This window comes from Labrus bergylta, chromosome 3, assembly GCF_963930695.1.
Source record: "Labrus bergylta chromosome 3, fLabBer1.1, whole genome shotgun sequence".
NCBI classification, from domain to species: domain Eukaryota; kingdom Metazoa; phylum Chordata; class Actinopteri; order Labriformes; family Labridae; genus Labrus; species Labrus bergylta.
Window position 1 is genome coordinate 2,966,442 of NC_089197.1, and position 72,089 is coordinate 3,038,530.

Below are 72,089 nucleotides of genomic sequence, written 5' to 3' on the forward strand. Positions count from 1 at the left end.
CTCAATCTGTGCTAGACACTGTCTACTTCAATTTAAGGTGGTCCACAGGGCTCACACGTCCAAGGTTAAGCTGTCCAGCATGTACCCCGATATAACTCCCACCTGTGACAAATGCAATTTGGGTGGCAGTAGCTCAGTCTGGGCGGCAGTAGCTCAGTCTGTAGGGACTTGGGTTGGGAACCGGAGGGTCGCCGGCTCAAGTCCCGGTGCGGACCAAATATGGAAGTTGGTCTGGCAGCTGGAGAGGTACCAGATCACTTCACTCAGCTCCGTCACTCTGACATCTCTCCATTAGTGCATGTCCATAGGATCCTGTTTCTGCATGTGTGTGTTCATGACCTACAGAGTGTAAAAACTAATATTTCCCTTTGCAGGGATCAATAAAATTAAATCTTAAATCTTAATCTTAATTATATTGATGCTACCCTGATACATATGTATTGGCTATGTCCCAAATTGCAGAAATTCTAGCATGACATTTTTCATACTTTATCTACAATATTAAAGAAAAATATAAGCCTTAGCCCTACCCTTGCCCTGTTTGGTGTTGCTAGGGGAGATAACCCCCACCTGACTTCTACAGAACACCGCATGGTCGCTTTTGCCTTGCTCTTGGCCAGACGTGCAATCCTGCTGAAATGGAAGGGTGCTGCCCTGTCCACACTTGACCAGTGGCGTCAGGATGTAATGTCCTGTCTCAAACTTGAGATGTTACGTTTTTCTCTCAGAAGCTTGAGGAAGAAATTCTATGAGACATGGGAACCTTTCTTAACTTACTTTCATAACACTCAAACTAAATCATCATGAGATGAGCTTTGATCCGGCCCTTGACATAAAAAATAAGATCTGACTCTGTGTGGTGAGCCTTCATTTTTTAAGGACAGCTGGGGATGGGAGGGTGGGAAGGGCTATTGCACTTTATCAGGTATTACTGTCACTGCCACAGTGACAAGTCTTACTTGTTCTGCACATTTCTATACCATTTGTGGCATTGTGGAATATTACTGGCCAACCCTGGTGTTTTCTATGTTTCATTATTATTATTATTATTTTTGTATTTTGTGTTTATATGATGAAAACTCAATCAAGATATTTGAAATATAAGAAATAACAATGTGAATATATACAACCAGGATTTAACTAAGCATTACTAGTCTTAAATAGGAAGATTAAATATGGAAGATTGAATGTAAATGTGCAAAAACAGAGTCGGAAATGGTTGTAAATTAAATATGAAAGATTAAATGTAAATGTGCAAAAACAGAGTTGGAAATGGTTGTAAATTAAATATGAAAGATTAAATGTAAATGTGCAAAAACAGAGTTGGAAATGGACAGTATTGACATAAGTTAAAGTGCATGAGTGTGCAGAACAGATTACAGTATGGAGAGACAGATATTATCATGATGACAGTTCTCTGCTCGCATGAGGTGAACTGTTGTACAGAGTTATGGCCTTCGGTAAGAAAGATTTCTTGTATCTGTCCTTGTGACAGCGAAGTTGGATCAGTCTGTTAGAGAAGCTGCTCCGCTGTTTGTCCAGTAGGGTGTGCAGAGGGTGATCAGGATTATCCATAATGGATAACAGTTTGTTTAGAGTCCTCCTCTCTGTCACCACTACAAAAGAGTCCAGCTTGCAGCCTATCACAGAGCAGACCTTCTTAATAAGTTTGTCCAGTCTCTTAGTGTCACCAGCTCCAATGCTGCTCCCCCAGCAGACCACAGCAGAGAACAGTGCACTGGCCACAACAGACTGATAGAAGATCTCCAACATCTTGCTGCACACGTTGAAGGATCTCAGCTTCCTCAGAAAGTAGAGTCGGCTCATCCCCTGTTCTTGTACACAGCCTGAGTGTTGGCCTTCCAGTTCAGTTTGTTGTCTATGTTGACACCCAGGTACTTGTACTCCTCCACCACAGACACATCCTCTCCCAGGATGCACAGCGGTGGTAGCTCTCTCCTCTTCCTTCTGAAGTCGATCACCATCTCCCTGGTCTTATCCAAGTTCAGAATCAGGTGATTTCTTCCTGTCCACTCCACAAAGTAATCCACCAGCTCTCTGTACTCCCCCTCTTGCCCATCACTTATACACCCCACCACCGCAGAGTCATCAGAAAACTTCTGCAAGTGGCAAGACCTGGAGTTGTAATGAAAGTCAGAGGTGTACAAGGTGAAAAGGAAAGGAGACAGCACAGTCCCTGTGGAGCTCCTGTACTACTCTCCACCATTCCAGCCTGAACACTGCCAAGTCGGACAAACTGTGGTCTGTCTGTCAGGTAGTCAGTAATCCAGGAGGTGATGGACGAGTCCACACCCATCAACTGCAGCTTCTCTTCCAGCAGTTGTGGCTGGATGGTGTTTAATGCACTGGAGAAATCAAAAAAGGTGATTCTCACAGTGCAGCCGTTTCCCTCCAGATGTGAGTGAGCACGCTGCAGCAGGTAGATGATGGCATCGTCCACTCCCGGGTGTGGCTGGGAGGCAAATTGTTGAGGGTCAAGGGATGGTTTCACCTGCGGCCTGAGGTGGGTCAAGACGAGCCTCTCCAACACTTTCATCACATGAGATGTGAGAGCCACTGGTCGATAGTCCCTGAGGTCAGATGGTGTCGTCTTCTTTGGGACCGGGACCAAGCAGGACGTTTTCCACAGCACCGGTATCCTCTCCTGGCTCAGACTCAGGTTGAAGAGGTGTTGCAGAATCTCAGACAGCTGGCTGGCGCAGGTCTTCAGAACCCTTGGGCTGATGCCGTCCGGGCCTGGAGCCTTGCTAATGTTTAGTTTCTCCAGCTGTCTCTTCACCTGCCCAGTTGTAAGAGTCAGGGGGAGTTGGAGCAATTCACCTCAGAGGGGGAAGTGCATTCCTGTGGTGCGGGGCCAGAGTCCAAAGAGTTCACCATGGGGAGTTGGGGGGGAAGGAGAAAATACAAAGGGAGGCTGTAAGGTGTGAAGTACAGGGGTGTTGTTTGAGGTGGGTTGGGGGGAGGGAGAAAATACAGGGTGGGGGGGGGGGGGGGTGCAGTGAGGTGTGAAGTTGTTAAAACAGCGTACAGTCCGGGCCGGTAAAGCAGTGTTTTCACAGAATTTAATGTATTCTGTGATGCAGTCAGTCATGCTGTTAATGTCCTGTCCATGTGGCTCGCAGAGTACATCCCAGTATGTGGACTAAAAGCAGTCCTGCAGTGCCTCATTGCTCTCCTGTGTCCACCTCCTATCAGTCCTTGTGGTCAAAGGCTGTCTTTGGACCAGGGGGATATACTCTGGTGTCAGTAGGACCAGGTTGTGGTCTGATTTGCCCATGCTTAGTTTGAAGCTGTGAAACAGTAGAGTGAAGTGCATCACTCGCAGACTCGGCATCAGCTGACGGTGGGATGTAAACAGCTATAACAATGGCGTACGTGAGTTCCTTGGGCAGGTAATATGGGCGCATTCCAGCAGCTAACAGTTCAATGTCCGGGCTGCAGAGACGTTCCTTCACACTAACATGGCCAGGATTACACCATCTCTCACTCACATACAGTGCAATCCCTCCACCTTTCTTCTTACCGCTCTTAATAACGTCCCTGTCCCCCCGAAAACTCCTGAAGCCGGGTACCGCCACGCTGTGGTCCGGGATGTCCGAGTGCTGCCATGTCTCCGTGAAGCACATAATACTGCACTGGCAGTATTCCCACTGGTGCTGAACAAGCGCGTCGAGTTTGTCCGTCTTATTGCCCAAAGACCTCCCGTTCTAGGCTTATGTTTTTTCTTCTTAGCTCATCTCTTAGCTCCAGCTCTACAACCCCGGCGTCGCCTCCTCAGCTCCCCCGGAAATACAGGCCTTGCTCCGGGCAGTAGCACCTTGGAGAGCGCCATCAGCTGATCACGTGTGTACACAATGCCCTCACTCAGCTGTGCGCTGCTCTCCGTTACATAGAGTGTCCAAAGTAACAGAAAAACAGTGCAAAAAGTTCCAAGAGCAAAAGTAGCCATTTCCACACAATAGGTTAAACTAATACTCAAAAAACACACAATAAAAACAAATAATAACTAATCAAAAAATACGATATAACGACACGGACAACGGGAGCTGCTACAACCGGCGGCCACATCACACAGCGACGGAAGCGGAAGAAATTGTCAATCATTCAGCAAAGCAGGTGGACGGGCATTACAGCCTGAAAATGCCTTTTAGGAAAGAGCAGCCCATGCTTCCAAATAATCTATTGGTGGCCAAGCAAAGGATTCTTGGGCTCACAAAAAGTTTTGAGAAAGATGAACAGTTTCATCAGGAGTACGCAAACTTCTTCAATGACGTCATTGGTAAAAGATATGCAGAGAAAATCCCTCAACATCAGATGGACTGTGAAGAAGGAAAAGTCTGGTATATCCCCCATCATGGTGTTTACCATCCCAGGAAGAATAATTTGCGGGACCAGTGAAACAGGACCAGTATGCAAAAAGAAGGTGGAGACAGGTTCAATACATCTGGGATCTGTTCTGGAAGCGGTGGGTTCAGGAGTGCCTCCCTCTGCTTCAAGAACGGCAAAAGTGGAACAGAGAAAGGAGGAGTCTTGTGCCTGGAGACATTGTCATTGTCATGGATTCAACTGCCCCTCGTGGCTCTTGGCTGCTCGGCCGAGTGATCGAAAAACATTTCCTGACAAACATGGTGTTGTTCGGTCTGTTCGCCTTAAAACAAAGTCTAATGTGTTAGAAAGACCAGTCACCAAACTTTGTCTATTGAATGCAGCTGAAGATGTTTAATGATAATGCATTAATGGCATTGTTTTTGTTTGTGGCTCTTTGTTTGTATTTTGTGAATTGTTAGCTCCACTTGTCACTAACAATTAGGGACCGGAGTGTAAGAGCCATATTCATGTTTTTGGGTCAAGCTGTAAATCATTTTCACTATTGTGCCACTGGGTGTCGCTGTCCTATTGTTTAAGTCACAGGTATATATGTACGTCACTTGTCAAGGTACGGGAGGTGTTTGACCCCGGAAGGGCTTATGGTTTTTGACCGCTGAGGCGGCAGGCGGCATGGAGAAACCGCAGCTGTATTGTTTGTTTGTTTGTTTAGTTCAAAAGAATGGAAACTGATGGACGCTGTATTCACTTCATGGTGCTGCAATAAATGGATTGTATTATGCTGCAAACCAAAGACACGACTGCAGAAATCTTATTGATCGACAAACAGCAAACGGGATCGTATTGACCTACGACAGTACGGCGCGTCAGCCAGGTCACTCCTGGGAGTCAAAACAAAACGGCAGCTTTAGTATTAGACTAAGCTTCTATAGTGTCCCTCGTGTATGTTTTGTTTCGAGTGGGCGCGAGCCGTCGGCAGGTTTCACCCATTCCTCCATCTCCAAGTTCTCCTCGATTGTCTTCAGGACGTCTAAACTGATCGCGGTGCTGTGGGGGACGCACTGAGGAGAAACACAGACGAGCTCTGATGGAACAAACACCACATGACTTCAAATAACACGTGAACTTTATCATTCATGTGGAGGCAGAGCAATAACATAGAACACCTTGTTCTGGCTTCTGGCCTTACAATAAACTACAAATACACCAGCTGGTACCAGGAGATACGTTTTAAATAATTCACTACACATGAAATAAAACAGCAGCTTTGGTTTGAGCATCACTTCAGAGAACATGCGTCTCTGAGTCTATACGCACGCCGTGTGTTTGTCAGGAGACTTCTCAGAAAACATATTTATATTTTCATTTCATTGTACAGTGTTCCCCTTTGTTATTTTTTGTATTATATCTTTGCTTTAATACAGTGTATAGCTTCTGTACAGTTTATTTAAGCAAATTTACCCTCTTTAATGAGTTGCATTTCGTACTTTTCAAGCTCTATTTTTTTTTTTTGTTTCAAATGTTAAACCTGCATCAACAAAACGAGGTGTAATGCCTGCCCCTAAAAAAATTAGCTTTCATAGGATTGTTACTCATACACAGAAACCATTGTCAAAATTCCAAGTCAAGTCTGCCACTGATTAAATACCAAGTTTAAAAACCAACTTAACCAAACGTCTCAGAAAATGTAATGTAACAAGGTAATCAGTCGAACAAACAAAGAAAATATGCTGCTTTACTTTACAAGCTTTATGGAGACACCCCAACACCTACACTAATAACTAACTCACCTAAGCCTCACTTCTTCAATGGCTTGTCGAGCTCGAGGCGTCTCCCAAACTCGGACACCATCCCAGAAGACCACTGACCTAGTCACCTGAAACACACCGAATTTGGTGCACCCCCTCCCCAGAGTTACCACCAAAAATAAAAAAGGCAAAATAACAAAGTGGCAAGTCCTGCTTGCCTGGCGGCTTGCTGATCAGGGTGCTCAAAAATAAAACTCTTGTCAAACAAACCTTGTTACACCATTGTAATTTGAAATATCAATTAATCAAAATGACGGTCAAACTAACAAGTACAACTAATGCTCTGAAGAAAGTCAAATCTTTAAATCTTCAAACAAATTGTACCAGTAACAAGTCAGAGAGGATACTTACCACTCTGCACAGATCAAGTTCCAAACAAACTACAAAAAACAATCTGATACACAACTAATTAGATTTACAACTACCAAGTATCAAGCCAAATCCAAGTTCAGAAGTCAGACCAGCCCCATTTTCTCACAACCCAGGAAAAGCCTCCTAATCAAAGAAATGTGCAAACTGTAAATCAGTGGTGATTGTAATGGTGAATGTGTGTAGTGTTGACGAGAGAGAGACAGAGGCTGTATCTGAATTGCCAAGTACATACTCAATCTTTCAGTAGACAGTACCTACTATCCATGCTGTATACTGTTAGTACCTACTATTCAGTAGGAAGATATTTGTTCCTACTTCTTCTGATTCATTCAGTAAAGAAGTGACGTCATTTACATTTCCCGAACCGGCCGCATTCACCTGTTTTTTTTTTTTTTTTGTGTTTAGCTTTATTCAAGAAGAGTAATGCACATATACAGTCAGGTAAACAAAAAACAATATTACAATGTAAATCAAGTAAAAGGCAGATTAAATAACTAAATAACATACAATACATAAAGAAAAGTACAAATGAAAGACAGTAATATACAGAATATAAAATAAACCAATAAAAACACATTTAAAGAGTTAAATCATTATTTAAATAGAGGGGGAAAGGTTTTATAATAATGCAGACATTTGTTATATTTTCTGTTGTTAATTCAAAGTAGTGATTTCAGACGGGACTTTAACTCTAGATTAAAAATGGATTCTATTAATCCACGTTCGTTTATTTTGACCTGGAGGCGGACGTGAAGTGACGATTTACGTTTAGTTTCGCACTGCATTGTGGGTGGTAAAATACAATTCATTTCCTGAAAGCACGCATCCGATCCATATTGTATAAACCCCGGAAATTAGTATCCATACTGAAATGTTCAGTATGCTGAAGTGGACCCAAACAATGCATACTGAATGACCACAAAAGTTCAGTATACTGAAACTCCTACTAAAAAGTACTGCCTACTGAACTGTGGCTATTCGGGAAAGGGCCCGAGAATAAGAAGCCACTTTAAATACTGAGGCCCTGTGTGCCCAGGTGCACAAAATCAAATGAAGTGGCTCCGCCCCTCTTTACCTGAAGGCAACCTGAGTGGGGAGAAACACAAGGCAGCAGAAAGAGCACTGACTGGGTGTGTGGTTATGGTGCACCACAAAGAGTGCACAGTGATCTGGGTCGGAACTTCGAGTCCGAGGTGTTCCAGAAAATGGGCTCACTGTTATTGAGAAAATGCACAACACACCTTTTCGACCACAGTCTGATGGACCGGTAGAAACATTTAACTCCACCCCGCAGAAGATTCTGGCCACAACAGCCGAGCGCTGACACGGGGACCTTAGGATCCCCTACGCTGTCATGGCTTACAGAGCAACCAGGCACAGCGCTACCAGTTTCACACCCAACTTCATGATGTTCAGCCGTGAAGTTAGTGAACCGGGGGACCTGGTAACTGGCCTGCCCCCGACCCTTAAACAGCTCCTTCTTCCCCTGAGTATGTCCAGCAAACTCCGGGAGAGTCAGAGTGGAGTTGGAGTTTTGTATTCTGACTGCAGGATTCTTATTAATGGTTAAAGGTTTTCAGTTAAATAAACCTGGACCTGATCTGACTGTGGTCGCTCTGCATCAGGATCTGCTGAGTTCCTTTTCTTTACCAAAGAGACTTTAGGCACTCGACACAAAATAACACTAGTAGATGAAAGTCTTTCTCACTCTACATCAGTTTATTTATTACAAAGTGACGCGTGAGCTGTCTGAAGAACTTCTGCTAACCAACACAGAGGCATCCAAGGAAACAGAGTGACAGAAGAAGATATCAGCAGAGAAGAAGAATCCTTACACTGTAACTGTTTCATATAAACACTTTAAATTCAAACGTCATAGCTGATCCCAACTTACTGGTTCATATGTCAGCAACAAAACATCAATGTCAAAAAAGTAGATACAGATTTATGTATTTTATCTCTTTTTTGTCTTATATACACATTAGTGATGTGAAGTTGGAATCCTTTGGATCAGTTTTACCATTGCACAGAATTAGCATTTCTCTCCTGTGTGAATCATCATGTGTGTGGTCAGATTTACTCTTTGGGTAAAGCTTTTACTGCAAACAGAACAGCTGAAGGGTTTCTCTCCTGTATGAACTAACATGTGTGTGGTCAGATGTTGTCTTAGGGTAAAGCTTGTACTGCAAACAGAGCAGCTGAAGGGTTTCTCTCCTGTATGAACTAACATGTGTGTGGTCAGAGTCTCTTTCCGGTTAAACCTTTTACCACACTCAGAGCAGCTGAAGGGTTTCTCTCCTGTATGAACTAACATGTGTCTGGTCAGATTCCCTTTCCGGCTAAACCTTTTACCACACTCAGAGCAGCTGAAGGCTTTCTCTCCTGTATGAACTAACATGTGTATTGTCAGACTTGCACTTTGGGTAAAACTTGTACTGCAAACAGAGCAGCTGAAGGGTTTCTCTCCTGTATGAACTAACATGTGTTTTGTCAGACTTCCACTTTGGGTAAAGCTTTTACTACAAACAGAGCAGCTGAAGGCTTTCTCTCCTGTATGAACTAACATGTGTCTGGTTAGACTTTGTCTTTGGGTAAAGCTTTTACTGCAAACAGAGCAGCTGAAGGCTTTCTCTCCTGTATGAACTAACATGTGTCTGGTCAGATGTTGTCTTTGGGTAAAGCTTTTACTGCAAACAGAGCAGCTGAAGGCTTTCTCTCCTGTATGAACTAACATGTGTTTGGTCAGATGTTGTCTTTGGGTAAAGCTTTTACTGCAAACAGAGCAACTGAAGGCTTTCTCTCCTGTATGAACTAACATGTGTCTGGTCAGATTCCCTTCCTGGTTAAATCTTTTACCACACTCCGAGCAGCTGTGTTGTCTCTTACCAGTCTTTAGTTTCTTATTTTTCAAGTTTAATTCTGACAGATCTTCTCTTGTCTCTTTCCAATCATCACTGTCAACAGTCTCAGGTTCATAAGAGTCTTCAGTCTCGACCTCAGTCTCTGGTTGTAAACGTCTCTCTGGATCTGAGTCTCTCTCTGGTTCTGCTCCTCCACAGTCCTCTCCATCAACTCCTGTTTCCATCTGTTCAGTTTGTGTCTGATGAAGCTGTGAGGACTGAGGTTTCTCTTCATCATCTTCACTCTTCACAGAGACAGGAGTGAAGGGGAACTTGGTGGTATCAGCCTCCTCCAGTCCTTGAAGCTGTTCTTCCTCCTGACTGAGCCACAATTCCTCATGTTCTTCTTTAATGTGTTGGGGCTTAGTGTCCTCCTGGTCCAGAATGTGGCTCCACTCCTGCTGCTCAGGTGGAAGCTCTTCTTTACTCACCAACAGCTGCTGGACATCTGCAGGACACAGTAAACAAACATTAACGGTACTTAAACTGCTTTTTAAATATTAATAAGGGCTGTCAAATGATTTCATTTTTAAAGGCTGAAAATCAATAGTTCACTAGAACTGATCACATTTTAATCATGTTTGGAATTCACTCATTTTGCATTTAAAAAACGTTTTTAATGCTTTTATTTTGTAATGCCTTAAGTTTAGGTTACTTTACTTCCTCTTCGGATACAAACCTACCTTTATTTTGAAAGAAAATAAGGAACTTGTCTAAGGCTGTGAAGATTGAGGTTTCTCATCATCATTAAGTCCTGGAGAGCGGGCAGCCAAGGTTCGAAGCCGACCTGTGGCTCCTTTCCAAAACGGACTATGATCAGACAGTATGTTGAACAGAAAGGCTGGCGTTATGTAAATGAGCCATGTGCTGCTGATCACTTCCTGATTATGTCAGATACTACCTCTTCACACACCAAAGTGCTGAGCTAGCTCAATCTTTAGGAAAGAATAAGATATGTGTCCAACAGAGAGTTTTTGCAATTAAACTGCGGAAGCAAGCGGAAATTGCAACAATTAGTTGCATTTTTTTTTAATATAACTCCATCTGACTACCCTGAGTACCCTGCCACCCCCCTCAACAACCCTCTCCTCCTCTTCTTCCTCCTCCACCGACGGCCTCTCATAACAGCTGATCAGGTGAGAAGTCAGCTGAGGAAGATCAAGGCGAGGAAGGCCAAAAGGTCCCGACAGCATCAGCTCCAGACTCCTGAAGGACTGTGCAGACCAGCTCTGTGAGGTTCTTCTGCACTTCCAAATATTACATTTCTGTATTATTTAAAATTTAACTTAGAACAGTAGTATATATATTTTTTGTCTGTCCGTATGTTCACGTCAACTCTGTTACCTCTGTTATAAAACTGCATTAAATCTTCCTGTGGTGGGAAACCTCTGGAAGACAGTGAGGTATGTCCATGTTTCTTCTCTCATTATTTAGTAATATGTTGAGAAATCATCAACAGTAGATTAATTCTTCGTCAAATCTGTTGTGTTAATATTCAGTGATTATCTCAGTCAATTGAAAAAGTATATATATGATAAAAATCTATTAAATTTGGTTTTAAGAAATGCTAGCTGATATCTGGTGTGAGGTTAGCATAAGGAGTAAAAGTACAAAATGGTGGAAAATGTCAACTCTGTTACTGTCAACTCTGTTTATGTTTTAAACAATTTGATCGTAACAGAGTTGACGATACGTAACAGAGTCACATATCACATTTAAGTATTTGGCAATAATTGATATTATTGATAATTATTATTGATTCTAGGTTATTTTACTGCAACAAGTACATCTGTGTTATACAATTTCAGGATAAGGAAGTCAGTCATTTATCTTCTAGGGAGATGAATCTTTCAGCAGCTGAAAGGCAGCAGCAGTACAGGGCCCGGCGAAATGCCGGAAAATAAAACGGGAGAACTCCAAATTACAAAGAGAAATCAAACAATGAAAGGTTTTGCTGAAAAAGAAAACAACTGCTGTCCGAAAATACCAGAAACGCATCCAGAGACTGACACCTGTGTCTGACTCCCCTCCATCAAAAACACAAAAACAAATAGGAAAACATAAAGTCCCTGCAGAAATTCAAAGAACTATCCTTTATCACAACGTGCTGACAGAAAATATAAAAAAGAAGTATCAAGACACAAAAGAAGAGAGAGTGTGTCAGATGATATCACGGATAAAAACCTACAAATTACAGAAAACAACACAGATCTCATTTGGTTTTTCAAGAAAGCGGTTTGGAAAGAAAAACCAAAGGGACCTGTCTTTTCAAAGAAGAAAATATAGATCCAGACAAAGCAAGCTCCAGAAGGAGGTAAAAGAATTCTTTTTGAGAGATGATCTCAGCCGCTTGACTGCAGGAAAAAAGTCAAAAAATCACAACAGGAAAAGCAAAAATGCAGAAAAGGTTTCTAAATGATACCATAAAGAACCTACATCACAAATTCATTCTTGAGAATCCATCAAGTCAGCTGTCATATGCACTTTTCTGTTTCATGCGTCCTTTCTGGGTTGTCCACCCATCCATGTCTGACAGAGAAACATGTCTGTGTAAAATTCACGAGAACTTATTCTTCATTGTGCAGAAGCTTCATACTCTCCAGCTTATTGGCACAACTGACTTCGAAATCATCTCCAACTCATTAAGTTGTGATGCTGCAAGCAAAGAATGTATGTATGGAGCATGTGACAAATGCAGAAGCAATGTCTATCAGTTCAGCAGTGACTATGATGCTGAAACACCGGTGAGGTTCACTCAGTTGACAACTGAACTGGCAGAAAGGAGGAAGAAAAACAAAGACAGTGAAAAAGAATCACAACCAGTCTGAATGACTGTAAAAAAGGAGATGGAAAGTTGTCTAGGAGACCTTAATGAGATGTTTCAAAACCAGCTGAGAGTTTTCATGAGACATCAATTCAACATCAAAACACAATACATTCACTACCGTCAGCTCAAGAAAAACATGAAATCTCACGAGTGTTTGATCTACATTGATTTCTCAGAGAATTATGCATGTAAATTGTCAGCAGAGATTCAGGCAGTTCACTTTGCATCCTCTTAGAAGCAGGCAACTCTACACACTGGGATCCTTCATGTGGGTGAAGTGGACAAACATTTGTGCTTTACATCCATCTCAGCATCAAAAGAGAAAGGTCCACCTGCTATATGGACACACCTGTCCCCTGTTCTGGACCACATAAAAACCCATCACCCATCAGTAACTGTCGTTCATTTTTTTAGTGATGGACCGTGTACCCAATACGGCCAAAAGGGCAACTTCTACTTGTTGAGCACGGAGTTGTACAAGAAGGGCTTCAAGAAAGGAATATGGAACTTCTTTGAAGCAAGGCACGGAAAGGGAGCTCCAGATGGAGTGGGTGGGGTTTTGAAAAGAAGAGCAGACAGATTAGTTAGTGCAGGGAAAGACATTCCAAATTCCATGCAGCTGTATGAGTGTCTTCTGAGTTCCCAGACCTCTAGAAAGCTGTTCTTTGTTGATGAGGAAGCTGTGGATAAAGCTGTGAAGAAGATGCCAAAAGTACTCCCAGTAGTTCCTTCGACAATGCGCCTTCATCAGCTGATCACTCTGACACCAGGAAAGGTCATCTACACAGATGTCAGCTGTGTCTGTTCAACTAGGCAGATACTTGAGTGTGCATGTCACAACACACAAAGGTTTGAATTTCATGTCCAGCCCAGCCTTTATGTCCCCACTGAAGAGCAACAAGTGCAGGCAACACATGACATCATGTGGGACGGCAGAAATGTCATTGGCCAGTGGTGTGTCATCAAATATGATGATGACATTTATCCTGGGACCATTATCGAGGTCAACGGGACCCATGCAAAGGTCAAATGCATGCACAATGTGGGGAGGAATCGCTTCTTTTGGCCAAACCGCGACCATACCTTGTGGTATCTCTTCGACGATGTCCTCAGAATCATTCCACAACCAACCGCTGTGACGGGACGTCATGTGGAGATAGACCCAGAAATATGGGCCGAAATTGCTGCAGACTAGCTCAAAATAGTGAAACATGGATGCCACGTTTCCTGAATGCATAATGGTCTTGGATGCAGGGTTCTAAATTAACTTTTTTGATCACCAGCCAATCAGAATTGTGTTTTATTGTGTTTGCCACTGGTTTTGGGCTTAGTTCTTGGCTGTCAGTATTGTACGAGACACACACCGTTATTATTCAGATTCCTGAAATATTTATATCCCAGATGTATTATTTAGGATTAAAAAATGTTTCTGTATATAAAATGTTGTTTAAATGTTCAAATTAAGCCGCAAGTTAAAGTGAATGTGTAATAGTTTTTTGGTCTTTTAACTATGAGTGGTCAACTCTGTTATGCACGTCATCTCTGTTACCATCAATGTCAACTCTGTTTGTGTTATGTTTTGATTTAAAAATGATGATTCTGATTCTGAAGTGGAGGCTGGCTTGACCGCAGTCTGATGCAGAGGGTGGCCTGAAGTTTGTGTGCCCAAAGATACAATTGAATAGCATATTGTTAAGGTTTCTAAAACGTATCTCCAATAACCAGATCCGTTGCTGGATTCAATAGGTGAAGACTTAAAGAGTCTTTTAGTCCAGTAAACTCAATGATGTTGTTAGCAGGAGCTAGCTGCAGCTAACACTGTGCTGTGTGCGTCTGTGGAAGTTAGCTAAAGGCTCTGCTATCTGAAACATGAGCAGGAAACACGTTTCCAGCAGTGGAAAGAAAACCAACCTGTTCTCTGTAGCTTGATTTCAGGAGTTAAAATCACATCCAGCAGTTTTCTTTGTCGGTGGAGCTCCTCTTCGTATCCACTTGTTGTTCTTTCTTCTGTTATATCTCTGATAACCGCAGCGAGCAGCCGTCGACTGAATAACTCTTTAAGATCCTTAAACCCGGCCATCTTACACACATCCAAGAGTCACAGAGGGGAAACTCAACTCAGCGCTGACGTCTTTACAACTTTACTCTGATCATCTACTGTTACGTTAGCACCCTAACGATCATTAATAAACACACGGAGAATCACGTGTCTGCTCAGCAGGAACGTTGACTCACAACTTGTGTTACACACTCAATGGTCCGGGTGGAAACAGCCCGCTTTAGTTCCCTTTACAGAACACCTCCCCTCCCTTTGACTTGCATTGTAACCACACGGTTGACCGTTTTTCCTTCTTCTTCTTTGGATTTTATTGGCAGCTGGCATCCAAAAAGTTGCATTACTGCCATCTGCTGGATTTAATTATCACTCACATTCCTATATCCTCCTCAATAAACCTGTTCTCAAGAGAGATTTAAACAAGCATCTTCTCCTTTCCCTCTCCCCACACTCTGATGTGGATTCCCTTGTTGTTGATATGTTTGATGATGAAGAAATTCTCCGTTGACACTGACTTGCTTACATAATGATCATTTTATTGACAAACAAGTTACAGCATCGCCAGGCTCGCCATGGTTTGACCTGGGAGAGACACAGCCAAAAGTGATCTCCCCCCGAACACACAGAAACTCTGGTATTTATGGACACACCCCACAGGAGAACAACATGGGGACATCTGTTTGTTTTCAGGACACCCCTCTTACTACAACTGCGGGGGTTTCTGTCTTAGATATATGTATGTCATAAACTCAAAGGACAACACAGGTCACAGATACAATCTCTTGTCCCGATGTCCCTGGGCAACTCTCTGGACACAGGGGCCCCATTGTACACATTCCACTGAGAGGGCTCCTAAATCTCCTTCAGATACTATCTCCAGATGCGCCCGTTGTAAACTTATAGTATCTCTGTCCTGGTTACAACAGACACTTCAACTCCAAAATACTTTTTACATCTCTTCTTACGAGTCCCTCTCTCTCCATTTCTGACATCATGTTCTGTCTATGTGCTACATACTTTCTACATTTAATAACTACATGTTCAACTGTTTCTGCTAGATTGCATATCTCACAAAGACCAGATGGATGTTTTCCAGTGATATGTAGAGAGCTATTTAAATGACTGTGATTGATTCTTAACCTGGACATTACGACCTCCTCTCTTCTGTTGCTCCCTCTGTATTTTACTTTATCTATTTCCCTCTGAATTGAATATAAATGTCTTCCCTTTGTCTGATTGTTCCAATATTGTTGCCATTCCTGTTTGATTTTATTCCATGTGACTCGTTTCCCCTCTGACTGAGATCATTTGATGTTAATATCAATCCTCTCTTTCTTTACAGCTTCCTTTGCCAACCTGTCCACCTTTTCATTTCCTGCTATACCTGAATGTGCTGGAACCCACATGAACATCACATCTGTCCCCTGTTTAACCACCTGGGAATGTGTAAATATGATTTCATATAATACATCTTGACGACTGTGAGATGATCCTGATTGAATACTGTATAAAGCGCTGACTGAATCACTGCATATCAGCACTTTCCTTCCTTTGATTTGCTCAACACATTCTAATGCAACTAAAATGGCGTACAACTCTACTGTGTACACGTTCAGGAAATCTGACATTTTCTTCACTACTTCAACATGGAGTTTTGGGATAAACAGACCTTTTTCCCACCACCGTATTGCTGTATTTAAAACTTTGGAAACCTATCTTTGTCTGTTTATCCTCATTCACCTCATTGAATAGTGTATGTATATAGTGTATTATGTCCAATGGGTGGCGCTGTTGTACATAATTATCATTGTCTTAAAACTGTAGAAAATACCGGTAGTGACTCTGCGCTGCACAGCTCCTCAGAAATCTCACAGAATAAGAGCAAATGTTCAGGTAAAACAAAAAATATATTTTCACATATCATTTATAGACCCTCTAACAATCATATTTTAGTTGAAGGAAATAAATTTGACAACAAAATATATATCTACGATTCCTCACAAAACATGGTTAACAGCTCGGTTGAGTTGCCAGTCTACGCAAACGGCCTGGCTCAAGTCACTCATTTCTTATTTTGTTCACCTTTTCTAACCATTGCTACTCGTTCAATTTGTTGAATGAATTATAAGTTATTAAGATCTTCTCTCTGTGATGTTTACATATGAAAAAACTGAACATTTTGTTGCAGAAATGAAAGAAATCCATTCATGTCTAAAGTAACCCTCAAGAGTCAACCAGCTGGTTGACCTGCATATCTGCTTCCTGATTGGGTAATCCGAAAAAATATAAACTGAAATGTTGCTTAATGAAGAGGCAGGAACACAATTTTACCAACAAATAATTTTTTGCAAATGGATTTCTTAGTGTGGAAGTCAAAGGGTTAAGTAAGCATCCCCACCTGTGGCATTTTCCAGCACTCACAGAGGTAGGATAGGATAGGATAGGATAGGATAATACTTTATTGATCCCCAGAGGGGAAATTCGGGCGTTGCAGCAGCACAGACAAGTAAGCTCAAAATACACATTAAACAGAATAGATAAGATAAATAAAAATAAAAACAGGGGGTATATACAAGTACAGAATGAATGATGAAGTTAACTATGCAGGGAATTGAGACAGTATTTGCAGAAAATGACAAGATAAAGTGACAAGTGATTAAAGTGACTTGGTATGATAAATAGCAGCAAGTAATGTAAACAGCAGAGAAGAGAGGCAGTGTTGTACCACAGTAATGCAGAGTGCAGTTATATAATATAATTGTAAGAGCCAATATGCAAATTATTGATTAATACTAAATATCTAGTTAAAAATGATTAAAATCTCATAACAGTAATTTCATGTAAATTCATAATGTTTAAAATTGTTTTATAGGCATAATTTAGTCATTTATAAATGATAAAAAGGTTATTGTTTATATTTTTGGATGTTTATGTTATGACAGCACTGCGTAGTTAAAGTTGTGACGGAGGTGACGTAAGCAGTTTGGAGTCCGATATTGATAGAAGCTACACAGTTTTTTGACCGTGCATTAAACCTGTATTTTACTTTTAAGTTTTTTCAGTAAACCTTTAAAACGAAGGAAAGTTGTCCTGTCTTTTCGCTCGCGTTGCAAATACTGTGAGTTGACTCCAAAAAGTGGTACAGAGGACGAAGAAAGAGACGGAGTGCCACGACAATAATGTAGTATAATATAATATTATATAGTGCAATATGAACAATATAATGTAATATAATAGAATGTTATAAAATATAGACTAATATAATAAAAATATATAGAATGTACAGTATATATATATATATATATATATATATATATATATATTGATGCTAAATAATAATAATACAATAATACAATGTTAGTAATGATAATAATGAAGCAATTCATGTGGGTAGTGTTTTATGGGGGTGAAGTTTTGTGTCAGGACGGATTGTTATTGTTGTCATAGGCTGCTGTTGTACAGTCTTATGGCAGTGGGCACAAAGGAGCACCTGAAGCGCTCTGTTTTGCACCTGGAGGGATGAGGCGTTGGCTGAAGGAACTGCCCATCTGCCACAGCTCACCATGTAGAGGGCAAGAGGAGTTATCCAGGGTGGATAAGATTTTATCCTTCATCCTCCTCTCACCCACTGACTCCAAAGTGTCCAGATCAAGACCCACTACAGAGCGGGCCTTCCTCACCAGCTTGTTCAGCCTGTTTGCATCACCAGTCTTGATGCCATCCCACCAGCACGCCACAGCAAGAAAGAGGGCACTAGCCACCACAGACTGGTAGAAGGTCTTCAGGAGTCTGTTGCAGACACTGAACAGTCCTCTGTACTCCTTCTCGTCGTCATCAGTGATGCACCCAACAATGGAGGAGTCGTCGGAAAACTTTTGAGGTGGCAGGAACCAGAGTTAAACCTGAAGTCTGATGTGAAGAGAGTGAAGAGAAAAGGTGCCAGAACAGTTCCTTGAGGTACTCCTGTGTTGCCCGTCACTACATCAGAGACACAGCCGTCGACTCTGACATACTGTGGCCGGCCCGTGAAGTAGTTGAAGATCCAGGCTGAGTTGTCAGGGCGCAGCTGCATATCCAGCAGTTTGTCCCTCAGGAGGCAGGGCTGGATGGTATTGAAAGCACTGGAGAAGTCAAACAACATGACTCTCACAGTGCTTCCCTGCGTCTCCAGGAGTGACAGGGCTTTGTGGGTCAGGAAGATGATAGCGTCCTCCACACCAATGTGCCTCTGATATGCAAACTGCAACGGATCCTGGAAAGCAGTGAGCAGGGTCCTCAGGTGCTGGAGAACCAGCCTCTCAAATGTCTTCATGACATGTGACGTGAGTGTCACAGGTCTGTAGTCATTGAGAGCGCTGGGACGACCTTTCTTTGGAACTGGGACGATGCAGGAGGTCTTCCACAGGTCAGGCACCTTCATCAGCCTCAGGGAGAGGTTGAAGAGGTGCTGAAAGACTCCTGCAAGCTGCCCAGCACACACCTTGAGGATCCTGGGACTGATGTTGTCTGGTCCACTAGCTTTTCTGATGTGGAGTCTGGAGAGTTCTCTTTGTACCTGGCTGGTAGTAAGAGTTAGAGTGGGACAGTGAGCGGGGGAGGGGTGTAGAGAACTGTCTATTGTCATGCAGGTCCTTAAGGGAGGGAGCAGGGGGTTGAGGGTGAGGGTGGGCTGTCCTTTGAAGTTGCTGGTGAGGAGCTGAGAGAGGGGGGGGTGAGGTGGTTAGGACCTTGATGGGAGGAAGAGCAGAGTCTCCAGCAGAGGTGTGAATGGGGGCTGAGGTGGTGGGGGGAGACCTAGACCCACTATTCGAGCTCACTGGGTCGGGGGATGTGTCAAACCTACTGAAAAAAAGGTTCAACTCAGCAGCAAATACTGGGTCTCCTTTAATTCTGGGTTCCGGCCTGCTGCAGCCCGTCATCTGCTTCATGCCATTCCACACCTCCTTTGAGTTGTTCATCTTGGCCTCAGTCTTGTCCTTGAAGTTGTTCTTGGCCTCTCTCAGCTTCTTCTTTAACTCCTTTTGGACAGCCTTGAGCTCCTCACGATCCCTAGTCATGAAGGCCCTCTTCTTTCTGTTGAGGAGAGCTTTAATGTCTTTATTGATCTATGGTTTGTTGTTTGAGAAGCAGCAGACCTTTTTGGTAGGGACTATGGTGTCCTCACAGAAACGGATGTAGTCTGTAATACAATGAGACAGACCTTCAATGTCATCACCATATTCCTCCTTAAACAGTTCCCAGTCTGTGACATTGAAGCACTCCTGCAGGGCCTCCTCTGTATCCTTAGACCAAACCTTCAAAGTCCTTGTGTTGGCCACCTGCTGCACTCTTAATTAATCCAGTGCATGTTCAGGTGTCATTGAGATTTTCTTTATTTTGAATTCTGACTGCAGGATTCTTATTAAGGGTTAAAGGTTTTCAGTTAAATAAACCTGGACCTGATCTGACTGTGGTCGCTCTGCATCAGGATCTGCTGAGTTCCTTTTCTTTACCAAAAGAGACTTTAGACAGTCGACACAAAATAACAAGTAGATGAAAGTCTTTCTCACTCTACATCAGTTTATTTATTACAAGGTTACTGTGGCCAAAGGAGCCAATTTGGGTTGTTTGTTGTTGCTCCACCTCGGAACATGAATTACACGTTTTAGCGCACGCGTCAGTTTGTAGAATGACTTGTTATTCTTTCTGTGAAGTTTGGGGATGCTTCTTTTGAAACATGACTTATTATCGCATTACAAATTATATTTTCCTTCATAAGAAACTTGAAAGGAGCAATATGTAACTCTTACACCTAGTGTTTAAAACTGGTACTGCAGTCCAAATTCAAAATAACTGATAATTAGATAAATACGAAGCGTACGACGGAGGATTAGGGCCACGTCATTTTTTTTTTTAATTTCGAGATTAAAGTCGTAAATTAACGAGTTCGAGACCAGCCTGCGCAAAAATGATGAGAGGAGAACCCTTAAAGTCTTTAAAGAATAAAGTCATTATTTTATCTATATCAGAAGAGCATCCTGTTCTCAGATGACAAACATGGATCATCTTGTCCTAAATGTTTCAATAATAAGGAAATAGGATACTTCCTTGTGTAGTCAGTAAAAACAGTTCAAGAGAAGTTTTCACTTCAACTTGCAAGACCTTGTTTATCTGTAAAATGATGAACAGGACACAAACTGTCTCTACACATGAGACACTTTAACAAGGCAGACCGATAACAGACACAAATAGTTGTTTTGGGGCTTTACTTATGCAGATATGAAACTACACATGCATCATCATCTTCACATTGTCTTTAAAATATCAGCACCCTGAAAAGAAAGAAACTGTGGCTTTTCCGAATAAAATAGGTAGGCTACTTTAAGAGTTCTACTTTCATCATTTTCACGCAGGCTGGTCTCCAACTCCAACAAAAGTTTCTTTCCGTGAAGAGCCGCCCTCTCTCCTGTCTGCTCTGTGAGAAGTTCAGCCTGAACACCTCAAACACTCACAGACAGACACACTTACACCTCAAACACTCACGGACAGACACACTTACACCTCAAACACTCACGGACAGACACACTTACACCTCAAACACTCACAGACAGACACACTTACACCTCAAACACTCACAGACAGACACACCTACACCTCAAACACTCACAGACAGACACACTTACACCTCAAACACTCACAGACAGACACACTTACACCTCAAACACTCACAGACAGACACACTTACACCTCAAACACTCACAGACAGACACACCTACACCTCAAACACTCACAGACAGACACACTTACACCTCAAACACTCACAGACAGACACACAGAGAGACTGAAAATGTCTCCACTGTCTTTATTCGTCTTCTTACTGATTTCTCGTGTCTTTGGTTTGAATGAGGCGATGTCCGCGCATGCACCGAGGATGAGATTCTCAAACACAGGTAGGAATTCTTCTTCTTCTTCTTCTACATCTGCAAATCATTTGTGTGGATGATTCCTTTAGAGGTGACAGGACGAGTTTTGGTCAAACGAGTGACAGTGTGATGAAGCTGCAACTTTAGGGGAGACCGGTGTCGGTTGTCACACTTTTCACTCTCTTCTCAGAGTGGAGAGGGAGCAAGGAGGAGCAGTACATGAAAACAGACACTTTTTTCGGACTTTAGCTATTGTGAACGTACAAAAGTAGGTACATAGATTAAATATACGAACCCCAAAAAGGGCAGAATATGGGCTCTTTAAATGTATCATCTATTGTATTTGGTTTGAAGTCTCTATCGCTTGCATTTCTCTCAATTTCCAAACAGTACACAGTTAGAAGTTATCTTCTTCAGACTATAATTAAAGCAGTTTTCTCACTTGTGTCTCCGTCCGTGTTCTGCTATCTTGGCTCTGTCCGACGCCATATTTCAGTCTTTACGACATTCTTAGGTTTAAGTAACTTAAAGTAATGCATAATAGATCTATAGTTAATTCTTCTTCTTTTTTAATTATTTACCAGGTTTACACCACATGAGGGATTTCCTACCTATAGCACAATCCGAAACTGAAACTCCTCTCCACCTTGTGTCTTCGCTGCCGTTCCCCCTTGGACGCATGAGTTTTCCAAAAGTCTCCTTCAAGCAGCTTCTCCTCCAAGTCAGCATTGTGAGATCTTGGGATCTGTATATCCAGGGCCTTACCGGCTGCATATGCGTCTTCATAGATGTCTATTTGGTCTTTTTCAAACACCCTGAGCTCTCTGGGTAGATTATGTGGGATTTCACCTGTCTTTCCTGCAAGTGTTTTCTGATTGGGTGCAGTCGGTTTCGTTCCTGTTGGATTTGAAGTCCTGTTCAAAAAAGATTCTTGTGCCCTGCAATAGGATTTCTCTTTTCCCCCAAGCCAATCTGTTGTCTTGTGTCCTAGTCAACCAAAGAGACAACAATCGAGCGTGGTCGAGGGCCAGAATACGGTACAGAGCACTATGTGAGCACAGCAGCTATTAAGACAACATCCACTAATGCAATTTTAATAGAAGCTGACGAGACACCTCTAGAGTTAAGGAGAGAAAAACTTACACTTGTGTACTGGTGGAGAGGAAGACCCTTATGGAGTTAGATGACTTAATCAGATTGACTGATAGCTAGGCTAATCGCTGTCTGCGCAGATGCAACGCTAAAGTGATCACATTAAATCATACCCTTGAATCTACTCTACTGTAATTGGCTGAATAGGAAGGAGACATCTGATTGGCTACAGAATTTCCCTGCTGAACAAAATCCATTTGTGAATCTAACCACGGCAGAGGAGTCACAAAAATCCCACACACAAATGCAGTGAGGTTCACAAGTGACAGTTTGTAAATGCAGACTGAACAGTTTATACATTTGTGGATTTCTATTACACATATACAAAACTATAAACATTTGTGTGTGAATCAGAAATACATTTGTGAATCTTATTTTTTTATTTGTGGATTTGTTTTAAATTTATATAGAATGAAGAATATTTGTGTGTGCATTGAAATACATTTGTGAATTCTTCTGTGTGCATTTGTGAATATTGAGACTGATCTCACTCCATAGACCCTGCAACAAAGACTATCCAGAGTTGTTGGGAATACTCCAGGTTCCAGAGGTGAGGATTTGGATGGAAAAGGAATGACTGTGCAAAAACATATATGCAGAGAAAATCCCTCAACATCAGTTGGACTGTGAAGAAGGAAAAGTCTGGTATATCCCCCATCATGGTGTTCACCATCCCAGGAAGAATCATTTGCAGGTTGTGTTTGTGAAACAGGACCAGTATGCAAAAAGAAGGTGGAGACAGGTTCAATACATCTGGGATCTGTTCTGGAAGCGGTGGGTTCAGGAGTGCCTCCCTCTGCTTCAAGAACGGCAAAAGTGGAACAGACAAAGGAGGAGTCTTGTGCCTGGAGACATTGTCATTGTCATGGATTCAACTGCCCCTCGTGGCTCTTGGCTGCTCGGCCCAGTGGTCGAAACATTTCCTGACAAACATGGTGTTGTTCGGTCTGTTCGCCTTAAAACAAAGTCTAATGTGTTGGAAAGACCAGTCACCAAACTTTGTCTATTGAATGCAGCTGAAGATGTTTATTGATAATGCATTAATGGCATTGTTTTTGTTTGTGGCTCTTTGTTTGTATTTTGTGAATTGTTAGCTCCACTTGTCACTAACAATTAGGGACCGGAGTGTAAGAGCCATATTCATGTTTTTGGGTCAAGCTGTAAATCATTTTCATGATTGTGCCACTGGGTGTCGCTGTCCTATTGTTTCAGTCACAGGTATATATGTATGTCACTTGTCAAGGTACGGGAGGTGTTCGACCCCGGAAGGGTTTATGGTTTTTGACCGCTGAGGCGGCAGGCGGCATGGAGAAACCGCAGCTGTATTGTTTGTTTGTTTGTTTAGTTCAAAAGAATGGAAACTGATGGACGCTGTATTCACTTCATGGTGCTGCAATAAATGGATTGTATTATGCTGCAAACCAAAGTCACGACTGCAGAAATCTTATTGATCGACAAACAGCAAACGGTATCGTATTGACCTACGACAGTACGGCGCGTCAGCCAGGTCACTCCTGGGAGTCAAAACAAAACGGCAGCTTTAGTATTAGACTAAGCTTCTATAGTGTCCCTCGTGTATGTTTTGTTTCGAGTGGGCGCGAGCCGTCGGCAGGTTTCACCCATTCCTCCATCTCCAAGTTCTCCTCGATCGTCTTCAGGATGTCTAAACTGATCGCGGTGCTGTGGGGGACGCACTGAGGAGAAACACAGACGAGCTCTGATGGAACAAACACCACATGACTTCAAATAACACGTGAACTTTATCATTCATGTGGAGGCAGAGCAATAACATAGAACACCTTGTTCTGGCTTCTGACCTTACAATAAACTACAAATACACCAGCTGGTACCAGGAGATACGTTTCAAATAATTCACTACACATGAAATAAAACAGCAGCTGTGGTTTGAGCATCACTTCAGAGAACATGCGTCTCTGAGTCTATACGCACGCCGTGTGTTTGTCAGGAGACTTCTCAGAAAACATATTTATATTTTCATTTCATTGTACAGTGTTCCCCTTTGTTATTTTTTGTATTATATCTTTGCTTTAATACAGTGTATAGCTTCTGTACAGTTTATTTAAGCAAATTTACCCTCTTTAATGAGTTGCATTTCGTACTTTTCAAGCTCTAGTTTTTTCTTTTTTGTTTCAAATGTTAAACCTGCATCAACAAAACGAGGTGTAATGCCTGCCCCTAAAAAAAATTAGCTTTCATAGGATTGTTACTCATACACAGAAACCATTGTCAAAATCCCAAGTCAAGTCTGCCACTGATTAAATACCAAGTTTAAAAACCAACTTAACCAAACGTCTCAGAAAATGTAATGTAACAAGGTAATCAGTCCAACAAACAAAGAAAATATGCTGCTTTACTTTACAAGCTTTATGGAGACACCCCAACACCTACACTAATAACTAACTCACCTAAGCCTCACTTCTTCAATGGCTTGTCGAGCTCGAGGCGTCTCCCAAACTCGGACACCATCCCTGAAGACCACTGACCTAGTCACCTGAAACACACCGAATTTGGTGCACCCCCTCCCCAGAGTTACCACCAAAAATAAAAAAGGCAAAATAACAAAGTGGCAAGTCCTGCTTGCCTGGCGGCTTGCTGATCAGGGTGCTCAAAAATAAAACTCTTGTCAAACAAACCTTGTTACACCATTGTAATTTGAAATATCAATTAATCAAAATTACGGTCAAACTAACAAGTACAACTAATGCTCTGAAGAAAGTCAAATCTTTAAATCTTCAAACAAATTGTACCAGTAACAAGTCAGAGAGGTTACTTACCACTCTGCACAGATCAAGTTCCAAACAAACTACACAAACAATCTGATACACAACTAATTAGATTTACAACTACCAAGTATCAAGCCAAATCCAAGTTCAGAAGTCAGACCAGCCCCATTTTCTCACAACCCAGGCAAATCCTCCTAATCAAAGAATGTGCAAACTGTAAATCAGTGGTGATTGTAATGGTGAATGTGTGTAGTGTTGACGAGAGAGAGACAGAGAATAAGAAGCCACTTTAAATACTGAGGCCCTGTGTGCCCAGGTGCACAAAATCAAATGAAGTGGCTCCGCCCCTCTTTACCTGAAGGCAACCTGAGTGGGGAGAAACACAAGGCAGCAGAAAGAGCACTGACTGGGTGTGTGGTTATGGTGCACCACAAAGAGTGCACAGTGATCTGGGTCGGAACTTCGAGTCCGAGGTGTTCCAGAAAATGGGCTCACTGTTATTGAGAAAATACACAACACACCTTTTCGACCACAGTCTGATGGACCGGTAGAAAGATTTAACTCCACCCTGCAGAAGATTCTGGCCACAACAGCCGAGCGCTGACACGGGGACCTTAGGATCCCCTACGCTGTCATGGCTTACAGAGCAACCAGGCACAGCGCTACCAGTTTCACACCCAACTTCATGATGTTCAGCCGTGAAGTTAGTGAACCGGGGGACCTGGTAACTGGCCTGCCCCCGACCCTTAAACAGCTCCTTCTTCCCCTGAGTATGTCCAGCAAACTCCGGGAGAGTCAGAGTGGAGTTGGAGTTTTGTATTCTGACTGCAGGATTCTTATTAAGGGTTAAAGGTTTTCAGTTAAATAAACCTGGACCTGATCTGACTGTGGTCGCTCTGCATCAGGATCTGCTGAGTTCCTTTTCTTTACCAAAGAGACTTTAGGCACTCGACACAAAATAACACAAGTAGATGAAAGTCTTTCTCACTCTACATCAGTTTATTTATTACAAGGTGACGCGTGAGCTGTCTGAAGAACTTCTGCGAACCAACACAGAGGAATCCAAGGAAAAAGAGTGACAGAAAGAAGAAGATATCAGCAGAGAAGAAGAATCCTTACACTGTAACTGTTTCATATAAACACTTTAAATTCAAACGTCATAGCTGATCCCAACTTACTGGTTCATATGTCAGCAACAAAACATCAATGTCAAAAAAGTAGAGACAGATTTATGTATTTTATCTCTTTTTTGTCTTATATACACAATAGTGATGTGAAGTTGGAATCCTTTGGATCAGTTTTACCATTGCACAGAATTAGCATTTCTCTCCTGTGTGAATCATCATGTGTGTGGTCAGAGTCTCTTTCCGGTTAAACCTTTTACCCCACTCGGAGCAGCTGAAGGGTTTCTCTCCTGTATGAACTAACATGTGTTTTGTCAGATTTCCTCCTAGGTTAAAACTTTTACTGCAAACAGAGCAGCTGAAGGGTTTCTCTCCTGTATGAACTAACATGTGTGTGGTCAGAGTCTCTTTCCGGTTAAACTTTTTACCACACTCAGAGCAGCTGAAGGCTTTCTCTCCTGTATGAACTAACATGTGTCTAGTCAGACTTCGTCTATGGGTAAAGCTTTTACTGCAAACAGAGCAACTGAAGGCTTTCTCTCCTGTATGAACTAACATGTGTGTGGTCAGAGTCTCTTTCCGGTTAAACTTTTTACCACACTCAGAGCAGCTGAAGGCTTTCTCTCCTGTATGAACTAACATGTGTCTAGTCAGACTTCGTCTATGGGTAAAGCTTTTACTGCAAACAGAGCAGATGAAGGCTTTCTCTCCTGTATGAACTAACATGTGTTTTGTCAAACTTCCTCTTTGGGTAAAGCTTTTACTGCAAACAGAGCAGATGAAGGCTTTCTCTCCTGTATGAACTAACATGTGTTTTGTCAGACTTCCACTTTGGGTAAAGCTTTTACTGCAGACAGAGCAGCTGAAGGGTTTCTCTCCTGTATGAACTAACATGTGTTTTGTCAGATTTCCACTTTGGGTAAAGCTTTTACTACAAACAGAGCAGCTGAAGGGTTTCTCTCCTGTATGAACTAACATGTGTTTTGTCAGATTTCCTCTTAGGGTAAAGCTTTTACTACAAACAGAGCAGCTGAAGGCTTTCTCTCCTGTATGAACTAACATGTGTTTTGTCAGACTTCCACTTTGGGTAAAACTTTTACTGCAAACAGAGCAGCTGAAGGGTTTCTCCCTTGTATGAACTAACATGTGTTTGGTCAGATGTTGTCTTTGGGTAAAACTTTTACTGCAAACAGAGCAGCTGAAGGCTTTCTCTCCTGTATGAACTAACATGTGTGTGGTCAGATGTTGTCTTTTGGTAAAACTTTTACTGCAAACAGAGCAGCTGAAGGGTTTCTCTCTTGTATGAACTAACATGTGTTTGGTCAGATGTTGTCTTTGGGTAAAACTTTTACTGCAAACAGAGCAGCTGAAGACTTTCTCTCCTGTATGAACTAACATGTGTGTGGTCAGATGCCCTTTCTGGTTAAATCTTTTACCACACTCCGAGCAGCTGTGTTGTCTCTTACCAGTCTTTAGTTTCTTGTTTTTCAAGTTTAATTCTGACAGATCTTCTCTTGTCTCTTTCCAATCATCACTGTCAACAGTCTCAGGTTCACCAGAGTCTTCAGTCTCGACCTCAGTCTCTGGTTGTAAACGTCTCTCTGGATCTGAGTCTCTCTCTGGTTCTGCTCCTCCACAGTCCTCTCCATCAACTCCTGTTTCCATCTGTTCAGTTTGTCTCTGATGAAGCTGTGAGGACTGAGGTTTCTCTTCATCATCTTCACTCTTCACAGAGACAGGAGTGAAGGGGAACTTGGTGGTATCAGCCTCCTCCAGTCCTTGAAGCTGTTCTTCCTCCTGACTGAGCCACAGTTCCTCATGTTCTTCTTTAATGTGTTGGGGCTTAGTGTCCTCCTGGTCCAGAATGTGGCTCCACTCCTGCTGCTCAGGTGGAAGCTCTTCTTTACTCACCAACAGCTGCTGGACATCTGCAGGACACAGTAAACAAACATTAACGGTACTTAAACTGCTTTTTAAATATTAATAAGGGCTGTCAAATGATTTCATTTTTAAAGGCTGAAAATCAATAGTTTACTAGAATTGATCACATTTTAATCATGTTTGGAATTCACTCATTTTGCATTTAAAAAACGTTTTTAATGCTTTTATTTTGTAATGCCTTAAGCTGAGGTTACTTTACTTCCTCTTCGGATACAAACCTACCTTTATTTTGAAAGAAAATAAGGAACTTGTCTAAGGCTGTGAAGATTGAGGTTTCTCATCATCATTAAGTCCTGGAGAGCGGGCAGCCAAGGTTCGAATCCGACCTGTGGCTCCTTTCCAAAACGGACTATGATCAGACAGTATGTTGAACAGAAAGGCTGGCGTTATGTAAATGAGCCATGTGCTGCTGATCACTTCCTGATTATGTCAGATACTACCTCTTCACACACCAAAGTGCTGAGCTAGCTCAATCTTTAGGAAAGAATAAGATATGTGTCCAACAGAGAGTTTTTGCAATTAAATTGCAGAAATTGCAACAATTATTTGCATTTTTTTTTAAATACAAAAAAATCAAGACTTTTTTCACACACTTTGATGTAGGGATGTAATGATTCACGATACGATTCACGAGACTGGGTTCGCGATACGATTCTTTCACGATTTATTTTACAAATTGAGACTGAAGAAACATTTTGAAATAACTGAAAAAGATTCCTTTAATTTATTCATGAAAACACCATGGGGGGGGTGGGGGGCACAGACCCTTAAAGGGATCATGGTGTTCATGTGTTTCTTTGAATAACAGCAGTCAAAACAATTATTTAAACTTTTAACGGTCTGTCTAGCTTAGTTTTTGTTCCTGCAACTCCCTTTTCTGAGCGCACATGAATGCATCTCTCATTATCTGAGCACCCCTGAATGCAGCATGGTCACAGCACATTTTCTGAGTAATGGCAGAGAGAGAGACATGCCCAGAAAAGTCTGAAGTAAGCTAAGCAGCCTACTTTATTTTCTGATGGTTCTTGAGGACTTTTTATTATTGTGCACACCCAGGCCTCCGCTGGTGAAAGTGTGCTCACCTGTGTGTGTGTGCAAGTGTCTGTGTGTGTGTACAGTGTAGTGTCTCAGCTACAGACATCACACCCTCAGTCTCTTATTCTCATCTCAGGAGACTTGAATCACGTTTCCCTGTCTGCCACTCTCCCTACTTTCACTCAGTATGTTGACTGCCATACCAGGGACAATAAAACTTTGGACTTACTGTATGCAAACACCAAGGATGCATACAGATCATCACCCCTCCCCCCCACTGGGCCGCTCAGACCACAACCTGGTGAGACTGCATTCCATTTACATACCTATGGTGAAAAAACAACCCCCCACAACCAGGTATGTGAAGAAGTGGTCTAAGGAGGCCACTGAGGCGCTGCAGGACTGCTTCGACACCACTGACTGGGAGGTGCTGAGAAGCCCACATGGGGAGGACATCGACGGTTTAACCCACTGCATCACAGACTACATAAACTTCTGTGCTGAGAACACTGTACCCACCAAAAAAATACAGTGTTTCTCAAACAACAAACCCTGGGTGACCCCTGAGCTGAAAACCCTGCTCAATGAAAAGAAGAAGGTTTTAAGAGCTGGAGATAGAGAGGAGCTGAGGAGGGTGCAGAAGGAGCTCAAAAAAATCAAGGAGGGGAAAGCCAGCTACCGGGCAAAGATGGAGGAGCATTTAGAACAGAAAAATGCAAGAGATGTCTGGAGGGGCCTGAATAACATCTCAGGTCACAGCAGAAGGCGTGGGAGGGGCCCTGAAGCAGGAGACAGGGAGTGGGCAAATGAACTGAATCTGTTCTTCAATAGATTTGATTCTGCTCCCAACCCCACCCCCACCCTCCAGAACGCAGACCAACCCGCTTTTTAGACACTCCATCTGACTACCCTGAGTACCCTGCCACCCCCCTCAACAACCCTCTCCTACCCCTCTTCCTCCTCCACCGATGGCCTCTCCATAACAGCTGATCAGGTGAGAAGTGAGTTGAGGAAGATCAAGGCGAGGAAGGCCACAAGGTCCCGACGGCATCAGCTCCAGACTCCTGAAGGACTGTGCAGACCAGCTCTGTGAAGTTCTTCTGCACATCTTCAACCTTTTAATATTACACACCTTAAAGTTTGGGGATCTGGTAGAATTTAAGACTACACAAATAATGTGTAAAGCAAAAAATAAACTGCTACCTGTAAACATACAAAAAGTGTTCAAAGACAGAGAGGGGGGTTATAACTTTAGAGGGAAACTAAACTTGAAACAGCATTATGCTCGGACCAATTTAAAAAGTATGTGTATTTCCATTTGTGAGGTGGTTTTGTGGAATGGTCTTGACGAAACAATTAAACAAAGTATGAATATAATGCAATTTTTTTTTTAAATGTACAAAAGATATATCTTTGAAAAGTACAGAAATGAGGAAGGAGAATGTAAATCTCACAGCTGTTAATGGCGCCTGTTCATTTTGTTCTGTTTTTCTTAATCACTCGATTGGAGTATTTTTTTTTGTATTGTCTGTTTAGTTTATTTGATTGGATTTTGCATTTGTTAATGGTGAAGAATGGGGGTAGGACTTGACAAGCCTAGGCTTCTTCCTATTCCTTTTTGAACGAGTCAAATGTGTATTATATTGAAATTGGCTTTTTCTTTTATTTTTATTTTAATAAAATGTGTGTGTGTGTATGTGAATGTGTATGTGAATGTGTATGTGAATGTGTATGTGAATGTGTATGTGCATCGTGCGCGACACAGAGAGCAGAGGAGAATGGTAAACGACCATGTAGAGACAGAAATGACATGATGCCGTCGTGTAAAGAAGATAGAATAAACTTTCGTTTCTGAAGTGGAGGCTGGCTTGACCGCAGTCTGATGCAGAGGGTGGCCTGAAGTTTGTGTGCCCAAAGATACAATTGAATAGCATATTGTTAAGGTTTCTAAAACGTATCTCCAATAACCAGATCCGTTGCTGGATTCAATAGGTGAAGACTTAAAGAGTCTTTTAGTCCAGTAAACTCAATGATGTTGTTAGCAGGAGCTAGCTGCAGCTAACACTGTGCTGTGTGCGTCTGTGGAAGTTAGCTAAAGGCTCTGCTATCTGAAACATGAGCAGGAAACACGTTTCCAGCAGTGGAAAGAAAACCAACCTGTTCTCTGTAGCTTGATTTCAGGAGTTAAAATCACATCCAGCAGTTTTCTTTGTCGGTGGAGCTCCTCTTCGTATCCACTTGTTGTTCTTTCTTCTGTTATATCTCTGATAACCGCAGCGAGCAGCCGTCGACTGAATAACTCTTTAAGATCCTTAAACCCGGCCATCTTACACACATCCAAGAGTCACAGAGGGGAAACTCAACTCAGCGCTGACGTCTTTACAACTTTACTCTGATCATCTACTGTTACGTTAGCACCCTAACGATCATTAATAAACACACGGAGAATCACGTGTCTGCTCAGCAGGAACGTTGACTCACAACTTGTGTTACACACTCAATGGTCCGGGTGGAAACAACCCGCTTTAGTTCCCTTTACAGAACACCTCCCCTCCCTTTGACTTGCATTGTAACCACGCGGTTGACCTTTTTCCCGCCACCATATTGCTGTATTTAAAACTCTGGAAACCTATCTTTGTCTGTTTATACCAAGGGGCAACCTCCGGTCTCGAAAAATGAAGCCTATGCGGAAGTACAAAAAACTGCAGTTCCTCGAGGTTCCGCTTGAGGCTGGCTGCAGAAGCGCCGGAAGTGCCATAAGCCCACAGCCAAAAAAGCCCGTTTTTACCACAGGAATCAACATGTTTACAGCCTGGTTCAAAAAACGAGATATATCTGAGAAGTTGACGGCCCCTTCTCCTCACACTGTGGGGGGGGTGATTTTTTTTATAACTCATCGGATTTTATTCTATTAAGGAAAACGACTATGCCCATATAAGGGTTGTGGCAGATTTGATTGACAACTCTGCGTGGTCAGCAGGTCAGCAGGTCAGGAGGTCAGCAGGTCAGCAGGTCAGGAGGTCAGCAGGTCAGCAGGTCAGCAGGTCAGGAGGTCAGCAGGTCAGCAGGTCAGGAGGTCAGCAGGTCAGCAGGTCAGGAGGCTAATAGCTTGATCCATCGGATTTCTCCTCTTTTTTACTTCGTTTGGAGAGTTTGTTTAACACATATCTGACAACATACATGGCTTGCTGTGCGGTTAACAAACCATCCAACAAGTTGATGCTTCAGTTTTCTTCGGTAAGTGATATAGTAGTGTTATATTTACTGCTTACTCAGTGTCGGTATTTATATTTACGGACCTAGCTTGTTTAGAGTTAGCTTTAAACCAGTCGGCTAACTGTACTCAGTGTAGCTCATTATTTACATTATTTACGGTCAATGTTTTAGAAATGTTTGTTGTTAAGATGTTGTTGTTTAAAATAATGAGTTTGTGTGATGTTAGAAGCTAAAGGTTCATCTCTGAGACAGTTTGATGTAGAATATCATTGTGTGAGTGAGAGAGCTGAAAACAGCATGATTACAATAATGTTTATCTTCTTAACTTTGAATAGATGTTGATTACCTGAATACTGTACCTTTGTTGTCTGGGTAGTACACTGTTGAATTTATAAATGTGCTCTTACACACAGATGAATACAGAAAAATATATGAGAACAAAAAAATGATTTAATGAATAACTGATATTTTCTCTCTTTCTTTGTCATCCTGAAGACCCCTCACTAAAAGTCCATGTTCTCCTGGATCCATGTCACATGCTCGAGCTTCTTCTGAATGACTTTTCAACAGTCGACGTTCTGCTGAGAGAAGATGTCCAGCAGATAAGACAGCAGTACATGAAGGAGCTCCACAGGCTTCAGGAGGAGGAGGAGGGTTTGCACCTTGGAAGACTGTATTCATGCTGTTCAAATAAAACTAGATCTCCTCCAAACAACTTGCAATCAAACCATTTTCTTCCCATTTTAAAACCCTTTGTCCAGTTTAGATGAGAGAAGTTGATATTATGTGATATTGATCTGGGAAGACTACATTTCTAAATCATGTTTAACTGTGTTTTTATTCACAAGTTATTGATCTTATTTACTCTCCATGTATCTTGATTTAAGAATGGGGCTGTGTTTAAGGGCAAATGTGGCAATGACTCTGTTCCATCCCATTTTCAGAAATGAACTGCATTAGTCTTTGGTAAAAACAAATGTCGAAAGAATAAGAAGTTGTGTAAAAGTAGACTTCCTTCCCTAAGCTATTGAGTTGAGCATTAATGCACATTTTAGTCTTGTCATTTCAAATCTGAAATGTATACTCATAAGTAGACATAAAGGAGTGCATTTATATAGAAATATTTATTTAATATGAAAAACAACATTAAAAAAAGTCTGTTTTTACAGCAGAGATGAACATGTTTACAGCTTGGTACAAAACAAACAAATAGGTGTGATTAGCTCATGTCTCCATGGACACACACTGTACGGGGGGGGAATGTTTTGATGACTCATCAGTTTTGATTTGATGAAGGATAAGAGTTATTCACAATAAGGCGTGTAGCTGACCAGCTTGACAGGTGGGTGCGGTGTAACGGTTTGTCAGGAGGTTTAAAACCCGCCTCAGCTCTCAGCCTGTGGGTGACATCACTCAGTCCATCCGGGGGAGACCTCCCTCACAGCGAGCTGTTGAAGAGAAGCAACTGAAGTCCACCCCAGAAGAACCAACAAATACAGATGTTGTTGAGGCTCAGGTTTCTTCCTCTGTCTCTGCAGCTCTCTGGGCACCTTGACGGACCAGTCACCAATAATCCACACTGTGTCTATAGGAGAAATACAAAGGTGTTCAATTAATGCCTCAGACAAGACAAAATGTACAGTTAACTACATGTGACAGCTCAGGCTGTTGTTTTGTTATGAGCCACATCTGCAGGAATAATATTGAACAAGGTAGCTGCAACTCATCATAATAGATGCCAGTCTTAAACAATTTTTTCTAATACTTAAAGTTTCTGGTGTGAAGCTGACACTGTCCACAGACTCCATGACTTCACAGGTTCTATAGAAAACAAATGTCTTATAATAAATACTAAATTTTTCATTTTTCAATTGTCATGTTCACCTCATCGCTGTTGACATCAGTAAATATAAGACACAGACATTCCTCTTTTTGTCAGAACATGAACTGTATGCTTTGTAATATTGATTTCTTCTGGATGTCTCATTTATTTACAGTTTATGGATAAAACTTTGTTAATGTATTTCTCTGCTAACACTGACAAAGTCTAACTGCTCTGACAAATAACTGATAACACACACCTCTACAGGCGCTGAGAGTCGGCAGCCTGTTGCAGCAGCTCCGACTCTTTTTTCTTTATTTCGTCTATTTTCTTGCTTTTATTAAGTATTTTTGCACTGTTTCGGTGTTTATTGTTGGATACTCCTGCAGCGTTTTAGTTGCGGTATTACTCGTGGAATTACGTTTTTCTTTCGGGACTTTTTTTTTCTACTGTTGGAATGATCACGTACACTCGTGAGGAACTACTGAGCTTCATGCATGGAGCCGGTGTTCCTCCTACACACATCCCTGAGGAGTTATGGAGAGGTGTCCGCCGGGGGAAGAAAGCCGGCGCTAAAGTCAGGGAGCGGATTGAGAGAGACAGGAAATTTAAACCCTTTCTACCGTCGGTCATCATGGGGAACATCAGGTCACTCGCCAACAAAGCGGACGAACTCACAGCTTTAGTAAACAGCCAGAGTGTCTACAGGGAGTGCAGTTTACTTTGCTTCATGGAGACATGGCTACATGGGAATATACCGGACAGTCACATCGATCTGGCCGGCTTCACGCTGGTACGAGCGGACAGGGGGAGAGAGAGCGGTAAGAAGAGAGGAGGAGGTCTTGCTGTCTTTATTAACTCTAAATGGTGTAATCCCGGACATGTAACTGTGAAGGACTGTGTCTGTACCCCAGACGTTGAAATGCTGGCGGTGGGATTACGCCCGTACTATCTGCCACGGGAGTTCTCACATGCTATTGCTGTTGCTGTTTACGTCCCACCATCAGCTGTAGCCGCTAGCGCGAGTGACGTCATCCACACTATGATCGCGGGACTACAAACCCAGCATCCCAGCGCCCTCATACTGATCAACAGGGACTTTAATCATGTCTCTCTCTCCCCTGTCCTGACGAACTTTAAACAGTATGTGCACTGTGCTGTGAGAGGGAATAAAACCCTGGACCTCCTGTATGCCAACGTGAAGGGAGCATACAGCTCTTCTTCTCTCCCCCCTCTTGGGGAATCAGACCACAACCTCATCCACCTTGAGACCACCTACAGGCCCCTGGTGAAGCAGCAGGGGGCCAACACAAGGACTTTGAAGGTTTGGTCTAAGGATACAGAGGAGGCCCTGCAGGAGTGCTTCAATGTCACAGACTGGGAACTGTTTAAGGAGGAATATGGTGATAACATTGAAGGTCTGTCTCATTGTATTACAGACTACATCCGTTTCTGTGAGGACACCATAGTCCCTACCAAAAAGGTTTGCTGCTTCTCAAACAACAAACCATAGATCAATAAAGACATTAAAGCTCTCCTCAACAGAAAGAAGAGGGCCTTCATGACTAGGGATCGTGAGGAGCTCAAGGCTGTCCAAAAGGAGTTAAAGAAGAAGCTGAGAGAGGCCAAGAACAACTTCAAGGACAAGACTGAGGCCAAGATGAACAACTCAAAGGAGGTGTGGAATGGCATGAAGCAGATGACGGGCTGCAGCAGGCCGGAACCCAGAATTAAAGGAAACCCAGTATTTGCTGCTGAGTTGAACCTTTTTTTCAGTAGGTTTGACACATCCCCCGACCCAGTTAGCTCGAATAGTGGGTCTAGGTCTCCCCCCACCACCTCAGCCCCCATTCACACCTCTGCTGGAGACTCTGCTCTTCCTCCCATCAGGGTACTGACCACCTCCCCCCCCCCCTCTCAGCTCCTCACCAGCAACTTCAAAGGACAGCCCCCCCTCACCCCCCTGCTCCCTCCCTTCAGGACCTGCATGACAATAGACAGTTCTCTACACCCCTCCCCCGCTCACTATCCCACTCTCACTCTTACTACCAGCCAGGTACAAAGAGAACTCTCCAGACTCCACATCAGAAAAGCTAGTGGACCAGACAACATCAGTCCCAGGATCCTCAAGGTGTGTGCTGGGCAGCTTGCAGGAGTCTTTCAGCACCTCTTCAACCTCTCCCTGAGGCTGATGAAGGTGCCTGACCTGTGGAAGACCTCCTGCATCGTCCCAGTTCCAAAGAAAGGTCGTCCCAGCGCTCTCAATGACTACAGACCTGTGACACTCACGTCACATGTCATGAAGACATTTGAGAGGCTGATTCTCCAGCACCTGAGGACCCTGCTCACTGCTTTCCAGGATCCGTTGCAGTTTGCATATCAGAGGCACATTAGTGTGGAGGACGCTATCATCTTCCTGACCCACAAAGCCCTGTCACACCTGGAGACGCAGGGAAGCACTGTGAGAGTCATGTTGTTTGACTTCTCCAGTGCTTTCAATACCATCCAGCCCTGCCTCCTGAGGGACAAACTGCTGGATATGCAGCTGCGCCCTGACAACTCAGCCTGGATCTTCAACTACCTCACGGGCCGGCCACAGTATGTCAGAGTCAACGGCTGTGTCTCTGATTTAGTGGCGGGCAACACAGGAGTACCTCAAGGAACTGTTCTGGCACCTTTTCTCTTCACTCTCTTTACATCATACTTCAGGTTTAACTCTGGTTCCTGCCACCTCAAAAGTTTTCCGACGACTCCTCCATTGTTGGGTGCATCACTGATGACGACGAGAAGGAGTACAGAGGACTGTTAGAGAGCTTCGTCACATGGTGCGAAAGCAACCACCTGAAGCTCAACATCAGCAAAACAAAGGAGGTGGTAGTGGACTACCGGAAGAAGAAGAGGCCCCCTGCCCCAGTCATCATCCAGGGGGAGGAAGGGGAGAGGGTGGACTCATACAAGTACCTTGGGGTCCACATCAGCAATAAAACTGGACTGGTCTCACAACTCTGACGCCCTCTTCAGGAAGGGACAGAGCAGGATGTTCTTCCTGAGGAGACTCAGATCATCCAGTGTCTGCGACAGACTCCTGAAGACCTTCTACCAGTCTGTGGTGGCCAGCGCCCTCTTCTTTGCTGTGGTGTACTGGTGGAGTGGCATCAAGACTGGTGATGCAAACAGGCTGAACAAGCTGGTGAGGAAGGCCCGCTCTGTAGTGGGTCTGGATCTGGACACTTTGGAGTCAATGGCTGAGAGGAGGATGAAGGAATATATATTTATTATATTATTCTATATTATATGACATTTCATTATATTTCACTATATTGTTCATATTGCACTATATTATATTATATTATACAACATTATATTATATAACTGCACTCTGCATTACTGTGGTACATCACTGCCTCTCTTCTCTGCTGTTTACATTACTTGCTGCTATTTATCATACCAAGTCACTTTAATCATCACTTATTTATATACTGTCTCAATTCCCTGCATAGTTAACTTCATCATTCATTCTGTACTTGTATATACCTCCTGTTTTTATTTTTATTTATCTTATCTATTCTGTTTAATGTGTATTTTGAGCTTACTTGTCTGTGCTGCTGCAACGCCCGAATTTCCCCTCTGGGGATCAATAAAGTATTATCCTATCCTATCCTATCCTACCTCTGTGAGTGCTGGAAAATGCCACAGGTGGGGATGCTTACTTAACCCTTTGACTTCCACACTAAGAAATCCATTTGCAAAAAATTATTTGTTGGTAAAATTGTGTTCCTGCCTCTTCATTAAGCAACATTTCAGTTTATATTTTTTGGATTATCCAATCAGGAAGCAGATGTGCAGGTCAACCAACTGGTTGACTGTTGAGGGTTACTTTGGACATGAATGGATTTCTTTCATTTCTGCAACAAAATGTTTAGTTTTTTCATATGTAAACATCACAGAGGGAAGATCTTAATAACTTATAATTCATTCAACAAATTAAACGAGTAGCAATGGTTAGAAAAGGTGAACAAAATAAGAAATGAGTGACTTGAGCCAGGCCGTTTGCGTAGACTGGCAACTCAACCGAGCTGTTAACCATGTTTTGTGAGGAATCGTAGATATATATTTTGTTATCAAATTTATTTCCTTCAACTAAAATATGATTGTTAGAGGGTCTATAAATGATATGTGAATATATTTTTTTTTTTTACCCGGACATTTGCTCTTATTCTGTGAGACTTCTGAGGAGCTGTGCAGCACAGAGTCACTCCTGGTATTTTCTACAGTTTTAAGACAATGATAATTATGTACAGCAGCGCCACCCATTGGACATAATCTGTGTTACATACACTATTCAATGAGGTGAATGAGGATAAACAGACAAAGATAGGTTTCCAGAGTTTTAAATACAGCAATATGGTGGCGGGAAAAAGGTCAACCGCGTGGTTACAATGCAAGTCAAAGGGAGGGGAGGTGTTCTGTAAAGGGAACTAAAGCGGGTTGTTTCCACCCGGACCATTGAGTGTGTAACACATGTTGTGAGTAAACGTTCCTGCTGAGCAGACACGTGATTCTCCGTGTGTTTATTAATGATCGTTAGGGTGCTAACGTAACAGTAGATGATCAGAGTAAAGTTGTAAAGACGTCAGCGCTGAGTTGAGTTTCCCCTCTGTGACTCTTGGATGTGTGTAAGATGGCCGGGTTTAAGGATCTTAAAGAGTTATTCAGTCGACGGCTGCTCGCTGCGGTTATCAGAGATATAACAGAAGAAAGAACAACAAGTGGATACGAAGAGGAGCTCCACCGACAAAGAAAACTGCTGGATGTGATTTTAACTCCTGAAATCAAGCTACAGAGAACAGGTTGGTTTTCTTTCCACTGCTGGAAACGTGTTTCCTGCTCATGTTTCAGATAGCAGAGCCTTTAGCTAACTTCCACAGACGCACACAGCACAGTGTTAGCTGCAGCTAGCTCCTGCTAACAACATCATTGAGTTTACTGGACTAAAAGACTCTTTAAGTCTTCACCTATTGAATCCAGCAACGGATCTGGTTATTGGAGATACGTTTTAGAAACCTTAACAATATGCTATTCAATTGTATCTTTGGGCACACAAACTTCAGGCCACCCTCTGCATCAGACTGCGGTCAAGCCAGCCTCCACTTCAGAATCAGAATCATCATTTTTAAATCAAAACATAACACAAACAGAGTTGACATTGATGGTAACAGAGATGACGTGCATAACAGAGTTGACCACTCATAGTTAAAAGACCAAAAAACTATTACACATTCACTTTAACTTGCGGCTTAATTTGAACATTTAAACAACATTTTATATACAGAAACATTTTTTAATCCTAAATAATACATCTGGGATATAAATATTTCATGAATCTGAATAATAACGGTGTGTGTCTCGTACAATACTGACAGCCAAGAACTAAGCCCAAAACCAGTGGCAATCACAATAAAACACAATTCTGATTGGCTGGTGATCAAAAAAAGTTAATTTAGAACCCTGCATCCAAGACCATTATGCATTCAGGAAACGTGGCATCCATGTTTCACTATTTTGAGCTAGTCGGCAGCAATTTCGGCCCATATTTCTGGGTCTATCTCCACATGACGTCCCGTCACAGCGGTTGGTTGTGGAATGATTCGGTATGGTGGCGGTTTGGCCAAAAGAAGCGATTCCTCCCCACATTGTGCATGCATTTGACCTTTGCATGGGTCCCGTTGACCTCGATAATGGTCCCAGGATAAATGTCATCATCATATTTGATGACACACCACTGGCCAATGACATTTCTGCCGTCCCACATGATGTCATGTGTTGCCTGCACTTGTTGCTCTTCAGTGGGGACATAAAGGCTGGGCTGGACATGAAATTCAAACCTTTGTGTGTTGTGACATGCACACTCAAGTATCTGCCTAGTTGAACAGACACAGCTGACATCTCTGTAGATGACCTTTCCTGGTGTCAGAGTGATCAGCTGATGAAGGCGCATTGTCGAAGGAACTACTGGGAGTACTTTTGGCATCTTCTTCACAGCTTTGTCCACAGCTTCCTCATCAACAAAGAACAGCTTTATAGAGGTCTGGGAACTCAGAAGACACTCATACAGCTGCATGGCATTTGGAATGTCTTTCCCTGCACTAACTAATCTGTCTGCTCTTCTTTTCAAAACCCCCCCCACTCCATCTGGAGCTCCCTTTCCGTGCCTTGCTTCAAAGAAGTTCCATATTCCTTTCTTGAAGCCCTTCTTGTACAACTCCGTGCTCAACAAGTAGAAGTTGCCCTTTTGGCCGTATTGGGTACACGGTCCATCACTAAAAAAATGAACGACAGTTACTGATGGGTGATGGGTTTTTATGTGGTCCAGAACAGGGGACAGGTGTGTCCATATAGCAGGTGGACCTTTCTCTTTTGATGCTGAGATGGATGTAAAGCACAAATGTTTGTCCACTTCACCCACATGAAGGATCCCAGTGTGTAGAGTTGCCTGCTTCTAAGAGGATGCAAAGTGAACTGCCTGAATCTCTGCTGACAATTTACATGCATAATTCTCTGAGAAATCAATGTGGATCAAACACTCGTGAGATTTCATGTTTTTCTTGAGCTCACGGTAGTGAATGTATTGTGTTTTGATGTTGAATTGATGTCTCATGAAAACTCTCAGCTGGTTTTGAAACATCTCATTAAGGTCTCCTAGACAACTTTCCATCTCCTTTTTTACAGTCATTCAGACTGGTTGTGATTCTTTTTCACTGTCTTTGTTTTTCTTCCTCCTTTCTGCCAGTTCAGTTGTCAACTGAGTGAACCTCACCGGTGTTTCAGCGTCATAGTCACTGCTGAACTGATAGACATTGCTTCTGCATTTGTCACATGCTCCATACATACATTCTTTGCTTGCAGCATCACAACTTAATGAGTTGGAGATGATTTCGAAGTCAGTTGTGCCAAGAAGCTGGAGAGTATGAAGCTTCTGCACAATGAAGAATAAGTTCTCGTGAATTTTACACAGACATGTTTCTCTGTCAGACATGGATGGGTGGACAACCCAGAAAGGTCGCATGAAACAGAAAAGTGCATATGACGGCTGACTTGATGGATTCTCAAGAATGAATTTGTGATGTAGGTTCTTTATGGTATCATTTAGAAACCTTTTCTGCATTTTTGCTTTTCCTGTTGTGATTTTTTGACTTTTGTCCTGCAGTCAAGCGGCTGACATCATCTCTCAAAAAGAATTCTTTTACCTCCTTCTGGAGCTTGCTTTGTCTGGATCTATATTTTCTTCTTTGAAAAGACAGGTCCCTTTGGTTTTTCTTTCCAAACCGCTTTCTTGAAAAACCAAGTGAGATCTGTGTTGTTTTCTGTAATTTGTAGGTTTTTATCCGTGATATCATCTGACACACTCTCTCTTCTTTTGTGTCTTGATACTTCTTTCTTATATTTTCTATCAGCACGTTGTGATAAAGGATAGTTCTTTGAATTTCTGCAGGGACTTTATGTTTTCCTATTTGTTTTTGTGTTTTTGATGGAGGGGAGTCAGACACAGGTGTCAGTCTCTGGATGCGTTTCTGGTATTTTCGGACAGCAGTTGTTTTCTTTTTCAGCAAAATCTTTAATTTTTTGATTTCTCTTTGTAATTTGGAGTTCTCCCGTTTTATTTTCTGGCATTTCGCCGGGCCCTGTACTGCTGCTGCCTTTCAGCTGCTGAAAGATTCATCTCCCTAGAAGATAAATGACTGACTTCCTTATCCTGAAATTGTATAACACAGATGTACTTGTTGCAGTAAAATAACCTAGAATCAATAATAATTATCAATAATATCAATTATTGCCAAATACTTAAATGTGATATGTGACTCTGTTACGTATCGTCAACTCTGTTACGATCAAATTGTTTAAAACATAAACAGAGTTGACAGTAACAGAGTTGACATTTTCCACCATTTTGTACTTTTACTCCTTATGCTAACCTCACACCAGATATCAGCTAGCATTTCTTAAAACCAAATTTAATAGATTTTTATCATATATATACTTTTTCAATTGACTGAGATAATCACTGAATATTAACACAACAGATTTGACGAAGAATTAATCTACTGTTGATGATTTCTCAACATATTACTAAATAATGAGAGAAGAAACATGGACATACCTCACTGTCTTCCAGAGGTTTCCCACCACAGGAAGTGACATCACTGTGCGCTGGTCAAATGCGTTTTATGGGAACACTTTGGAGATTTAATGCAGTTTTATAACAGAGGTAACAGAGTTGACGTGAACATACGGACAGACAAAAAATATATATACTACTGTTCTAAGTTAAATTTTAAATAATACAGAAATGTAATATTTGGAAGTGCAGAAGAACCTCACAGAGCTGGTCTGCACAGTCCTTCAGGAGTCTGGAGCTGATGCTGTCGGGACCTTTTGGCCTTCCTCGCCTTGATCTTCCTCAGCTGACTTCTCACCTGATCAGCTGTTATGGAGAGGCCGTCGGTGGAGGAGGAAGAAGAGGAGGAGAGGGTTGTTGAGGGGGGTGGCAGGGTACTCAGGGTAGTCAGATGGAGTGTCTAAAAAGCGGGTTGGTCTGCGTTCTGGAGGGTGGAGGTGGGGTTGGGAGCAGAATGAAATCTATTGAAGAACAGATTCAGTTCATTTGCCCACTCCCTGTCTCCTGCTTCAGGGCCCCTCCCACGCCTTCTGCTGTGACCTGAGATGTTATTCAGGCCCCTCCAGACGTCTCTTGCATTTTTCTGTTGTATATGCTCCTCCATCTTTTCCCGGTAGCTGGTTTTCCCCTCCTTGATTTTTTTTGAGCTCCTTCTGCACCCTCCTCAGCTCCTCTCTATCTCCAGCTCTTAAAACCTTCTTCTTTTTTTGAGCAGGGTTTTCAGCTCAGGGGTCACCCAGGGTTTGTTGTTTGAGAAACACTGTATTTTTTTGGTGGGTACAGTGTTCTCAACACAGAAGTTTATGTAGTCTGTGATGCAGTGAGTTAAACCGTCGATATCCTCTCCATGTGGGCTTCTCAGCACCTCCCAGTCAGTGGTGTCGAAGCAGTCCTGCAGCGCCTCAGTGGTCTCCTTAGACCACTTCTTCACATACCTGGTTGTGGGGGGTTGTTTTTTCACCATAGGTATGTAAATGGTCTGCAGTCTCACCAGGTTGTGGTCTGAGCGGCCCAGAGGGGGGGAGGGGTGATGATCTGTATGCATCCTTGGTGTTTGCATACAGTAAGTCCAAAGTTTTATTGTCCCTGGTATGGCAGTCAACATACTGAGTGAAAGTAGGGAGAGTGGCAGACAGGGAAGCGTGATTCAAGTCTCCTGAGATGAGAATAAGAGACTGGGGGTGTGATGTCTGTAGCTGAGACACTACACTGTACACACACACAGACACTTGCACACACACACAGGTGAGCACACTTTCACCAGCGGAGGCCTGGGTGTGCACAATAATAAAAAGTCCTCAAGAACCATCAGAAAATAAAGTAGGCCGCTTAGCTTACTTCAGACTTTTCTGGGCATGTCTCTCTCTCTCTCTGCCATTACTCAGAAAATGCGCTGTGACCATGCTGCATTCAGGGGTGCTCAGACAATGAGAGATGCATTCAGGTGCGCTCAGAAAAGGGAGTTGCAGGAACAAAAACTAAGCTAGACAGACCGTTAAAAGTTGAAATAATTGTTTTGACTGCTGTTATTCAAAGAAACACATAAACACCATGATCCCTTTAAGGGTCTGTGCCCCCCACCCCCCATGGTGTTTTCATCCCTACATCAAAGTGTGTGTAAGAACGTAGTTTAATGAAAAAAGTCTTGATTTTTTTGTATTAAAAAAAAATGCAAATAATTGTTGCAATTTCTGCAATTTAATTGCAAAAAACTCTCTGTTGGACACATATCTTATTCTTTCCTAAAGATTGAGCCAGCTCAGCACTTTGGTGTGTGAAGAGGTAGTATCTGACATAATCAGGAAGTGATCAGCAGCACATGGCTCATTTACATAACGCCAGCCTTTCTGTTGCCGTTTTGGAAATGAGCCACAGGTCGGTTTCGAACCTTGGCTGCCCGCTCTCCAGGACTTTATGATGATGAGAAACCTCAATCTTCACAGCCTTAGACAAGTTCCTTATTTTCTTTCAAAATAAAGGTAGGTTTGTATCCAAAAAGGAAGTAAAGTAACCTAAGCTTAAGGCATTACAAAATAAAAGCATTAAAAATGTTTTTTAAATGCAAAATGAGTGAATTCCAAACATGATTAAAATGTGATCAATTCTAGTGAACTATTGATTTTCAGCCTTTAAAAATGAAATCATTTGACAGCCTTTGTTAATATTTAAAAAGCAGTTTAAGTACCGTTAATGTTTGTTTACTGTGTCCTGCAGATGTCCAGCAGCTGTTGGTGAGTAAAGAAGAGCTTCCACCTGAGCTGCAGGAGTGGAGCCACATTCTGGACCAGGAGGACACTAAGCCCCAACACATTAAAGAAGAACATGAGGAACTGTGGATCAGTCAGGAGGAAGAACAGCTTCAAGGACTGGAGGAGGCTGATACCACCAAGTTCCCCTTCACTCCTGTCTCTGTGAAGAGTGAAGATGATGAAGAGAAACATCAGTCCTCACAGCTTCATCAGAGACAAACTGAACAGATGGAAACAGGAGTTGATGGAGAGGACTGTGGAGGAGCAGAACCAGAGAGAGACTCAGATCCAGAGAGACGTTTACAACCAGAGACTGAGGTCGAGACTGAAGACTCTGGTGAACCTGAGACTGATGACAGTGATGATTGGAAAGAGACAAGAGAAGATCTGTCAGAATTAAACTTGAAAAATAAGAAACTAAAGACTGGTAAGAGACAACACAGCTGCTCGGAGTGTGGTAAAAGATTTAACCAGAAAGTGACTCTGACCAGACACATGTTAGTTCATACAGGAGAGAAACCCTTCAGCTGCTCTGTTTGCAGTAAAAGCTTTACCCAAAGAGGAAATCTGACCCAACACATGTTAGTTCATACAGGAGAGAAACCCTTCAGCTGCTCTGTTTGCAGTAAAAGCTTTACCCGTAGACAAAGTCTGACCAGACACATGTTAGTTCATACAGGAGAGAAACCCTTCAGCTGCTCTGTTTGCAGTAAAAGCTTTACCCTAAGAGGAAGTCTGACAAAACACATGTTAGTTCATACAGGAGAGAAACCCTTCAGCTGCTCTGAGTGTGGTAAAAGGTTTAACCGGAAAGAAATTCTGACCAGACACATGTTAGTTCATGCAGGAGAGAAATGCTAATCCTGTGCAATGGTAAAACTGATCCAAAGGATTCCAACTTCACATCACTATTGTGTATATAAGACAAAAAAGAGATAAAAGACATAAATCTGTCTCTACTTTTTTGACATTGAAGTTTTGCTGACATATGAACTAGTAAGTTGGGATCAGCTATGACGTTTGAATTTAAAGTGTTTATATGAAACAGTTACAGTGTAAGGATTCTTCTTCTCTGCTGATATCTTCTTCTTTCTGTCACTCTGTTTCCTTGGAGGCCTCTGTGTTGGTTAGCAGAAGTTCTTCAGACAGCTCACGTGTCACCTTGTAATAAATAAACTGATGTAGAGTGAGAAAGACTTTCATCTACTTGTGTTATTTTGTGTCGAGTGCCTAAAGTCTCTTTGGTAAAGAAAAGGAACTCGGCAGATCCTGATGCAGAGCCACCACAGTCAGATCAGGTCCATGTTTATTTAACTGAAAACCTTTAACCCTTAATAAGAATCCTGCTGTCAGAATACAAAATAAAGAAAATCTCAATGACACCTGAACATGCACAGGATTAATTGAGAGTGCAGAGGCCACTGGGCACAAAACTGCTGCAGCCTTTGATCCCAAACTGAATGACAACACTTGTAGATGTCATCTGGATTTACTCAACATATTGTTAGAAGAAACAATAGAAATGCATTATAGCCTTCAGTGTGTATAACTAAATGGTATATGGAAAAAACACTTCAATTGTGTGTATATTTGTTCTGTTATCATTTCTCTCTTTGGCTTCCTTTTTGCTGCTTCACTGACTCCCCCACTGCATCTCTGGCAATCCGATGATCCAACTCCACTCTGACTCTCCCGGAGTTTGCTGGACATACTCAGGGGAAGAAGGAGCTGTTTAAGGGTCGGTGGGCAGGCCAGTTACCAGGTCCCCCGGTTCACTAACTTCACGGCTGAACATCATGAAGTTGGGTGTGAAACTGGTAGCGCTGTGCCTGGTTGCTCTGTAAGCCATGACAGCGTAGGGGATCCTAAGGTCCCCGTGTCAGCGCTCGGCTGTTGTGGCCAGAATCTTCTGCAGGGTGGAGTTAAATGTTTCTACCGGTCCATCAGACTGTGGTCGAAAAGGTGTGTTGTGCATTTTCTCAATAACAGTGAGCCCATTTTCTAGAACACCTCGGACTCGAAGTTCCGACCCAGATCACTGTGCACTGTTTGTGGTGCACCATAACCACACACCCAGTCAGTGCTCTTTCTGCTGCCTTGTGTTTCTCCCCACTCAGGTTGCCTTCAGGTAAAGAGGGGCGGAGCCACTTCATTTGATTTTGTGCACCTGGGCACACAGGGCCTCAGTATTTAAAGTGGCTTCTTATTCTCGGGCCCTTTCCGAATAGCCACAGTTCAGTAGGCAGTACTTTTTAGTAGGAGTTTCAGTATACTGAACTTTCGTGGTCATTCAGTATGCATTGTTTGGGTCCACCTCAGTATACTGAACATTTCAGTATGGATACTAATTTCCGGGGTTTATACAATATGGATCGGATGCGTGCTTTCAGGAAATGAATTGTATTTTACCCACAATGCAGTGCGAAACTAAACGTAAATTGTCACTTCATGTCCGCCTCCAGATCAAAACAAACGAGCGTGGATTAATTTAATCAATTTTTAATCTAGAGTTAAAGTCCCGTCTGAAATCACTACTTTGAATTAACAACAGAAAATATAACAAATGTCTGCATTATTATAAAACCTTTCCCCCTCTATTTAAATAATGATTTAACTTTATTGGTTTATTTTATATTCTGTATATTACTGTCTTTCATTTGTACTTTCCTTTATGTATTGTATGTTATTTAGTTATTTAATCTGCCTTTTACTTTATTTACATTGTAATATTGTTTTTTGTTTACCTGACTGTATATGTGCATTACTCTTCTTGAATAAAGCTAAACAAAAAAAATCAAAGAAAACAGGTGAATGCGGCCGGTTCGGGACACGTAAATGATGTCACTTCTTTACTGAATGAATCAGAAGAAGTAGGAACAAATATCTTCCTACTGTGCGCGCCTACTGAATAGTAGGTACAAACAGTATACAGCATGGATAGTAGGTACTGTCTACTGAAAGATTGAGTATGTACTTGGCAATTCAGATACAGCCTCTGTCTCTCTCTCGTCAACACTACACACATTCACCATTACAATCACCACTGATTTACAGTTTGCACATTCTTTGATTAGGAGGATTTGCCTGGGTTGTGAGAAAATGGGGGTTTGTCTGACTTCTGAACTTGGATTTGGCTTGATACTTGGTAGTTGTAAATCTAATTAGTTGTGTATCAGATTGTTTGTGTAGTTTGTTTGGAACTTGATCTGTGTAGAGTGGTAAGTAACCTCTCTGACTTGTTACTGGTACAATTTGTTTGAAGATTTAACGATTTGACTTTCTTCAGAGCATTAGTTGTACTTGTTAGTTTGACCGTCATTTTGATTAATTGATATTTAAAATTACAATGGTGTAACAAGGTTTGTTTGACGAGTTTTATTTTTGAGCACCCTGATCAGCAAGCCGCCGGGCAAGCAGGACTTGCCACTTTGTTATTTTGCCATTTTTATTTTTGGTGGTAACTCTGGGGAGGGGGTGCGCCAAATTCGGTGTGTTTCAGGTGACTAGGTCAGTGGTCTTCAGGGATGGTGTCCGAGTTTGGGAGACGCCTCGAGCTCGACAAGCCATTGAAGAAGTGAGGCTTAGGTGAGTTAGTTATTAGTGTAGGTGTTGGGGTGTCTCCATAAAGCTTGTAAAGTAAAGCAGCATATTTTCTTTGTTTGTTGGACTGATTACCTTGTTACATTACATTTTCTGAGACGTTTGGTTAAGTTGGTTTTTAAACTTGGTATTTAATCAGTGGCAGACTTGATTTGGGATTTTGACAATGGCTTCAGTGTATGAGTAACAATCCTATGAAAGCAATTTTTTTTAGGGGCAGGCATTACACCTCGTTTTGTTGATGCAGGTTTAACATTTGAAACAAAAAATAAAAAACTAGAGCTTGAAAAGTACAAAATCCAAATCATTAAAGAGAGTACATTTGTTTAAATAAACTGTACAGAAGCTATACACTGTATTAAAGCAAAGATATAATACAAAAAATAACAAAGGTGAACACTGTACAATGAAATGAAAATATAAATATGTTTTCTGAGAAGTCTCCTGACAAACACACGGCGTGCGTATAGACTCAGAGACGCATGTTCTCTGAAGTGATATTCAAACCAAAGCTGCTGTTTTATTTCATGTGTAGTGAATTATTTAAAACATATCTCCTGGTACCAGCTGGTGTATTTGTAGTTTATTGTAAGGTCAGAAGCCAGAACAAGGTGTTCTATGTTATTGCTCTGCCTCCACATGAATGATAAAGTTCACGTGTTATTTGAAGTCATGTGGTGTTTGTTCCATCAGAGCTCGTCTGTGTTTCTCCTCAGTGCGTCCCCCACAGCACCGCGATCAGTTTAGACATCCTGAAGACGATCGAGGAGAACTTGGAGATGGAGGAATGGGTGAAACCTGCCGACGGCTCGCGCCCACTCGAAACAAAACATACACGAGGGACACTATAGAAGCTTAGTCTAATACTAAAGCTGCCGTTTTGTTTTGACTCCCAGGAGTGACCTGGCTGATGCGCCGTACTGTCGTAGGTCAATACGATACCGTTTGCTGTTTGTTGATCAATAAGATTTCTGCAGTCGTGTCTTTGGTTTGCAGCATAATACAATCCATTTATTGCAGCACCATGAAGTGAATACAGCGTCCATCAGTTTCCATTCTTTTGAACTAAACAAACAAACAAACAATACAGCTGCGGTTTCTCCATGCCGCCTGCCGCCTCAGCGGTCAAAAACCATAAGCCCTTCCGGGGTCAAACACCTCCCGTACCTTGACAAGTGACGTACATATATACCTGTGACTTAAACAATAGGACAGCGACACCCAGTGGCACAATCGTGAAAATGATTTACAGCTTGACCCAAAAACATGAATATGGCTCTTACACTCCAGTCCCTAATTGTTAGTGACAAGTGGAGCTAACAATTCACAAAATACAAACAAAGAGCCACAAACAAAAACAATGCCATTAATGCATTATCATTAAACATCTTCAGCTGCATTCAATAGACAAAGTTTGGTGACTGGTCTTTCCAACACATTAGACTTTGTTTTAAGGCGAACAGACCGAACAACACTATGTTTGTCAGGAAATGTTTTTCGATCACTCGGCCGAGCAGCCAAGAGCCACGAGGGGCAGTTGAATCCATGACAATGACAATGTCTCCAGGCACAAGACTCCTCCTTTCTCTGTTCCACTTTTGCCGTTCTTGAAGCAGAGGGAGGCACTCCTGAACCCACCGCTTCCAGAACAGGTCCCAGATGTATTGAACCTGTCTCCACCTTCTTTTTGCATACTGGTCCTGTTTCACAAACACAACCCGCAAATTATTCTTCCTGGGATGGTGAACACCATGATGGGGGATATACCAGACTTTTCCTTCTTCACAGTCCATCTGATGTTGAGGGATTTTCTCTGCATATCTTTTACCAATGACGTCATTGAAGAAGTTTGCGTACTCCTGATGAAACTGTTCATCTTTCTCAAGCCTTTTTGTGAGCCCAAGAATCCTTTGCTTGGCCACCAATAGATTATTTGGAAGCATGGGCTGCTCTTTCCTAAAAGGCATTTTCAGGCTGTAATGCCCATCCACCTGCTTTGCTGAATGATTGACAATTTCTTCCGCTTCCGTCGCTGTGTGATGTGGCCGCCGGTTGTAGCAGCTCCCGTTGTCCGTGTCGTTATATCGTATTTTTTGGTTAGTTATTATTTGTTTTTATTGTGTGTTTTTTGAGTATTAGTTTAACCTATTGTGTGGAAATGGCTACTTTTGCTCTTGGAACTTTTTGCACTGTTTTTCTGTTACTTTGGACACTCTATGTAACGGAGAGCAGCGCACAGCTGAGTGAGGGCATTGTGTACACACGTGATCAGCTGATGGCGCTCTCCAAGGTGCTACTGCCCGGAGCAAGGCCTGTAATTCCGGGGGAGCTGAGGAGGCGACGCCGGGGTTGTAGAGCTGGAGCTAAGAGATGAGCTAAGAAGAAAAAACATAAGCCTTCTGTACCAGCTGTGATTATGGGGAACGGGAGGTCTTTGGGCAATAAGACGGACAAACTCGGAGTTTTCGGGCGGACAGGGACGTTATTAAGAGCGGTAAGAAGAAAGGTGGAGGGATTGCACTGTATGTGAGTGAGAGATGGTGTAATCCTGGCCATGTTAGTGTGAAGGAACGTCTCTGCAGCCCGGACATTGAACTGTTAGCTGCTGGAATGCGCCCATATTACCTGCCCAAGGAACTCACGTACGCCGTTGTTATAGCTGTTTACATCCCACCGTCAGCTGATGCCGAGTCTGCGAGTGATGCACTTCACTCTACTGTTTCACAGCTTCAAACTAAGCATGGGCAAATCAGACCACAACCTGGTCCTACTGACACCAGAGTATATCCCCCTGGTCCAAAGACAGCCTGTGACCACAAGGACTGATAGGAGGTGGACACAGGAGAGCAATGAGGCACTGCAGGACTGCTTTTAGTCCACATACTGGGATGTACTCTGCGAGCCACATGGAGAGGACATTAACAGCATGACTGACTGCATCACAGAATACATTAAATTCTGTGAAAACACTGCTTTACCGGCCCGGACTGTACGCTGTTTTCCTAACAACAAACCCTGGATCACCAGTGACCTGAAACAAGTCTTCAGGTCTGGAAACAGGGAGGAGCTGAAAAGGATACAGCACGATCTGAGGGAAAAGCTGAGGGTGTGCAAGGACTCTTACAGGAGAAAGCTGGAGGCCAAACTCCATCAGAACAACGTGAGGGATGTGTGGACTGGAATGAGGGAAATCACAGGTTTCAAAGGGAGAGAAAGACAACATTCTGGCAGCCTGGAGAGGGCAAATGAGCTAAACCTGTTCTTCAATAGGTTTAGTGCACAGCCTTCATCTGCCTCTCCCACCTCAAACAACACCCCTGTACTTCACACCTTGACCCACCTCAGGCCGCAGGTGAAACCATCCCTTGACCCTCAACAATTTGCCTCCCAGCCACACCTGGGAGTGGACGATGCCATCATCTACCTGCTGCAGCGTGCTCACTCACACCTGGAGGGAAACGGCTGCACTGTGAGAATCACCTTTTTTGATTTCTCCAGTGCATTAAACACCATCCAGCCACAACTGCTGGAAGAGAAGCTGCAGTTGATGGGTGTGGACTCGTCCATCACCTCCTGGATTACTGACTACCTGACAGACAGACCACAGTTTGTCCGACTTGGCAGTGTTCAGGCTGGAATGGTGGAGAGCAGTACAGGAGCTCCACAGGGACTGTGCTGTCTCCTTTCCTTTTCACCTTGTACACCTCTGACTTTCATTACAACTCCAGGTCATGCCACTTGCAGAAGTTTTCTGATGACTCTGCGGTGGTGGGGTGTATAAGTGATGGGCAAGAGGGGGAGTACAGAGAGCTGGTGGATTACTTTGTGGAGTGGACAGGAAGAAATCACCTGATTCTGAACTTGGATAAGACCAGGGAGATGGTGATCGACTTCAGAAGGAAGAGGAGAGAGCTACCACCGCTGTGCATCCTGGGAGAGGATGTGTCTGTGGTGGAGGAGTACAAGTACCTGGGTGTCAACATAGACAACAAACTGAACTGGAAGGCCAATACTCAGGCTGTGTACAAGAACAGAGGATGAGCCGACTCTACTTTCTGAGGAAGCTGAGATCCTTCAACGTGTGCAGCAAGATGTTGGAGATCTTCTATCAGTCTGTTGTGGCCAGTGCACTGTTCTCTGCTGTGGTCTGCTGGGGGAGCAGCATTGGAGCTGGTGACACTAAGAGACTGGACAAACTCATTAAGAAGGCCTGCTCTGTGATAGGCTGCAAGCTGGACTCTTTTGTAGTGGTGACAGAGAGGAGGACTCTAAACAAACTGTTATCCATTATGGATAATCCTGATCACCCTCTGCACACCCTACTGGACAAACAGCGGAGCAGCTTCTCTAACAGACTGATCCAACTTCGCTGTCACAAGGACAGATACAAGAAATCTTTCTTACCGAAGGCCATAACTCTGTACAACAGTTCACCTCATGCGAGCAGCGAACTGTCATCATGATAATATCTGTCTCTCCATACTGTAATCTGTTCTGCACACTCATGCACTTTAACTTATGTCAATACTGTCCATTTCCAACTCTGTTTTTGCACATTTACATTTAATCTTTCATATTTAATTTACAACCATTTCCAACTCTGTTTTTGCACATTTACATTTAATCTTTCATATTTAATTTACAACCATTTCCGACTCTGTTTTTGCACATTTACATTATCGGTAGCATCAATATAATTAAGATTAAGATTTAAGATTTACTTTTATTGATCCCTGCAAAGGGAAATATTAGTTTTTACACTCTGTAGGTCATGAACACACACATGCAGAAACAGGATCCTATGGACATGCACTAATGGAGAGATGTCAGAGTGACGGAGCTGAGTGAAGTGATCTGGTACCTCTCCAGCTGCCAGACCAACTTCCATATTTGGTCCGCACCGGGACTTGAGCCGGCGACCCTCCGGTTCCCAACCCAAGTCCCTACAGACTGAGCTACTGCCGCCCAGACTGAGCTACTGCCACCCAAATTGCATTTGTCACAGGTGGGAGTTATATCGGGGTACATGCTGGACAGCTTAACCTTGGACATGTGAGCCCTGTGGACCATCTTAAATTGAAGTAGACAGTGTCTAGCACAGATTGAGGATTTATGTATTGATAAAAGAATGGAGTCCCATTGGTCATCAGAGATGTGTCCCAAGTCCTGTTCCCAGGCCGTCTTAATCTTGTCCAGTGGTGAACATATCAGCATCAAAATGATATTGTGTAACTTGGACAGCGCACCTCTAGACAGTGGGTCAAAGGAAAGAAAGGTATCTATTGGGTTAGCTATGGGTACTGAAGGGAAACAAGGCACGTGCGAACGAACATACTGTCTGACCTGTAAATACCGAAAGAAGTGCGTTTTGGGTAAATTGTATTTCTCAGTCAATTGATTAAAGGAAACAAAACAACCGTCTTCAAACAAGTCCGCAAACGATCTGATGCCCCTTTCATGCCAAGTCCGAAAAGTTGAGTCAGAGCGCGAGGGGGTGAAGAGATGGTTTGAGGCAATCGGACTCAGAAGGGAAAAGAATTCGTATCGAAAGGATCTCCTAAATTGGGTCCACACCCGAAGGGTATGACGTACCACTGGATTATCCAGTGATTTTGGTAAGGGGCAGTCAAGCGGCGCACCGAGGAGTACAGGGAGGGAGATGAATCGGCATGAATTTAGCTCCAGAGATGTCCAGTCTGGACCGTCGGACTGGAGATAAAAGCGATTCAACGAATATTGGTAGCCCACTAGTAGTGACGGAAATCAGGGAGCCCCATACCTCCATCCCCTTTGGGTCTCTGAAGCAGAGCTTTGCTAATTCGAGGCCTCTTGCCCTGCCATATATATGAGGAGATGATGGAATCCAATGAAACAAAAACGATTTTGGAACAAGTACTGGGACACACTGAAACAAATATGTAAATTTTGGGAGAACATTCATTTTTATGGAGTTTATTCGCCCAGCGAGCGATAATGCGAGGGGGGACCACTTTGATAGTGATGTTCTGACCTGGTTTAACAAGGTTATAGAATTGTCTTTCAAAATGTTCTTAAATTGTCGGGTAGCAACCACTCCCAAATAGGTAAATTGTCTCTCTTCAATTTGGAATGGAATGCCACTGTAGTCTAAGTCAAACGTCTGTCTGTTAATTGGAAACAGTTCGCTCTTGTGCATATTGATCTTGTATCCAGATATAGATCCAAATTGCTCAAGCAGGGAGAGAGCTGCTGGAAGCGAGGTATTTGGGTCTGAAACATATAATAGGAGACCATCTGCATATAAAGACACCCTATGCTCTGTACCCCCTCTCCAAATACCAGAGACACCCTGGCTGTTCCGAAGAGCCATTGCGAGCGGTTCAATCGCTAGATCAAAGAGAATCGGGCTCAGTGGGCAACCCTGGCGGGTTCTGCGACCCAGTGCGAAGGGCTGAGAGATTGTGCTGTTTGTTTGAACTTTAGCAATGGGAGAAGCATACAATAATTTAATCGAGGCTATAGGTAACGGACCTAATCCAAAATTTTCCAGAACTTTAAACAAATATTTCCACTCAACGCAATCAAACGCCTTCTCTGCACCTAGTGTCACGACACATTCGGGGACATTACTAGAGCTTGAGTATAGAATGTTAAATAAATGTCGGACATTGAAGAAGGAGTGTCGGTTCTTTATAAAGCCAGTCTGACCCTGCGCTATTATTAAGGGGGTAACTTCCTCCAACCTGTGTGCTAGTGTCTTAGCGAGGACTTTCGCATCTGTGTTGAGCAGGGAGATTGGCCTGTACGAGGCACAGTATGTGGGATCCTTACCCTTTTTAGCTATAAGAGTTATACGAGCCTCATTCATCGACTGAGGAAGTGAGCCTCGCCTAAGAGACTCGAAAAAGACAGTAGCAAGGCGTGGAGAGAGGAGTGTTGAAAATTTCTTGAAAAATTCAGCTGGGAAGCCTTCAGGGCCAGGGGATTTCCCGGATTGCATGGATGATATAGCCAGGGCTATCTCCGCCTGAGACAGAGGAGCCTCCATTTTCTCCACCAACTCTGGCGGAATGGTTGGGGTGGACAAAGGGTCAAGAAAGGCCTTAATAGCTGCATCGTCACCATTAAATTGTGAGGTATACAGTTGGGAGTAAAAACCTTTAAAGGTATCATTTATCTTAGTGGGGTCTAGAGTGGTATCACCACTGTCTGTGTGAATACTTGTTATAAGTTGTTTAGCCCTTAGTCTCTTTAGTTGATTAGCCAGCAATTTCCCAGTTTTTTCACTATGTTCATAGTAGGTGCTTTTACTTTTTAACCAGAGATTTTCCGTTTGGTAAGTGGTGAGAAGGTTAAACTTAGTTTTCAGTTCCAATCGTTGGTTATATAGTTCTGGAGTTCGGTTAAGTGCATATTGTCGATCGGTTTCTTGGATTTTAGATATCAATTCCAGTTGGTCCTTCTGAGACTGTCTTTTCTTATTTGCAGTGAATGCTATTATTTGTCCTCTCAAGTAGGCCTTAAATGCGTCCCAGACCACAAGAGCAGAGACATCCGGGGTACAGTTAGTTTCAAAGAAAAAGCTAATCTGTTCTTCTATATATTTAACAAACTGGGGGTCTGAAAGTAGGGTTGGGTTGAGACGCCAGTCCCTCGTAGGCCGTGGAGCATTGGGAAATAGCATTGACATCACAACAGGGGCATGATCAGATATGACGATACTGTGATATGTGCAGGAATGGACCTGAGGAATTAGTCTGTTGTCAACAAAAATATTGTCTATTCTGGAGTAAGTGTGATGGACATTTGAAAAAAAGGAATACTGTCTCGCTCTAGGGTTGAGGAATATAACTGAAATCCCAAACTCAGAGATTAAAGACTGGATACATGAGGCAGACCTACTCACTACCCCAGGTCTGCTGGAAGAGCGATCCAGGGTCGGGTCCAACCAGCAGTTGACGTCCCCACCAAGTATTAGATAATGTGTGTCTAGGCCATTGAGAAGAGAGAAAAAACTATCAAAAAAGCTAACATCATCAGCATTCGGAGCGTAGACATTGGCAAGGATAACTTTTGTATTAAATAGTTTCCCTGAGACAATTATAAATCTCCCATTTTTATCAGATGTGATATTGTCTGGTTCAAAATGTAAATGCTTGGCAACCAATATAGAACATTCTTATTTTTTATATCTTTTAGTACTTAATTACTTTGTAGTTAATATTATATTGTGTTTAGATTTGCTAACATTGTGTTTTTTGTATTGTGTGTTGGATAACCTGCTATACTACATGATATAACTGCACTCTGCATTACTGTGGTACAACACTGCCTCTCGTCTCTGCTGTTTACATTACTTGCTGCTATTTATCATACCAAGTCACGTTAATCATCACTTGTCACTTTATCTTGTCATTCTCTGCAAATACTGTCTCAATTTCCATGCATAGTTAACTTCATCATTCATTTTGTACTTGTATATACCCCCTGTTTTTATTTTTATTTATCTTATCTATTCTGTTTAATGTGTATTTTGAGTTTACTTGTCTGTGCTGCTGCAACGCCCGAATTTCCCCTCTGGGGATCAATAAAGTATTATCCTATCCTATCCTATCCTACCTCTGTGAGTGCTGGAAAATGTCACAGGTGGGGATGCGTACTTAACCCTTTGACTTCCACACTAAGAAATCCATTTGCAAAAAAATATTTGTTGGTAAAATTGTGTTCCTGCCTCTTCATTAAGCAACATTTCAGTTTATATTTTTCGGATTACCCAATCAGGAAGCAGATATGCGGGTCAACCAGCTGGTTGACTGTTTAGGGTTACTTTGGATATGAATGGATTTCTTTCATTTCTGCAACAAAATGTTTAGTTTTTTCATATGTAAACATCACAGAGAGTAGATCTTGTTAAAATAACTTATAATTTATTCAACAAATGAAATGAGTAGCAATGGTTAGAAAAGGTGAACAAAATAAGAAATGAGTGACTTGAGCCAGGCCGTTTGCGTAGACTGGCAACTCAACCGAGCTGTTAACCATGTTTTGTGAGGAATCGTAGATATATATTTTGTTGTCAAATTTATTTCCTTCAACTAAAATATGATTGTTAGAGGGTCTATAAATGATATGTGAATATATATCTATTTTTTTTACCCAGACATTTGCTCTTATTCTGTGAGACTTCTGAGGAGCTGTGCAGCGCAGAGTCACTACCGGTATTTTCCACAGTTTTAAGACAATGATAATTAAGTACAGCAGCGCCACCCATTGGACATAATCTGTGTTACATACACTATTCAATGAGGTGAATGAGGATAAACAGACAAAGATAGGTTTCCAGAGTTTTAAATACAGCAATATGGTGGCGGGAAAAAGGTCAACCGCGTGGTTACAATGCAAGTCAAAGGGAGGGGAGGTGTTCTGTAAAGGGAACTAAAGCGGATTGTTTCCACCCGGACCATTGAGTGTGTAACACAAGTTGTGAGTAAACGTTCCTGCTGAGCAGACACGTGATTCTCCGTGTGTTTATTAATGATCGTTAGGGTGCTAACGTAACAGTAGATGATCAGAGTAAAGTTGTAAAGACGTCAGCGCTGAGTTGAGTTTCCCCTCTGTGACTCTTGGATGTGTGTAAGATGGCCGGGTTTAAGGATCTTAAAGAGTTATTCAGTCGACGGCTGCTCGCTGCGGTTATCAGAGATATAACAGAAGAAAGAACAACAAGTGGATACGAAGAGGAGCTCCACCGACAAAGAAAACTGCTGGATGTGATTTTAACTCCTGAAATCAAGCTACAGAGAACAGGTTGGTTTTCTTTCCACTGCTGGAAACGTGTTTCCTGCTCATGTTTCAGATAGCAGAGCCTTTAGCTAACTTCCACAGACGCACACAGCACAGTGTTAGCTGCAGCTAGCTCCTGCTAACAACATCATTGAGTTTACTGGACTAAAAGACTCTTTAAGTCTTCACCTATTGAATCCAGCAACGGATCTGGTTATTGGAGATACGTTTTAGAAACCTTAACAATATGCTATTCAATTGTATCTTTGGGCACACAAACTTCAGGCCACCCTCTGCATCAGACTGCGGTCAAGCCAGCCTCCACTTCAGAAACGATAGTTTATTCTATCTTCTTTACACGACGGCATCATGTCATTTCTGTCTCTACATGGTCGTTTACAATTCTCCTCTGCTCTCTGTGTCACACACGATGCACATACACATTCACATACACATTCACATACACATTCACATACACATTCACATACACACACACACACATTTTATTAAAATAAAAATAAAATAAAAAGCCAATTTCAATATAATACACATTTGACTCGTTCAAAAAGGAATAGGAAGAAGCCTAGGCTTGTCAAGTCCTACCCCCATTCTTCACCATTAACAAATGCAAAATCCAATCAAATAAACTAAACAGACAATACAAAAAAAATACTCCAATCGAGTGATTAAGAAAAACAAAACAAAACAAAAAAAAGAACAAAATGAACAGGCGCCATTAACAGCTGTGAGATTTACATTCTCCTTCCTCATTTCTGAACTTTTCAAAGATATATCTTTTGTACATTTAAAAAAAAAAAAGTGCATTATATTCATACTTTGTTTAATTGTTTCGTCAAGACCATTCCACAAAACCACCCCACAAATGGAAATACACATACTTTTTAAATTGGTCCGAGCATAATGCTGTTTCAAGTTTAGTTTCCCTCTAAAGTTATAACCCCCCTCTCTGTCTTTGAACACTTTTTGTATGTTTACAGGTAGCAGCTTATTTTTTGCTTTACACATTATTTGTGTAGTCTTAAATTCTACCAGATCCCCAAACTTTAAGGTGTGTAAAGTCCTGCAGTCCTGCAGCGCCTCAGTGGCCTCCTTAGACCACTTCTTCACATACCTGGTTGTGGGGGGTTGTTTTTTCACCATAGGTATGTAAATGGGCTGCAGTCTCACCAGGTTGTGGTCTGAGCGGCCCAGAGGGGGGGAGGGGTGATGATCTGTATGCATCCTTGGTGTTTGCATACAGTAAGTCCAAAGTTTTATTGTCCCTGGTATGGCAGTCAACATACTGAGTGAAAGTAGGGAGAGTGGCAGACAGGGAAGCGTGATTCAAGTCTCCTGAGATGAGAATAAGAGACTGGGGGTGTGATGTCTGTAGCTGAGACACTACACTGTACACACACACACAGGTGAGCACACTTTCACCAGCGGAGGCCTGGGTGTGCACAATAATAAAAAGTCCTCAAGAACCATCAGAAAATAAAGTAGGCCGCTTAGCTTACTTCAGACTTTTCTGGGCATGTCTCTCTCTCTCTGCCATTACTCAGAAAATGCGCTGTGACCATGCTGCATTCAGGGGTGCTCAGACAATGAGAGATGCATTCAGGTGCGCTCAGAAAAGGGAGTTGCAGGAACAAAAACTAAGCTAGACAGACCGTTAAAAGTTGAAATAATTGTTTTGACTGCTGTTATTCAAAGAAACACATGAACACCATGATCCCTTTAAGGGTCTGTGCCCCCCACCCCCCATGGTGTTTTCATGAATAAATTAAAGGAATCTTTTTCAGTTATTTCAAAATGTTTCTTCAGTCTCAATTTGTAAAATAAATCGTGAAAGAATCGTATCGCGAACCCAGTCTCGTGAATCATTACATCCCTACATCAAAGTGTGTGTAAGAACATAGTTTAATGAAAAAAGTCTTGATTTTTTGTATTAAAAAAAAATGCAAATAATTGTTGCAATTTCTGCAATTTAATTGCAAAAACTCTCTGTTGGACACATATCTTATTCTTTCCTAAAGATTGAGCTAGCTCAGCACTTTGGTGTGTGAAGAGGTAGTATCTGACATAATCAGGAAGTGATCAGCAGCACATGGCTCATTTACATAACGCCAGCCTTTCTGTTGCCGTTTTGGAAATGAGCCACAGGTCGGTTTCGAACCTTGGCTGCCCGCTCTCCAGGACTTAATGATGAGAAACCTCAATCTTCACAGCCTTAGACAAGTTCCTTATTTTCTTTCAAAATAAAGGTAGGTTTGTATCCAAAAAGGAAGTAAAGTAACCTAAGCTTAAGGCATTACAAAATAAAAGCATTAAAAACGTTTTTTAAATGCAAAATGAGTGAATTCCAAACATGATTAAAATGTGATCAATTCTAGTGAACTATTGATTTTCAGCCTTTAAAAATGAAATCATTTGACAGCCCTTATTAATATTTAAAAAGCAGTTTAAGTACCATTAATGTTTGTTTACTGTGTCCTGCAGATGTCCAGCAGCTGTTGGTGAGTAAAGAAGAGCTTCCACCTGAGCAGCAGGAGTGGAGCCACATTCTGGACCAGGAGGACACTAAGCCCCAACACATTAAAGAAGAACATGAGGAACTGTGGATCAGTCAGGAGGAAGAACAGCTTCAAGGACTGGAGGAGGCTGATACCACCAAGTTCCCCTTCACTCCTGTCTCTGTGAAGAGTGAAGATGATGAAGAGAAACCTCAGTCCTCACAGCTTCATCAGAGACAAACTGAACAGATGGAAACAGGAGTTGATGGAGAGGACTGTGGAGGAGCAGAACCAGAGAGAGATTCAGATCCAGAGAGACGTTTACAACCAGAGACTGAGGTCGAGACTGAAGACTCTGGTGAACCTGAGACTGATGACAGTGATGATTGGAAAGAGACAAGAGAAGATCTGTCAGAATTAAACTTGAAAAATAAGAAACTAAAGACTGGTAAGAGACAACACAGCTGCTCGGAGTGTGGTAAAAGATTTAACCAGATTGGGCATCTGACCACACACATGTTAGTTCATACAGGAGAGAAAGCCTTCAGCTGCTCTGTTTGCAGTAAAAGCTTTACCTTAAGAGGAAATCTGACCAGACACATGTTAGTTCATACAGGAGAGAAAGCCTTCAGCTGCTCTGAGTGTAGTAAAAGCTTTACCCAAAGACAACATCTGACCACACACATGTTAGTTCATACAGGAGAGAAACCTTACAGCTACACTGTTTGCAGTAAAAGCTTTACCCAAAGAGGAAATCTGACCACACACATGTTAGTTCATGCAGGAGAGAAAGCTTTCAGCTGCTCTGTTTGCAGTAAAAGTTTTACCCAAAGAGGAAATCTGACCAGACACATGTTAGTTCATACAGGAGAGAAACCCCTGAGCTGCTCTGAGTGTAGTAAAAGGTTTAACCGGAAAGAGTCTCTGACCAGACACATGTTAGTTCATACAGTAGCGAAACCCTTGAGCTGCTCTGTTTGCAGTAAAAGCTTTACCCGAAGAGGAAATCTGACCACACACATGTTAGTTCATACAGGACAGAAAGCCTTCAGCTGCTCTGTTTGCAGTAAAAGCTTTACCCAAAGAGGAAATCTGACCCAACACATGTTAGTTCATACAGTAGAGAAACCCTTCAGCTGCTCTGTTTGCAGTAAAAGCGTTACCCTTAGACAAAGTCTGACCAGACACATGTTAGTTCATACAGGACAGAAAGCCTTCAGCTGCTCTGTTTGCAGTAAAAGCTTTACCCTAAGAGGAACTCTGACAAAACACATGTCAGTTCATACAGGAGAGAAACCCTTCAGCTGCTCTGAGTGTGGTAAAAGGTTTAACCGGAAAGCGACTCTGACCACACACATGTTAGTTCATACAGGAGAGAAACCCTTCAGCTGCTCTGTTTGCAGTAAAAGCTTTACCCTAAGAGGAAGTCTGACAAAACACATGTTAGTTCATACAGGAGAGAAACCCTTCAGCTGCTCTGAGTGTGGTAAAAGGTTTAACCGGAAAGAAATTCTGACCAGACACATGTTAGTTCATGCAGGAGAGAAATGCTAATCCTGTGCAATGGTAAAACTGATCTAAAGGATTCCAACTTCACATCACTATTGTGTATGTAAGACAAAAAAGAGATAAAAGACATAAATCTGTCTCTACTTTTTTGACATTGAAGTTTTGCTGACATATGAACCAGTAAGTTGGGATCAGTTATGACGTTTGAATTTAAAGTGTTTATATGAAACAGTTACAGTGTAAGGATTCTTCTTCTCTGCTGATATCTTCTTCTTTCTGTCACTCTGTTTCCTTGGAGGCCTCTTTGTTGGTTAGCAGAAGTTCTTCAGACAGCTCACGTGTCACCTTGTAATAAATAAACTGATGTAGAGTGAGAAAGACTTTCATCTACTTGTGTTATTTTGTGTCGAGTGCCTAAATTCTCTTTGGTAAAGAAAAGGAACTCAGCAGATCCTGATGCAGAGCGACCACAGTCAGATCAGGTCCAGGTTTATTTAACTGAAAACCTTTAACCCTTAATAAGAATCCTGCAGTCAGAATACAAAATAAAGAAAATCTCAATGACACCTGAACATGCACAGGATTAAGTAAGAGTGCAGAGGCCACTGGGCACAAAACTGCTGCAGCCTTTGATCACAAACTGAATGACAACACTTGTAGATGTCATCTGGATTTACTCAACATATTGTTAGAAGAAACAATAGAAATGCATTATAGCCTTCAGTGTGTATAACTAAATGGTATATGGAAAAAACACTTCAATTGTGTGTATATTTGTTCTGTTATCATTTCTCTCTTTGGCTTCCTTTTTGCTGCTTCACTGACTCCCCCAGTGCATCTCTGGCAATCCGATGATCCAACTCCACTCTGACTCTCCCGGAGTTTGCTGGACATACTCAGGGGAAGAAGGAGCTGTTTAAGGGTCGGGGGCAGGCCAGTTACCAGGTCCCCCGGTTCACTAACTTCACGGCTGAACATCATGAAGTTGGGTGTGAAACTGGTAGCGCTGTGCCTGGTTGCTCTGTAAGCCATGACAGCGTAGGGGATCCTAAGGTCCCCGTGTCAGCGCTCGGCTGTTGTGGCCAGAATCTTCTGCAGGGTGGAGTTAAATGTTTCTACCGGTCCATCAGACTGTGGTCGAAAAGGTGTGTTGTGCATTTTCTCAATAACAGTGAGCCCATTTTCTAGAACACCTCGGACTCGAAGTTCCGACCCAGATCACTGTGCACTCTTTGTGGTGCACCATAACCACACACCCAGTCAGTGCTCTTTCTGCTGCCTTGTGTTTCTCCCCACTCAGGTTGCCTTCAGGTAAAGAGGGGCGGAGCCACTTCATTTGATTTTGTGCACCTGGGCACACAGGGCCTCAGTATTTAAAGTGGCTTCTTATTCTCGGGCCCTTTCCAAATAGCCACAGTTCAGTAGGCAGTACTTTTTAGTAGGAGTTTCAGTATACTGAACTTTCGTGGTCATTCAGTATGCATTGTTTGGGTTAACTTCAGTATACTGAACATTTCAGTATGGATACTAATTTCCGGTGTTTATACAACATGGATCGGATGCGTGCTTTCAGGAAATGAATTGTATTTTACCCACAATGCAGTGCGAAACTAAACATAAATCGTCACTTCACGTCCGCCTCCAGATCAAAACAAACGAGCGTGGATTAATTTAATCAATTTTTAATCTAGAGTTAAAGTCCCGTCTGAAATCACTACTTTTAATTAACAACAGAAAATATAACAAATATCTGCATTATTATAAAATCTTCCCCCTCTATTTAAATAATGATTTAACTCTTTAAATGCGTCTTTATTGGTTTATTTTATATTCTGTATATTACTGTCTTTCATTTGTACTTTCCTTTATGTACTGTATGTTATTTAGTTATTTAATCTGCCTTTTACTTTATTTACATTGTAATATTGTTTTTTGTTTACCTGACTGTATATGTGCATTACTCTTCTTGAATAACGCTAAACAAAAAACAAAAAAAAAATGGGTGAATGCGGCCGGTTCGGGAAATGTAAATGACATCACTTCTTTACTGAATGAATCAGAAGAAGTAGGAACAAATATCTTCCTACTGTGCGCGCCTACTGAATAGTAGGTACAAACAGTATACAGCATGGATAGTAGGTACTGTCTACTGAAAGATTGAGTATGTACTTGGCAATTCAGATACAGCCTCTGTCTCTCTCTCGTCAACACTACACACATTCACCATTACAATCACCACAAATTTACAGTTTGCACATTCTTTGATTAGGAGGATTTGCCTGGGTTGTGAGAAAATGGGGGCTTGTCTGACTTCTGAACTTGGATTTGGCTTGATACTTGGTAGTTGTAAATCTAATTAGTTGTGTATCAGATTGTTTGTGTAGTTTGTTTGGAACTTGATCTGTGTAGAGTGGTAAGTAACCTCTCTGACTTGTTACTGGTACAATTTGTTTGAAGATTTAACGATTTGACTTTCTTCAGAGCATTAGTTGTACTTGTTAGTTTGACCGTCAAGAGTTTTATTTTTGAGCACCCTGATCAGCAAGCCGCCGGGCAAGCAGGACTTGCCACTTGGTTATTTTGCCATTTTTATTTTTAGTGGTAACTCTGGGGAGGGGGTGCGCCAAATTCGGTATGTTTCAGGTGACTCGGTCAGTGGTCTTCAGGGATGGTGTCCGAGTTTGGGAGACGCCTCGAGCTCGACAAGCCATTGAAGAAGTGAGGCTTAGGTGAGTTAGTTATTAGTGTAGGTGTTGGGGTGTCTCCATAAAGCTTGTAAAGTAAAGCAGCATATTTTCTTTGTTTGTTGGACTGATTACCTTGTTACATTACATTTTCTGAGACGTTTGGTTAAGTTGGTTTTTAAACTTGGTATTTAATCAGTGGTAGACTTGACTTGGGATTTTGACAATGGTTTCTGTGTATGAGTAACAATCCTATGAAAGCTATTTTTTTTTAGGGGCAGGCCTTACACCTCGTTTTGTTGATGCAGGTTTAACATTTGAAACAAAAAAAGAAAACTAGAGCTTGAAAAGTACAAAATGCAACTCATTAAAGAGGGTAAATTTGCTTAAATAAACTGTACAGAAGCTATACACTGTATTAAAGCAAAGATATAATACAAAAAATAACAAAGGTGAACACTGTACAATGAAATGAAAATATAAATATGTTTTCTGAGAAGTCTCCTGACAAACACACGGCGTGCGTATAGACTCAGAGACACATGTTCTCTGAAGTGATATTCAAACCAAAGTTGCTGTTTTATTTCATGTGTAGTGAATTATTTAAAACGTATCTCCTGGTACCAGCTGGTGTATTTGTAGTTTATTGTTAGGCCAGAAGCCAGAACAAGGTGTTCTATGTTATTGCTCTGCCTCCACATGAATGATAAAGTTCACGTGTTATTTGAAGTCATGTGGTGTTTGTTCCATCAGAGCTCGTCTGTGTTTCTCCTCAGTGCGTCCCCCACAGCACCGCGATCAGTTTAGACGTCCTGAAGACGATCGAGGAGAACTTGGAGATGGAGGAATGGGTGAAACCTGCCGACGGCTCGCGCCCACTCGAAACAAAACATACACGAGGGACACTATAGAAGCTTAGTCTAATACTAAAGCTGCCGTTTTGTTTTGACTCCCAGGAGTGACCTGGCTGACACGCCGTACTGTCGTAGGTCAATACGATCCCGTTTGCTGTTTGTCGATCAATAAGATTTCTGCAGTCGTGTCTTTGGTTTGCAGCATAATACAATCCATTTATTGCAGCACCATGAAGTGAATACAGCGTCCATCAGTTTCCATTCTTTTGAACTAAACAAACAAACAAACGATACAGCTGCGGTTTCTCCATGCCGCCTGCCGCCTCAGCGGTCAAAAACCATAAGCCCTTCCGGGGTCAAACACCTCCCGTACCTTGACAAGTGACGTACATATATACCTGTGACAGGTGGTCAGGAAGTGATCTGGTACCTCTCCAGCTGCCAGACCAACTTCCATATTTGGTCCGCACCGGGACTTGAGCCGGCGACCCTCCGGTTCCCAACCCAAGTCCCTACAGACTGAGCTACTGCCGCCCAGACTGAGCTACTGCCACCCAAATTGCATTTGTCACAGGTGGGAGTTATATCGGGGTACATGCTGGACAGCTTAACCTTGGACATGTGAGCCCTGTGGACCACCTTAAATTGAAGTAGACAGTGTCTAGCACAGATTGAGGATTTATGTATTGATAAAAGAATGGAGTCCCATTGGTCATCAGAGATGTGTCCCAAGTCCTGTTCCCAGGCCGTCTTAATCTTGTCCAGTGGTGAACATATCAGCATCAAAATGATATTGTGTAACTTGGACAGCGCACCTCTAGACAGTGGGTCAAAGGAAAGAAAGGTATCTATTGGGTTAGCTATGGGTACTGAAGGGAAACAAGGCACGTGCGAACGAACATACTGTCTGACCTGTAAATACCGAAAGAAGTGCGTTTTGGGTAAATTGTATTTCTCAGTCAATTGATTAAAGGACACAAAACAACCGTCTTCAAACAAGTCCGCAAACGATCTGATGCCCCTTTCATGCCAAGTCCGAAAAGTTGAGTCAGAGCGCGAGGGGGTGAAGAGATGGTTTGAGGCAATCGGACTCAGAAGGGAAAAGAATTCGTATCGAAAGGATCTCCTAAATTGGGTCCACACCCGAAGGGTATGACGTACCACTGGATTATCCAGTGATTTTGGTAAGGGGCAGTCAAGCGGCGCACCGAGGAGTACAGGGAGGGAGATGAATCGGCATGAATTTAGCTCCAGAGATGTCCAGTCTGGACCGTCGGACTGGAGATAAAAGCGAGTCCAAAAAGCAATACAACGAATATTGGTAGCCCACTAGTAGTGACGGAAATCAGGGAGCCCCATACCTCCATCCCTTTTGGGTCTCTGAAGCAGAGCTTTGCTAATTCGAGGCCTCTTGCCCTGCCATATATATGAGGAGATAATGGAATCCAATGAAACAAAAACGATTTTGGAACAAGTACTGGGACACACTGAAACAAATATGTAAATTTTGGGAGAACATTCATTTTTATGGAGTTTATTCGCCCAGCGAGCGATAATACGAGGGGGGACCACTTTGATAGTGATGTTCTGACCTGGTTTAACAAGGTTATAGAATTGTCTTTCAAAATGTTCTTAAATTGTCGGGTAGCAACCACTCCCAAATAGGTAAATTGTCTCTCTTCAATTTGGAATGGAATGCCACTGTAGTCTAAGTCAAACGCCTGTCTGTTAATTGGAAACAGTTCGCTCTTGTGCATATTGATCTTGTATCCAGATATAGATCCAAATTGCTCAAGCAGGGAGAGAGCTGCTGGAAGCGAGGTATTTGGGTCTGAAACATATAATAGGAGACCATCTGCATATAAAGACACCCTATGCTCTGTACCCCCTCTCCAAATACCAGAGACACCCTGGCTGTTCCGAAGAGCCATTGCGAGCGGTTCAATCGCTAGATCAAAGAGAATCGGGCTCAGTGGGCAACGCTGGCGGGTTCCACGACCCAGTGCGAAGGGCTGAGAGATTGTGCTGTTTGTTTGAACTTTAGCAATGGGAGAAGCATACAATAATTTAATCGAGGCTGTAGGTAACGGACCTAATCCAAAATTTTCCAGAACTTTCAACAAATATTTCCACTCAGCGCGATCAAACGCCTTCTCTGCATCTAGTGTCACGACACATTCGGGGACCTTACTAGAGCTTGAGTATAGAATGTTAAATAAATGTCGGACATTGAAGAAGGAGTGTCGGTTCTTTATAAAGCCAGTCTGACCCTGCGCTATTATTAAGGGGGTAACTTCCTCCAACCTGTGTGCTAGTGTCTTAGCGAGGACTTTCGCATCTGTGTTGAGCAGGGAGATTGGCCTGTACGAGGCACAGTATGTGGGATCCTTACCCTTTTTAGCTATAAGAGTTATACGAGCCTCATTCATCGACTGAGGAAGTGACTCGAAAAAGACAGTAGCAAGGCGTGGAGAGAGGAGTGTTGAAAATTTCTTGAAAAATTCAGCTGGGAAGCCATCAGGGCCAGGGGATTTCCCGGATTGCATGGACGATATAGCCAGGGCTATCTCCGCCTGAGACAGAGGAGCCTCCATTTTCTCCACCAACTCTGGCGGAATGGTTGGGGTGGACAAAGGGTCAAGAAAGGCCTTAATAGCTGCATCGTCACCATTAAATTGTGAGGTATACAGTTGGGAGTAAAAACCTTTAAAGGTATCATTTATCTTAGTGGGGTCTAGAGTGGTATCACCACTGTCTGTGTGAATACTTGTTATAAGTTGTTTAGCCCTTAGTCCCTTTAGTTGATTAGCCAGCAATTTCCCAGTTTTTTCACTATGTTCATAGTAGGTGCTTTTACTTTTTAACCGGAGATTTTCCGTTTGGTAAGTGGTGAGAAGGTTAAACTTAGTTTTCAGTTCCAATCGTTGGTTATATAGTTCTGGAGTTCGGTTAAGTGCATATTGTCGATCGGTTTCTTGGATTTTAGATATCAATTCCAGTTGGTCCTTCTGAGACTGTCTTTTCTTATTTGCAGTGAATGCTATTATTTGTCCTCTCAAGTAGGCCTTAAATGCGTCCCAGACCACAAGAGCAGAGACATCCGTGGTACAGTTAGTTTCAAAGAAAAAGCTAATCTGTTCTTCTATATATTTAACAAACTGGGGGTCTGAAAGTAGTGTTGGGTTGAGACGCCAGTCCCTCGTAGGCCGTGGAGCGTTGGGAAATAGCATTGACATCACAACAGGGGCATGATCAGATATGACGATACTGTGATATGTGCAGGAATGGACCTGAGGAATTAGTCTGTTGTCAACAAAAATATTGTCTATTCTGGAGTAAGTGTGATGGACATTTGAAAAAAAGGAATACTGTCTCGCTCTAAGGTTGAGGAATATAACTGAAATCCCAAACTCAGAGATTAAAGACTGGATACATGAGGCAGATCTACTCACTACCCCTGGTCTGCTGGAAGAGCGATCCAGGGTCGGGTCCAACCAGCAGTTGAAGTCCCCACCAAGTAATAGATAATGTGTGTCTAGGCCATTGAGAAGAGAGAAAAAACTATCAAAAAAGCTAACATCATCAGCATTCGGAGCGTAGACATTGGCAAGGATAACTTTTGTATTAAATAGTTTCCCTGAGACAATTATAAATCTCCCATTTTTATCAGATGTGATATTGTCTGGTTCAAAATGTAAATGCTTGGCAACCAATATAGAACATTCTTATTTTTTATATCTTTTAGTACTTATTTACTTTGTAGTTAATATTATATTGTGTTTAGATTTGCTAACATTGTGTTTTTTGTTTTTTTACTTATATTGTGTGTTGGATAACCTGCTATACTACATTATATAACTGCACTCTGCATTACTGTGGTACAACACTGCCTCTCGTCTCTGCTGTTTACATTACTTGCTGCTATTTATCATACCAAGTCACGTTAATCATCACTTGTCACTTTATCTTGTCATTCTCTGCAAATACTGTCTCAATTTCCATGCATAGTTAACTTCATCATTCATTTTGTACTTGTATATACCCCCTGTTTTTATTTTTATTTATCTTATCTATTCTGTTTAATGTGTATTTTGAGTTTACTTGTCTGTGCTGCTGCAACGCCCGAATTTCCCCTCTGGTGATCAATAAAGTATTATCCTATCCTATCCTATCCTACCTCTGTGAGTGCTGGAAAATGTCACAGGTGGGGATGCTTACTTAACCCTTTGACTTCCACACTAAGAAATCCATTTGCAAAAAAATATTTGTTGGTAAAATTGTGTTCCTGCCTCTTCATTAAGCAACATTTCAGTTTATATTTTTCGGATTACTCAATCAGGAAGCAGATATGCAGATCAACCAGCTGGTTGACTGTTTAGGGTTACTTTGGATATGAATGGATTTCTTTCATTTCTGCAACAAAATGTTTAGTTTTTTCATATGTAAACATCACAGAGAGTAGAACTTGTTAAAATAACTTATAATTTATTCAACAAATGAAATGAGTAGCAATGGTTAGAAAAGGTGAACAAAATAAGAAATGAGTGACTTGAGCCAGGCCGTTTGCGTAGACTGGCAACTCAACCGAGCTGTTAACCATGTTTTGTGAGGAATCGTAGATATATATTTCGTTGTCAAATTTATTTCCTTCAACTAAAATATGATTGTTAGAGGGTCTATAAATGATATGTGAATATATATATTTTTATTTTTTACCCGGACATTTGCTCTTATTCTGTGAGACTTCTGAGGAGCTGTGCAGCGCAGAGTCACTACCGGTATTTTCTACAGTTTTAAGACAATGATAATTATGTACAGCAGCGCCACCCATTGGACATAATCTGTGTTACATACACTATTCAATGAGGTGAATGAGGATAAACAGACAAAGATAGGTTTCCAGAGTTTTAAATACAGCAATATGGTGGCGGGAAAAAGGTCAACCGCGGTTACAATGCAAGTCAAAGGGAGGGGAGGTGTTCTGTAAAGGGAACTAAAGCGGGTTGTTTCCACCCGGACCATTGAGTGTGTAACACATGTTGTGAGTAAACGTTCCTGCTGAGCAGACACGTGATTCTCCGTGTGTTTATTAATGATCGTTAGGGTGCTAACGTAACAGTAGATGATCAGAGTAAAGTTGTAAAGACGTCAGCGCTGAGTTGAGTTTCCCCTCTGTGACTCTTGGATGTGTGTAAGATGGCCGGGTTTAAGGATCTTAAAGAGTTATTCAGTCGACGGCTGCTCGCTGCGGTTATCAGAGATATAACAGAAGAAAGAACAACAAGTGGATACGAAGAGGAGCTCCACCGACAAAGAAAACTGCTGGATGTGATTTTAACTCCTGAAATCAAGCTACAGAGAACAGGTTGGTTTTCTTTCCACTGCTGGAAACGTGTTTCCTGCTCATGTTTCAGATAGCAGAGCCTTTAGCTAACTTCCACAGACGCACACAGCACAGTGTTAGCTGCAGCTAGCTCCTGCTAACAACATCATTGAGTTTACTGGACTAAAAGACTCTTTAAGTCTTCACCTATTGAATCCAGCAACGGATCTGGTTATTGGAGATACGTTTTAGAAACCTTAACAATATGCTATTCAATTGTATCTTTGGGCACACAAACTTCAGGCCACCCTCTGCATCAGACTGCGGTCAAGCCAGCCTCCACTTCAGAATCAGAATCATCATTTTTAAATCAAAACATAACACAAACAGAGTTGACATTGATGGTAACAGAGATGACGTGCATAACAGAGTTGACCACTCATAGTTAAAAGACCAAAAAACTATTACACATTCACCTTAACTTCCGGCTTAATTTGAACATTTACACAACATTTTATATACAGAAACATTTTTTAATCCTAAATAATACATCTGGGATATAAATATTTCATGAATCTGAATAATAACGGTGTGTGTCTCGTCTAAAAACCCAGCCCAAAACCAGTGGCAAACACAATAAAACACAATCCTGTTTGGCTGGTGATCAAAAAAGTTAATTTAGAACCCTGCATCCAAGACCATTATGCATTCAGGAAACGTGGCATCCATGTTTCACTATTTTGAGCTAGTCTGCAGCAATTTCGGCCCATATTTCTGGGTCTATCTCCACATGACGTCCCGTCACAGCGGTTGGTTGTGGAATGATTCTGAGGACATCGTCGAAGAGATACCACAAGGTATGGTCGCGGTTTGGCCAAAAGAAGCGATTCCTCCCCACATTGTGCATGCATTTGACCTTTGCATGGGTCCCGTTGACCTCGATAATGGTCCCAGGATAAATGTCATCATCATATTTGATGACACACCACTGGCCAATGACATTTCTGCCGTCCCACATGATGTCATGTGTTGCCTGCACTTGTTGCTCTTCAGTGGGGACATAAAGGCTGGGCTGGACATGAAATTCAAACCTTTGTGTGTTGTGACATGCACACTCAAGTATCTGCCTAGTTGAACAGACACAGCTGACATCTCTGTAGATGACCTTTCCTG

The 72,089-nt window shown here is 42.3% G+C and overlaps 3 protein-coding genes across 3 annotated transcripts; 1 reads left to right on the forward strand and 2 right to left on the reverse strand.

The window, feature by feature from the left end:
• Positions 1–8,225: 8,225 nt before the first annotated feature.
• LOC136178560 (gastrula zinc finger protein XlCGF57.1-like) lies at positions 8,226–14,461 on the reverse strand. The gene is made up of 2 exons (XM_065952490.1): positions 14,166–14,461; positions 8,226–9,875 (listed from the first exon to the last, which is right to left on the reverse strand). Exons 1-2 carry the CDS (start codon positions 14,332–14,334, stop codon positions 8,560–8,562), a joined length of 1,485 nt encoding a protein of 494 aa, XP_065808562.1. The 5' UTR covers positions 14,335–14,461; the 3' UTR covers positions 8,226–8,559.
• An 11,203-nt stretch (positions 14,462–25,664) lies between these two features.
• On the reverse strand, positions 25,665–31,655 carry LOC136178494 (zinc finger protein 708-like). The gene is made up of 2 exons (XM_065952375.1): positions 31,366–31,655; positions 25,665–28,160 (listed from the first exon to the last, which is right to left on the reverse strand). The coding sequence occupies exons 1-2, from the start codon at positions 31,532–31,534 to the stop codon at positions 26,425–26,427; spliced, it is 1,905 nt and encodes a 634-aa protein (XP_065808447.1). The 5' UTR covers positions 31,535–31,655; the 3' UTR covers positions 25,665–26,424.
• A 28,964-nt stretch (positions 31,656–60,619) lies between these two features.
• On the forward strand, positions 60,620–62,370 carry LOC136178495 (zinc finger protein 85-like). The gene has a single exon (XM_065952376.1). It carries the CDS (start codon positions 60,796–60,798, stop codon positions 62,098–62,100), a length of 1,305 nt encoding a protein of 434 aa, XP_065808448.1. The 5' UTR covers positions 60,620–60,795; the 3' UTR covers positions 62,101–62,370.
• The last annotated feature ends 9,719 nt before the right edge of the window (positions 62,371–72,089 follow it).

Bases quoted from the DNA above. Each gene is read 5' to 3' on its own strand.
- LOC136178560 (XM_065952490.1), bottom strand. From the start codon at position 14,334: ATGGCCGGGTTTAAGGATCTTAAAGAGTTATTCAGTCGACGGCTGCTC. The intron at 9,876-14,165 runs GTTGGTTTTCTT...TGTGTCCTGCAG, and splicing joins AATCAAGCTACAGAGAACAG to ATGTCCAGCAGCTGTTGGTG.
- LOC136178494 (XM_065952375.1), bottom strand. From the start codon at position 31,534: ATGGCCGGGTTTAAGGATCTTAAAGAGTTATTCAGTCGACGGCTGCTC. The intron at 28,161-31,365 runs GTTGGTTTTCTT...TGTGTCCTGCAG, and splicing joins AATCAAGCTACAGAGAACAG to ATGTCCAGCAGCTGTTGGTG.
- LOC136178495 (XM_065952376.1), top strand. From the start codon at position 60,796: ATGGAAACAGGAGTTGATGGAGAGGACTGTGGAGGAGCAGAACCAGAG.